At 45.7% G+C, this 55946-nt stretch overlaps 4 protein-coding genes across 4 annotated transcripts in view; 3 read left to right on the forward strand and 1 right to left on the reverse strand.

Annotated features, from left to right (window-relative positions):
- The window catches only part of SLC25A27 (solute carrier family 25 member 27), a 13769-nt gene extending 4446 nt beyond the window's left edge, over nt 1-9323 (forward strand). Inside the window, exons 4-10 of the mRNA XM_056856823.1 lie at nt 2457-2541; nt 3553-3675; nt 5217-5329; nt 6960-7044; nt 7688-7780; nt 8356-8458; nt 9237-9323. Coding sequence (XP_056712801.1) covers nt 2457-2541; nt 3553-3675; nt 5217-5329; nt 6960-7044; nt 7688-7780; nt 8356-8458; nt 9237-9308 — 674 coding nt within the window. The 3' untranslated portion in view covers nt 9309-9323. The remainder of the gene's footprint in view (nt 1-2456; nt 2542-3552; nt 3676-5216; nt 5330-6959; nt 7045-7687; nt 7781-8355; nt 8459-9236) is intronic.
- Nucleotides 9324-13351: 4028 nt separating this feature from the next.
- Nucleotides 13352-24270, forward strand: TDRD6 (tudor domain containing 6). Its single transcript, XM_056856922.1, has 4 exons — nt 13352-19676; nt 21038-21156; nt 22967-23051; nt 24200-24270. The coding sequence occupies exons 1-4, from the start codon at nt 13352-13354 to the stop codon at nt 24268-24270; spliced, it is 6600 nt and encodes a 2199-aa protein (XP_056712900.1).
- A 5622-nt stretch (nt 24271-29892) lies between these two features.
- Nucleotides 29893-42293, reverse strand: PLA2G7 (phospholipase A2 group VII). The gene is made up of 10 exons (XM_056856825.1): nt 42195-42293; nt 39000-39150; nt 38053-38146; nt 37049-37117; nt 36046-36190; nt 35298-35411; nt 33766-33857; nt 32991-33161; nt 30285-30433; nt 29893-30005 (listed from the first exon to the last, which is right to left on the reverse strand). Exons 1-10 carry the CDS (start codon nt 42279-42281, stop codon nt 29893-29895), a joined length of 1185 nt encoding a protein of 394 aa, XP_056712803.1. The 5' UTR covers nt 42282-42293.
- A 3624-nt stretch (nt 42294-45917) lies between these two features.
- IMP3 (IMP U3 small nucleolar ribonucleoprotein 3) lies at nt 45918-46491 on the forward strand. Its single transcript, XM_056856927.1, has one exon. The coding sequence runs from the start codon at nt 45928-45930 to the stop codon at nt 46489-46491; it is 564 nt and encodes a 187-aa protein (XP_056712905.1). The 5' UTR covers nt 45918-45927.
- The last annotated feature ends 9455 nt before the right edge of the window (nt 46492-55946 follow it).

The raw sequence follows: 55946 nt of genomic DNA on the forward strand, positions 1-55946 counted from the left end.
CTCTACAGCTTGTCCTCACATCTTTGGACTCCACACAGCCGTGCTTCCCCTAACTCTTTCTCATTCAGCCCTTCATTGTGTTTTTGTCATAAGTAGTATACGTAGAAGAAGAGTTGGTTTTTATATGCCGATTTTCTCTACCACTTAAGGAAGAATCAAACCGGCTTACAATCGCCTTCCCTTCCCCTCCCCACAACAGACACCCTGTGAGGTAGGTGGGGATGAGAGCGCTTTAAGAGAGCTGTGACTAGCCCAGGGTCACCCAGCTGGCTTCATGTGGAGGAGTGGGGAATCAAACCTGGTTCTCCAGATCAGAGTCCACCGCTCAAAACCACTGCTCTTAACCACTACACCATGCTTTGATATGCACTGTATCAAAGTTCAAAGGACTTCACATATTTATTTACGTAAGTTTACAGTCTGCCTCTCACTGGGACTCAAGGTAGATTACATAGCACACACCAGTAATATAACATACACCAGTAATCTTTACACCAAGCCTGCAAGGTAGACCATTATGATTGTCCATTACTTATAAACTTCCCAGTCAGTCCAACAGTTCCAAAAATGCTCTAGGAATACACCGTAGTTCCATTGTTGTTACACCTATATTGCCCTCCCGGGGGGGGGGGGGAAGGAAGCGAAAGCACACAGTGACTCACGACAACCATGGAGTGCAGTCCATGGCTGTCACAATCCAATGAATCCAGGACAAAGGACTCAAAATCAAATGTAGAGGAGGGCACCCAAGGAAGAATTCTGCAGTCAAAAAATTAAGCACAAAGAAAAAGTTGACATGTTTTACAGACAGCGAATAGAGACAGGTGAACAATCAGCGTGAATTCTCTCAGGCATACTCAGGCACACCCTTTACAGTCTTGCGCATGCACACGCATGAGCACATGAAGCTGCCTTATAGTGATCAGACCTTTGGTCCCTCAAGGTCAGTATTATCTACTCAAGTGGTTGCAGAGGAGAGCAACGAGAATGATCAGGGGCCTGGAGACCAAGCCCTATGAGGAAAGGCTGAGGGAGTTGGGAATGTTTAGTTTGGAGAAGAGGAGGTTGAGGGGAGACATGATTGCTCTCTTTAAGTATTTGAAGGGCTGTTACATAGGAGAGGGCAGGGAGCCATTCCTGTTGGCAGCAGAAGATAGGACTTGCAAGAATGGGTTTAAATTGTGGGAGGAAAGGTGCTGGCTGGATATCAGGAAAAATTCTTCAAAGTAAGAGTTGTTTGACAGTGGAATCAGCTACCTAGGGAGGTGGTGAGCGCCTCCTCACTGGCAGTCTTTAAGCAGAGGCTGGACAAGCACTTTTCAGGGATGCTCTAGGCTGATCCTGCATTGAGAAGGGGGTTGGATTAGATGGCCTGTATGGCCCCTTCCAACTCTATGATTCTGTGATTCCACTCAGATTGGCAGTGGCTCTCCAGTCTCAGGTCAAGGTCTTTTTAATCACTGCCTCCTTGTACTCCAAGGTCACTGCTGCTATTTCTGTCCACCCTCCCCATCTACTGGCCTGAAGAATTGCTCCTCTGATAATGGCTGTTTTGCTCTGGGGTTAGGGCTCCACTCTGCAGGGTTCATTCTATGTGTTGCACAATTTGCTTGTCTGTTGCTGCTTACTTAAACCTGAGAGCTTCTAACTTTTAGAAACGTACCACAGACTTTGACCGATACCCTTGAAATTTTGGTGGTCTAGAATACCAAAAGAGAAAGTAAGGGTATGTTTTGCAGTGGGCAGAAAAGCACTCACAAATACCAGGCAGTTACAGGGGACCTGTTGAGAATTGTCTAGGGTATGCTCTCACTTCAAGCAGAGCAGCCGTGAGATCTGCAAAGCATGGCCACAGACAAATTGAGCAAGCTACCTTCTAATATGTGGCAGAATTCTTAGCCGTTGGCCACGATTCTGCAGCAGGTGTGTCATATACAGGCAGTAGCATTTATTCTCTCGCTCGCTCTCCTTCACACATTCAAGAGCATCCCCCTAAGAAGTTTGTTCTCTCATGGAGAACTGGGTTCGATTCCCTACTCCTCCACATGAGCGGCGGAGGATAATCTGGTGAACTGGATTTGTTTCCCCATTTCTACACACGAAGCCAGCTGGGTGACCTTGGGCTAGTCACACTCTCTCAGCCCCACCTACTTCACAGGATGTCTGTTGTGGGGAGGGGAAGGGAAGGTGATTGTAAGTCGGTTTGATTCTCCCTTAAGTGGTAGACAAGGTCGGCATTTAAAAACCAACTCTTCTTCTTATTATATAAATTGGCAATGAAAAGGGCTCAATAAAAGGCAGGAAGTTTGAAAACCACTGGATAGAATAAGGAAGACAGAAAATCAAATCAGTGGCCTCTTCCATTCCTATCTGCATGCTTATGATACTATAACAGAAAGATGCTGCTGCAAAGAGACCCTGTCCTAAAACATTCTCACATATTCTTGGTCCCGCAGTGTACAGTGGAGTGCGCATGGTTTCATATGAACATCTTCGTGATTCTGTGCTTGGCCGAGCTGCAGACGGGAGCTTTCCTCTATGGTAATACTGCCCCTGTTTGCTACCCGACACTAATTTGTTATGTCAAGGAATAAAGGCAAAAATAACAGTTACCCTCCCTTTGTGGACTTGGTCATGCTCCTTTTTACTCCTGCTACCCTGAACTTGCCTGATACAAAGTCTGTCTGCTCAAGGCTGGCTCACTGCCCCTTGGGGCAGCATAGTCCAGCGGAGGAATCGACAAGCCACTGCATCATCGTTCTCCTCTCCTCTGTTTTATCCTCACGATAACCCTTTGATTTAGGTGAGGCTGAGTGTGTGTGACTGGCCCAAAGTCACCCAGCGAGCTTCCATAGCAGAGTGGGGATTCAAACCTGTGCATGACATACAATTTCCACATATAGCATCTGAAGAAATAAACTCCAGGGCACAAAAGTTTGTATTATCTTTCAGGTGCCACGAGACTCTTGTTTTCGTTCTGGAAATATGATTCAGTTTTACAAAATGAAACAGATAAGATGGATGAGAAGCAAATCCTATTTATCTCAACGTCTGCATATATATGCTTAGGACTGCAATCTGTGGCTCAGTCGTAGGGCTCAGTGGTGGAGCATCTGCTTGGCATGCAGAAGGTCCCAGGTTCAATCCCCGGCATCTCCAGTTAATGGGACCAGGCAAATAGACGATGTGGAAGTCCTTTACCTGACACCCCAGAGAGCTGCTGACCTTGATGGACCAATGGTCTGATTCAGTATAAGGCAGCTTCATGTGCAACCATGTCTGAATTTGCAGGGGAGGGGCTGTGGCTCAGTGGTAGAGCCTCTGCTTGGCATGCAGAAGGTCCCAGGTTCAATCCCTAGCATCTCTAGTTAAAGGGACTAGGCAAGTAGATGATGTGAAAGACCTTCTGCCTGAGACCCTGGAGAGCTGCTGCCAGTCTGAGTAGACAATCCTGACTTTGATGGACCGAGAGTCTGATTCAGTATAAGGCAGCTTCATGTGTTCAATCTCAGATTTCTGACAGAGGCATTCTTTTTTCTTACTTCTTCATAGGAAAGCTGTGGTGGGGGGCATGATGGCTGGTGCCATTGGCCAGTTCTTTGCCAGCCCAACAGACCTGGTGAAAGTACAGATGCAGATGGAAGGAAAGAGAAGGCTAGAAGGGAAACCGCTGCGGTGAGGCATTCAGCAGCTCCTTTGTTTTCTTCCAGGGATAACGCTTGTGCTCAAATAAAGCCTATGTTTCTCCAGCTTTTAGAGCTGCTTGGACGGGCGCTAAAGATTTGTCTTGGTTTTCTTTTTAATGGATGTTCAAGAAAAGAAAAGGAGATGGTGGCAGCTTGACACCTTGCTTTGTGGTTTGCCCGTCAGTACACACCAATGGATTCTGGGAAATTTGGGTACCTGTTTTCAGGCAAAAGCCAGAATGGTGTAGTGGTTCAGAGCGGTGGTTTGGAGCGGTGGAGTCTGATCTGGAGAACCAGGTTTGATTCCCTACTCCTCCACATGAGCGGCGGAGGCTAATCTGGTGAACTGGATTTCTTTCCCCACTCCTCCACATGAAGCCAGCTGGGTGACATTGGGCTAGTCACAGCTTTCTTAGAGCTCTCTCAGCCCCACCTACCTCACAGGGTGTCTGTTGTGGGGAGGGGAAGGCAATTGTAAGCTCGTTTGATTCTTCCTTAAGTGGTAGACAAAGTTGGCAAATAAAAACCAACTCTTCTCTTCTTCTCTTTTCATGGGGTGGGACCGGGGCTCAGTGGAACAGCCTCTGCTCGGCATGTAGAAGGTCCCAGGTTCAGTCCCCAGTATCTCCAGTTAAATGGACCCAAGCAGTAGATAATGTGCAAGGACCTCATCCTGAGACCCCAAAAGCCATTGCCTGTTTGAGTAGACAATACTGACCTTGGTTTTGATTCAATATAAGGCAGCTTCATGTGTGTTCAAAAGGCATCTCTCAGCACCGTGATTACACGTGCACACAGATCTTTGGGAGGTTCCCTTATGTTTGGGACATGCTCCTATGCTGATTGATTGCAGATACCATTGGTTTCTGATACATCAGGAATCCACAGACCTCTCTCTGTGGACACATCTTGTTCTTGTTCCCTTTCACCAACTTTTGGGCTCCTGCAGCTGGATGCCTCGACAAGGACAAAAGGACTGGAAGAATCTGGCAAAATGAGACCCGAAGCCCAGTAACCCGTGCCTTCCTCTCATACCGTAACATCCTGGAGGGCCACACACAATTGGGATCCTCTGGACTGTGTGGGGAGGCATGTCCCTTGCTGTAAAAATCCATTTGGTCAAGACAACAAAGCTTCTCTCGGTACTGAGAGGTACTTTTCAAACGTTTACCACTACTTGGCGGTTAGTTTGTGGAATGCAAAACAACAGCTCAACAAGTTTCTGGAATGAAAAACAACAACTTTTGTCATCTCAGCGAAAGACAGTTTCTCATAAAAAACTACATAAAGAGCCTGAAATTAATTTTATTCCAGATTTCAGGCCAAACCTGACGTACCATAGGCTTCTCATGGCAGGACCCCTCTGGATAAGAAGGCTATGTTAACACAAACCAATGGAACCAAATGGATTTTTCCGTGCCAACAACAGGGAAACTCTGGCTGGGAGCGTAGCTTGCGTTGCTGGACTATGGCCTGAATTTTTAGGACAGAGGCATTAGTAAGGTGCAATTATTTTGATCCCAATCCTAGATTCCGTGGAGTCCATCATGCGTTTCTGAAGATCCTGTCCGATGGAGGAATAAGAGGCCTTTGGGCAGGCTGGGTGCCCAACGTCCAACGGGCTGCTCTAGTAAACATGGGAGGTAACTTTAGTATTCTCTAGCCTAACAGTTCCTACGTAGTACTTTCTTCATTTTATGTCCTGCTAGTACTATTGCCCTGACCTGGATGGCATAGGTTAGCCCGATCTCAATCAGATCTCAGAAGCTAAGCAGGGTCGGCCCTGGTTAATACTTGAATGATGGGAGACCACCAAGGAAATGCAAGGTAGCTACACAGAAGCAGGCAATGGCAAACCACCTGTGTTAGTCTCTTGCCTTGAAAACTCCATGAGGGGTTGCCATAAGTCCACTTGCTTGTGGGCTTCCTAGAAGCACCTGGTTGGCCACTGTGTGAACAGACTGCTGGACTTGATGGGCCTTTGCCTGATCCAGCATGGCCTTTCTTATTTTCTTATGTTCATTTAGACTTGACAGTGCTTTCCACCAGTACTCTTGAGATAAACTGATTTTTGTTGTTTTGCTGCCCCGGCCCCATTATCTGAGGCTAGATGGGGGGGCGGGGGCAACCCAAGAAAGGGCCTTCTTGATTGTGGCACCAAAACTTTCCAATTCCCTCCCTAGGGAGATTTATCTATCTCCCCCTGTGATCGTCTTCTGCCAGTGTGTTAAGACTTTTGGTTTGCTTGGTATTCCTGCACTAACTCTTATTAGCCCTCTTCCCTGTTTGTGTGTTTTTATGAGTTTTTATATGTTATATTTAATTATTTCACATATTTTATATATATTTGAATTTTAAATGATTTTTAATGTTGGAAGTGTTTTAAGGCTTGCTGCCTTGGGGACCCTGAATAGGATGGAAAGGTAGCATAGAAATGTTTAAATAAAAATAAGTAATGTGAGAAGGGAACTGTCGATGTGTTCTGAAGGACAAAGAGGTACACACAGCCATACTGCAAAGCCACACTCATTCCTTTGCCATGTTTCAATACACATTCACACAATGTGTGGGGAATATTGCTAATCCATTGATACAGCAACCCCCTTTAAGCGCTAAAGATGGCCAACTGAAGAAACAGCTAACTCGTTACATTCCAAGCAGGGCACTCCCAGAGAACATCTGTTTGACAGGACCCCGGTGGACAAGTGGGGGACATGAGGGCTTGGGTTCAAATTCCCTACCCAGCCACAAAGTTCAGTGGGTAACCTTGAGCTCTCTCAACCTAACCTACCTCACAGAGTTGATGTAAAAAAGGAGGAAGAGAGAGCCAAGTTACCACTCCAAGCTCCATGCACGAAGGGCAGGATAAAAATGTAATGTGTGTGTAAAGTGCCTTCAAGTTGCAGCTGACTTATGGCGACTCCTTTTTGGGGTTTTCATGGCAAGAGACTAATAGAGGTGGTTTGTCAGTGCCTTCCTCTGCACAGCAACCCTGGTATTCCTTGGTGGTCTCCCATCCAAATACTAACCAGGGCTGACCCTCCTTAGCTTCTGAGATCTGACGAGATCAGGCTAGCCTGGGCCATCCAGGTCAGGGGAAAATGTAATAGAAAGGGGGAAAAAAGCAGATTCTGAATGCAGAAGCTGATATTGAAGAGAGGAGGGAAGTTTCCATGGTCTACTATGCAGTGTGATTAGCACAAACCACAAATGTACAGCATCTATTAAAAAAAAAAACACTCAGTTAAAACCCTTTCTCTTTTTTGTCAACAGATCTGACAACTTATGATTCAGTTAAACACTTTTTACTCCTGAACACACCACTTCAAGACAACAGCATCACTCATAGCCTTGCGAGGTCTTGTATTCCTTCCTTCCCCGGTTTTCTCATCCTCAGCTTTTGGTGGAAATGTCTCTTTAACCCTAGATAGCAATATACTTGTCTCGGCTTTCAGTGTTACAATTTAAGCTGTCCGTACACATTGTTCTATTAAATGAAAGTGTCTCAATTTAAAATGGGGTTGGGGCCAAACTAGACGTTACTTGCAAATGTGTGGATGCTGTCAAAAACAACACATATATGATTCTCCTCCATAACATAGTAGAACTAGCCCATCATAGCACGTCACAGGGTTCTGTGTTCCTTTTCTCCACTCCACTGAGTTGGCTGCTGCTGGAAGAGAGGGGAAAAACAGCAAAATGGGCAGAATGGAGAGTCAGCAGTCACCCTCAGAAATGGTATTTCAAGGCTGCAGTCTAGATTTCCATTTAATTATCTCATTAAAAGCAAATAACGATAGCCCTAATGTTTTGGGTTTTATTTTATTTTTAAAGCAAAGGTTTAACACAAGTATATTTGAGAATGTGTGTCCATTTCCCATTAGTGAACGAATCTTCAAACTTGTTGCGCTGGCAAACAGATGCCTAGGGCCAGGTGAACTTCTTTTCTTTGGATATGTAGTCTTTGATGTGTGTGTTTTGTTATAATGTTTGTTTAATAGTGGGTGTTCCGGCCTTGTAGCTGCTGTTTTGGGGACTCCGGCGGATGTGATCAAAACCCGAATAATGAATCAACCGAGAGATGAACAGGGAAGGTATGTAAAATATTTCCTGTCTTTTAATTGCAGCTGAGAGCCAGAGCCAAATGCTCGGTAAGAAAAGACAGCAGCCTGTCTTGTTGGGAAATAGCTCAAAACCCTATCTACCGTATACAGCCTTTATCTTCTCTGCTACTGGCAAGTGTTCATTTATGAGAGCAGAATACCTAGTCCAGAATATCTTGCATACAAAATTTAAGGCTGTATTAAGAGGAATGTTTGATTCTTTCATTTATTGCACAGTATTAATCCTGAATGTTGTATTATTTAGTTCTGTGGATTGGCAAAAAAGAATACAATTTTGAAGAATTATTCCCAAAATATTACTTTAAAAAACGTATATGTTGTCATTCGGGTTGCCAGGTCCTCCCTGACCACTGGCAGGGTGTGCATGTGTGTGTGTGTGTGTGGGGGGGATAGGGTTGCCAGCTCCAGGTTGAGAAACCCCTGAAGATTTGGGGATGGAGCCTGGTGAGAACGGGGACTTCAGAGGGGTACAGTGCCATAGAGTCCACCCTCCAAAGCATCTATTTTCTCCAGGGGAACTGATCCTTCCCCCCTTTCGTTACTAGGGGTCTGCTGTATAAATCTTCCACTGACTGCTTGTTTCAGGCAATTCAAGGTGAAGGGTTTTTGTCTCTGTACAAAGGTTTTGTACCAACATGGATGCGAATGGTAAGTTTCCTTTTAATAACTAGCATAATACACTAAACGCTCAATTTCTTGTATTGCTATGTTATGAAACTGCAAGATGCCTTTTGCATACTTGTAGGTAATTGCATAGGGCCAGCCAACATGAAAAGTGCCTGACTGCTTATCCCTGGACAGGCAATTGGGTGTGACACCGTGGGATTGTGCTCATCTCCCCAGTCTTCACCCCCAGGCTCTTCCCTTGCAGTGTGTGAAATGCCCCCTGTTCTCCTTCAAACCACCTTAATGATATATTAGTGTGCCAATGTGGTATAGTGGTTAAGAATGTTGGACTAGTATCCGGGAGATCCCGGTTCAAATCCCCACTTGTGCCATGAAAACTTGCTGGGCAACTTTGAGCCAGTCATGTTCTGTCAGCCATACCTACCTCACAGGGTTGTTGTGGGGATAAACTGGAGGAGAAGAGAATGATGTAAGCTGCTTTGGGTCCGCATTGGGGAGAAAGACAGGATATCAATCAATCAATCAAATTAATAAATAAATGCTGGAGAAAAGAAGGATATACCGCCCCTTCACCTGCTCCCTGTTGCTTCACAATAAGGGGAGAGTTACATGTGGGGAACACTGTGTTATACAATTCTCCACATTTTATCTGTCCAAGTTATCTGTCCAAGTTACTCAAGAATTGCAATGTATGCTAGATGTTTCAGTATTCTTCTCACCAGCTCAACAGCTATTGCTTTACTGCCGTGGAGTGAATGTTACCTCTAATTTACATTGATCATCCTTTTCTTTTTTACAGGCTCCTTGGTCTTTGGTCTTCTGGCTCTCCTATGAACAAATCAGAAGAATTACTGGAATTAGTTCGTTTTAGGAATGTACAATATATTCTGTGATTATTCAATGTGCTATTAAGCTTTCGATGGAACATTTGTGTAAATAAGGTTGTATACGGACGACACTTTAGCGAAGGCTCACTGACCAGCCATTTTCTGCATAGTTACTACATTATGTTGTGTATCTTGCCAGTTTTGGCAAAATCTCTTTTGAATCGAGTAAGTAGAGGATATAGAATAGCCAAGGATGTTACTTGCAGCCAAAAACTATTTCAGATGAGTTCCTGATATTAGCCTAGAGCGAGATGCATCAAGAGGCAAATGAAAACCAAAACCAAAACAGTAAATGGTGGTAAATGGTGATTCTTTAAATGGACTGCCACTAAACAACAAAGCACTGAGGAAGAATCCCAAATCACTGTGATTGTTATGTGTGGAAAACAGTGAACTGTGATGAAGCAAGAGCGGAGCATAAATAAAAGGATACTGTATTTAGAAATACGGATGCAGAATCTTTCATTATCCACAGCTCTCCCCAAAACTACTGGAAGAATCAACTGGATCGAAAGTCCAGCTTCTCCCTCACACCATAGCACCCTGCAGGGCCAAGCACAGCAGGGGTTGTCCAAAGGGAGGGGATCTTGTAGTAAAACACCATGTGTACAAGCCTCCTCTGTGAACAAAACATTCTCTGAGTATTAAAGAGGTACTTTTCGAATCTTTACAGGTACCTACAGAATGCAAAACAATGGCTAGGAGCTCTGTCAGTCTTGTGTTTCTGTGCTGATGGAATTCTACACAAAACCAAGGTCCAAAATTTATTTTGTTCAAGATGTCAGACCAAAATCAAAGCACCTTGAGTGCCCAAGTGGCGTAATGGTTAGAGTGTCAGACTAGGATCTGGGAGACCCAGTTTCGAACCCCATTCTGCCAATGGTGACTTTGGTCCAGTCACATATTCTCGGCCTAACCCACCTCACAAGGTCGTTGTGAGTGTAAAATAGAGGAGAATGCTGTAAGCTTCTTTGGGTACCCATTTGGAAGAAAAAAGGGTGTGTACTCAGATTCTCATGGCAGGTCCCGTCAGGATAAGAGGGCTGCATTAACATGTCCTGTTTGATTTGTCAGGACTAACTTGTGAAGGAAACTAGTGAACCTATATTTTAGCAAAAATGAATTTAAGCCAATTCAGTATTCTTAGCATTAATTGGTCTTAACTAATGAATACTCTGAAACAAAGCATGCTTACACTGTGTTCAATGGTCTTCATTCACAAGTCAGTTAACCCTGTTATTTTTATTAACGATTGAACTGCAAGTTTGTTCAGGACACAGAACCATTATTTATCAACAGTGCCAATTCTGTACACTATTCAAGGCAAAACAATATTAAAACTTTTTTTCATTTCAAATTCAAAAGAAAATCCTTCAAAAGCACATTACATTAAAAGTACATTACATGAAATATGGATCTATTCCTTTCAAATTAACCATGTCCAAAAGTGACACATTCCTGATGTCATTTGTAGAAAAAACCCTAAAGAAATCAGATGTCCTAAATTACACCTAGAACAGCAAAAATGTTCACGTTCTAAGAATCCAGCACCATTTTAAGGAACTAAACCAACAGCCCATTCCTGGGCGCTGCAACTGGAAAACATTTCAAATGTTAGGCATCAAATTTTCATACATTAGCAAATTTCAAATGTTAGTCAATTTAAAGTACCTTATTTCTGTGAGTTCAAAACTGATTTTAGGTACATTTGCCACCTTTTGTAGCGCTCCAGCGCCTTTAAAAATCGCAAGACAGGAATGCAATACTTTTGAGAGGCTGATCTTTTCTGATGTGTTTTGCATATTATTATTCTACAACAAACATTAGACTACTTCCAGGTACTGAGACCAATACTGAAAACACTAGCGTTGCCAACCTCCAGGAAAAGTCTGGAGATCCCTAGAATTATCAGTCCCCCTGGAGAAAATGGTTGCTGTTTTGGAGGGTGGACACTATTGGCATTATACCCAACTGAGGTCCTGCCCCCAAACCCCCCTCCCCAGCCCCCCCCCCCCGCAAATTTCCAGGAATTTCCCAACCCAGCAACTCTACACAAAACCTACCTTGATTCAGCTGATCTGGCCACCTGGATCCATGCCACAATAACGTCAAGACCAGACTACTGTAATGCAATCTACGTAGGTCTCTTCTCAACATAAACTTCTCAACTCCCGTTGTTGCAGAATGCTGCAGCTCAGTTATTATCTGGATCTAGGCAGAGCATGTGTATTAATACCAGTCTGCAGTCACTCTATTGGCTGCCCATCAGTTACCAGGCTCAATTGAAAGTACTGGCTATCACATTAAAAGCCCTTCATGGCCTTGGACCCTCGTATCTGCAAGACCACGTCTCCACCTATGTCCCACTGCAACAACTTTGCTCACTGAGCAGGGCCTTCTGCAGGTGCCACGCTGCAGATGGGGAAATCAACAACTGCCTGTACATGTGCCTTCTCTGCACTGGCCCCTGCCCTGTGGAATGGCCTGCCTGAGGTGCTCAGAAAGGCTCCCGTGCACCGGGCATTTCACAAGCAATTGTCCAGGAGGGCATTTTTAGAAAGGAAACAGAGCTACATCCTAATATATTGGCCCAGGAAAACACACTGAGTTTCTGCCGATGACGTAACACAATGTTCTGCATTGTTTAACGTGTTGTGTTTAATACTTAACCTTTGTTCAGACAACAGGTCAGTTTCAAATTTACGCAGTTCCTAGCCCTATTGTATTGATTATTAGCTGCACTATTGACTGCACTGATTTACTTTGTGTCCCCTCAGTGAGAAAGGTTAACCATAAACAATGTATATAAATGAATAAAAATAAGAAAATAAACTTCAAGATATGCAAATATACATGTGAAGCTGCCTTATACTGAATCAGACCACTGGTCCATCTTGTCTACTTAGACTGGCAGCAGCTCTCCAGGGTCTCAGGCTGAGGTCTCTCACATCACCTACTGCCTGGTCCTTTTAGCTGGAGCTGCTGGGGAACGAACCTTGCCCCTTCTGCATGAAAAGCAGAAGCTCTACCACTGAGCCCTGCCCCTCTCCCCAAACGTGTCCACTCTGTAAACAATACTACATGCTATGGGCATAATGCAGCTTCTTTACCCAAAGGCAACCAGTAGTAAACAAAAAAAAACTCCTACCATTAGGTAACGCAGCCCAATTTTAGCAGCTAGGTCCAGCGAAGGAGCCAGCTTTATTTTTCCTGTAACTCCTGTACCTTATGAGGTAGATCATGAGGCTTGGCTTCCTGTCCTGAAAAACCTCCAGACTAACAAAGACTGTGTGTGTGTAAAGACTACAGTCCACAATGGCCACGCGGATGAGCCTTGGGTTCCACACGTTCACAGGTCACTTCAGGGTACAGTGGTTCCACATGAACACGCCACACCCTCATTAGCCCATTATCTTGATACTGACAGGACAATGATCAGCACGTTACCTTTGATACTTTTTGCAGGACAATGACTCAGCTCAAACCCAACCCCTTTCTGACTATATATTACTCTTCCTACACACTTGACGCTGAGAGACACTGTCCTTCAGGGTGACTCCTCTGAAGGTGCCGGCCACAGCTGCTGGCGAAACGTCAGGAAAGAAAACACACGACCACGGTCACACAGCCCGGATTACCCACAAGAACCAACCAACCGAGAGCATGAGGTGTTGGTTCATGGCTCCCGGATGCCAACTCCCCCAAAGCTTCCGTGTGCGCGCGCGTGTGGACACACAGTGTTCTAAGCCAGCCCTTATATCTGGGCCTTACGTTTGAAACCCCGCTGGAAGGCCCCCCCAGGGCTGGAACTCCAGGCGCGCGTGCGCACTGGGCGTGCGAGCGAACTGAGGCTGGGAAGCGCCTCAGCAACCAACCGCCGCCCCAACCGCCGCGCGCGCCCGTTTGAACTCCCCGCAGGCGTGGGGTCACGTGGCCGCTGGGCGAGGCGGCGGGGCCGGCTGAGGAGAGGCGCGAAGGCGGCGTTGGCGGCGTGGTGGCAGTGGCGGTGGCGCCGCCGGGCCCCGCGATGTGCTCCGTCCTGCCCACGCCGGGCACCTCCATCAAGCTGCGCGTCTCCTTCGTGGAGGTGCAGGCGGAGACGCCGCTGGCCCGCCTGTGGGGCCTGTCGGGCGAGTGGCGGGAGCTGTACGGCCGCCTCCGCGACGAGCTGCAGGCCGCGCCGGGGCCTCGCCTGGCCAACGCCCCCGGCGGCGCCGGAGGGGCGGGCGCGGCCTCGGGCCTGGCCGTGGGCGACCTGGGCCTGGTGGAGCTGGGCGGGCGGTGGCTGCGCTGCCGCGTGGTGGGCCGCCTGCGGGGCCCCGGCCAGGAGTACCGCGTCTTCCTACTGGACGAGGGCCGCACCGTCAGCGCCGGGGCCTACTACCTGGCCCGCGGCCGTGAGGACTTCTTCCAGCTGCCCTCCGAGGTGCTGGGCTGCATCCTGGCCGACCTGGTGCCGCCCGGCCACTTCGCGGCCCAGGCGGCCGGCGAGCCCCAGGCCTTGGCCCCGCAGAGAGGCGGCGGCAGGCTCAGCTTTGCCTGGACGGCCGGCGCCGTCGAGTTCCTGGGCTGCCTCCATGGCAAAGAGGTCTCGGGCCTGGTGCGGGAGGTGCTGATCCCCCAGCGCCTGGTGGTCCTGGAGCTGCCCTGGCTCCTGGCCCAGATGCACCACCTGGGCCTCGCCAGCCAGATCTCGCCCGCCGCCTTCCGTACCTTGCTGAACGCCTCCTTGGGATGCAATCCTGCTCCACCGCAGCAGTCTTCCGTGCCTCCACCGCTGCCGCCGCCACCTCTTCCGCAGGTGCCCTCTCCTGCCGCCCCTGCCCGAGGCCAGCTGAGTCCTGGCTCCCTGGATTACTTCTACCCCAAGCTGGAGTTAAACATGACCGAGTCGGTGCTGGTGACGCAGATCTGCGACCCCCACCACGTCTACTGCCAGCTGCGCAGCCTCTCCAAGGAGATCAGCCGTCTGACCGATGCCATGATTCAAGCCTTTGAGGGTGCTAGAGGAGAAGACCTGCAGGAGGCCTTGCCCACTCCGGGTTCCCCCTGTGCCGCCCGGGGCATAGACGGACACTGGTACCGAGCTCTGCTGCTGGAGATATATCCCGGGGGTGGTCCTGAAGAGCAGCCGGGGGCAGTGGCCCAGGTGATCTGTGTGGATTACGGCAGGAAGGAGTTTGTGACCAAGAGGAACCTGCGTCGCTTGCCGGGAGAGTGTTTCCGCATGCCGGTGGTGACCTACCTTTGCTCGTTACAGGGGATCACAGATGGAGGCTGCGGCTGGACCCGTTCACAGATCAGTGAGCTCAAGACCTTGCTGCTGGGCAAGGCGGTGCAAGCCAAGATCGAAGCTTATTGCGCCTTTGAGCATGTGTATTATGTGACCTTTTTTGGGGAAGAAGGTTTCAACCTCAACTGCCTTTTTGGGGTGCAGGCCCACTGCCTGACCCAGAGATTTGTGCACAGCCATCAAGGGTATGCGTCTAACTTAGTGGCTGAACAAGAAGGCGTTGGTGCCCCTACCAAGAAGGAGCTGCTGGGAGCACTGGCCACATTTGCTGCCGCCCCCCTGCCTAGCGTGCGTCTGAAGGCAGGAGAGTGCCACAAAGCCCAAGTGTCCTTCCTCAAAGACCCTACGCAGTTCTCCGTGTGCCTGCAGGAGTACCACCAGCCTCTCTGTCACTTGAAACAAAACTTACAAGACTTCTATTCCCAAAGCAAAAAACTAGAGGGTATTCTCCTTGAGCCCCAGCCAGGTTCCTTGTGCTGTGTGATGTTGAAGGAGAACACTTACCACCGTGCTGTTGTCACCGGCGTGCAGGGGGAAGGTATTGAAGTATACCTGGTTGACAGGGGAAACACGGAAATAGTTGACCTGTATAAAGTGAAGGAGCTGCTTCCTCAGTTCAGAGAACTTCCTGCCGTGGCGCTCAGGTGTGCCTTGGCTAATCCTTCCTCAAGTCAGCCGTGGAGTCCGGGCTCTGTAGACTATTTCAAGAAAGCCGTGATGAATAAGGAACTGGTGGTTCAGGTCCTGGGCATGCAAGGGGACATTTACATAGTTGAACTTTTCGATCATTCTCTAGCAGGAGAGAAAAACTTAGCCAAACTCATGTCCCAGGGGAAGTATGCTGAGCATCATGACAATGCGGATTCAGAGACCATCCAGAAACTTTCAGATAAGCCTCTAAGAAGAGGTACTAAAGAACTGGGCACTAGTCAAAACCCTGTGAGAATGATATCTGCAAAAAATGGAGAATTCCCACCCAGACCTGACCGTCAAGCTCCCCGCTGTACTTCAGCTTTGACAGCCAAAATGCAGACGGTTGGGGGCATTTGTTCTTTGCCCAGTGAGACAGTTGCAAAAGAGGACTCTAGTGGTGCTCCGAATAGTTCGCCCCATCTTGTGCAAAACTACTCTGAAATAAAGCCAGGATTGTCTTGCGAAGGGCAATTAGAAGTTGGAAGTACAGTAGACGTAACAGTATCTTACGTAGAAAGTCCTAGTCTCTTTTGGTGTCAGTTAGCTAAAACTGCCTATGATCTGAGGGTACTTATGGCTGAGATTCAGCATTACTGTGTTCATGTAGCAGAGCCCCATGTTTGGCCTAACCCTGTGTGTTTGGCTAAGTATTCAGAAGACGGGAAGTGGTACAGAGCTCTTATTGTTCGTGCTGGCCGTCCTACAGAAGACGTAGAAGTCGTGTATGTTGACTATGGGAATAAAGAGCTTGTTTCTGTAAAGGACCTTCGTTCAACTAGGACTGAGTTTCTCAAGCTGAAGGCCCAGGCTTTCAGATGTAGCCTTTACAATTTAATTCAGCCAGACAGTCAGGATCCTTTTGTTTGGGATGAAAAGGCCACTGACGCTTTTCAGGAATTTGTTGATTCAGCAAGCAAAATGGAACTGAAATGTACTATATTTGCTTTAGCAGCATTAAATAATGCATACCTCCTTAATGTTGTGGACTTAATCACACCTTTTGAAAGCGCATGCCATTTTTTAACAAGGAAAGGTTTAGCCAGATCTGTAGAGCCAGATAAACCCTTGACATCATCAGTTCATCTGCTTTCTTACTATTATTCGACACATAACATCAAAATTGGAAGTGAAGAGTTGGTATATGTCACATACATTAATGATCTGCGTCTCTTCTACTGCCAGCTTGCCAGAAATGCACATGCTCTTGAACGCTTAACAAATAGCATTGGTAAACTCAGCAAAATGGGACATAGTCTGAAATCCTTGCCGGTTCCTGGAAACTTGTATCTTGCAAAGTATACTGATGGCTGCTGGTACAGGGCAATACTGGCTAAAACAAGTCCTACCGAAGAAGTCTTCTTTGTGGATTTTGGGAATACGGAGTCGCTGACAAAAGAAGATCTGATTTTAGTACCCAGAGATGCCTATGAGATACTGCTTTTGCCAATGCAAGCCATAAAATGTTCATTATCTGATACTGCTGGTGTACCTAAAGAAGCCATTGTGTGGTTTGAAAAGGCAGTGCTAGATAAGCCCTTAAAGGCTTTAATTGTAGCAAAAGATCCTGATGGAAAGCTAATAGTTGAACTATATGCTGACAAAATGCAGATAAATGCAAAAATGAAAGAAGACTTAGGTTTGCAAGGCAGCAAAGCATTGGACAGATCTGCAGAAAATAAGGATTCGGGCAGTGAAGCAAGAAGGCCATTTTTTACAGGTGTTGACCATTCTACTCCAGAAATTAAGAGAAGCATGTCTAAAAATCTGGAATCCTTAAGTAGTAGCAGACCCAGAGCTTTGTGCAGAGAAGTAAAACCCTTTCAGCAGAAAACAATGCCAGAGGTGATGACACAGTCTCCTCTGCCAGTAGAAAGACTTAACTCAACTGATAGTGTGGCAGATAAGAGCAGACGTTATGTGCCCCTTGAAAAGAGAGAAGAGAAAGCTGATAGCTTGAGAACCAGAAATCAAAAGGAAACTTGCATAAACTCTTCACTTAAGAAAATGTGTGATTTGCCTCTGAAGAACACAAGCCCTGGTTTTAAAACCTTAGTGTATGTTTCTCATGTAAAGAATCCTTCTGACTTTTATGTTCAGCTAGTAGAAGATGAGCCACTGCTTGACAGTGTTTCAGAGAAACTAAACCAGTCTGAAACAACTGAGAACCTAAATGGACAGCATCTCCATGTAGGAGACTTAATATGTGCAGTTTTTCCAGAAGATGGCTTGCGGTATCGAGCTGTTGTCCAAAAGCAGCCGTCAGATGAAGGGATCAGCGTACAGTATATTGATTATGGTAATACTGCAGTAGTTAACATTTGCAAAACATGTAGACTCCTGGAGGACTGTGCACTGCTTCCGGCAATGGCCATTCATTGCTCATTGGGTGGCATTAAGACCATGGGGCTTCCAGAGTGGTCAGAGGAAGCCATGCTGTACTTCTCCCAGAGCACGAGTGAAATTCAGATGAACTGTGAATTTGTGGAACAACTTGCAGGCAAATGGGAAATTATTCTGTGCGATGGAGAAGGCAATGTGACTGCAGATTTGGTTAATAGTCATCTTGCGTGCAAAAAATCTGTTTTAGTAGAGACATCTGACAAAAACGAAACTGAGGTTGACATGATCGATTTGGCTGAAATTATTTCTGATACGCCTAGCAAAGCTGCACTCATCCAGGATGCCAAATCATTTTTCTGGAAGTCACCTATAGTTGGTCAAACTGTAAAAGCCTTTGCAGGATCCACAGAGAGCCCGGGATACTTCTGGTGTCAGTTTGCTGATCTTTATGAGATCCTTGCCATTGAAAAGAAAGTCCAAGATGCTAGGAAGCCTGCTGGTTGCAATACAGCTGATATTAAAATTGGCTACTGTTGTCTGGCAAAATGCAATAAAGATGAAAATTTTTACCGATCCATAGTTATCAGCTTAGAGGAGAGCACCTTGAGAGTTGCTCATATTGATCGTGGAACTGAGGAACTTGTCACCAGAGAGATGTTAAGGCAGATTTCTGATGAGCTGTTAACACTACCTCCTCAAGCATTTCCATGTTGTCTGTTTGGATTTAATTCCTCTGAGGGGTCATGGGTAGAAGGAGCAAGTGATATCTTCTGCAATAAAGTAGTGGATTCTTTACTAGATGTTACAGTTATGGAAATACTATGCAATAGGCCTTTTGAAATTCCCTTATTTGTTGTTAATTTGGAATGTCAGAGGGAAAACATCAATGCACAAATGAAACTTTTTTGGGAGCCTAACACTGAAGACGGTGGCTCAGCTGTGGCAAATATCCTCAGTCACGAAGGGCAGAACAGAGATGCTAAGGCAGAAGATTTGGAAGTTGTACTCTGTGAAACGGGAATGTCTGCTTCTACTTCTGTGGCTTCAAAATATACCATGGCTTCAGAAGATTATTTATATGCATCAACGGAAGACTGTTTAGCTTCTGCAAGGAATGAGGGCCTTTGTGAAACAAAAGGAAATGAATATCCACTTGAAGTAGAGGAACAACAAACTATACCTGAAACGCCTAATAACGAACTGGACTTTTCTGTCCCTGAGAGAGAAAGTGATAGCAAGAGGTGTGTTCTAAATTGTTCAGATGTTTCTGAAATTCAGCTTCCAGCAAGTACGGAGGTGTCGGGACAGAATCCCTTTGAAGCCCAAGAGGAGGTCAAAGGCCAGAAGGCAACCTTAACACAGGACCCCGTTGAAGGGGAGCTGCCGTTGAGCTCTGAAGACTCTTCAGACTCGGTGGTCTTAGAAGTGCCTCTTTCCTCTGATACCAGGCAGCTGCTGACAGAACTGGAAGCCCTGAGAACTCATTCCTTCGAAAGCTTAGTGGAATTGGAGTCCATGATGAATCATCTCTCATGTGAAGAAATAGGAGAGACCTCCAAACTGGGCCTGGTTGAAGTGCCCTTGATGGAAGGAGAGTTGGAACAGAGTTCTTCGCTAATGGACGAAGTGGACGGCTGGCTCAGCTGTGGTCAGGAGAGGCTGCTAGAACTCCCAGTCCCTGCAACACCGCTTTTGCCAGCTGCTGAAACGAAGGAACTGTCCTTACTGCCTGCTCCACCTCCTCCCACTGTTCCGGAGATCCAATCACCCCTTTCAGGAAGTGAACTAAATCCGCAAGTCCCGTTTTACATGAGAGAGTCTACAGATCTGTGTGAAATTGGACAGGATGCCCCAAAGCTGAAAGACAGAAAACAGCAAACTGTCTCGGAGCAGAGTTCTGAACAAGTGGAGACGAGGCCTGCCGCGTGTCGATCTTTTGAAGAGAGCGACAGTAAGCTGGCCGAGGAGGATTCTGTGAGTACGCTGCTAGTGGGAGAGCAACCTGAAACTTCAAGTCAGAGTGCAGGTAAGCTTGTTTTTTTTTTTCTGGCAGAGGTTGATGTTTTGTGCATATAGAATGTATCTATATTTAAGAGCAGCACACTGATGTGTTTTACTTATGTTTCTGGGAGGAATTTGGAGCACAAAATGGGGGAAGAAATAAGAGCTAAACTTGCCAAAAGAGTGGAAATGGATAGGCTTTTGACCATAGAACATACAACAATTTCTCTGTCTCTCTTGTTACAAAGGCTTCCTGTATCAATTCAGGTAAATAGACTTGTTAGCAGAATGCCACATTCTTGTATTCTGAAGCAAACATTGATGTTAAAAATATTTGCTTTCTGGGACCTATCTATTGCTACAGTCCTGGTACGCAATGTGTGCGTGTGTTAAGTGCCATCAAGTCGCTTCCTACTTATGGCGACCCTATGAATTAGTGTCCTCCAAAATGTCCTGTCATCGACAGCCTTGCTCAGGTCTTGCTCAGGGCCGTGGCTTCTTTTGTTGAGTTGATCCATCTCAGATGTCCTGTTTTTTTGGTGTTCCTGAGTTGAACTAAATGTTGAGGAGACTAATGGCCCATTCATATTTGTGAGCAACTGGGAAGGTTTCCTGTATAGCTCTTAGAATCAGAGAGTTGAAAGGGACCACCAGGGTAATCTAGTCCAACCCCCTGCACAATGCAGGAAATTCACAACTACTTCCTCTCCCACACCCCCAGTGACCCCTACTGCATGCCCAGAAGATGGCCAAGATGCCCTCCCTCTCATCATCTGCTTAAGGTAATAGAATCAGCATTTGCTGACAGATGGCCATCTAGCCTCTTCTTCCTTGTACATTTTATATCTTGGCATATGTGAGCTGCTGCAACTTTCCAACATTTGTAAAATAACATGCATCAACCAAAATTCTCCCTTTTATTGAAACTGTTGAAGGAGTTCTGTCCTGTCCACACCAGTATTCTATCTTTTTTTAATGCCTCTTAAAATCTGGTTCTATGATATGTATGCACTGCCCTTGTGTACTTCTATCATAATTGGGCTGTTTGGAATGAATAAACTACAACAAATCTTAGTTTTGTGTCCATGCAAACAGCACTCACTTTCGCTGTGTTACAGAGATCATAATGAAAGGGAAGAAGATATCCAAGTACTGTTTAGCTATTATATCGGGGGGAGAAATAAGAGCTGTGCTTGTGTATATATCTTCACCTAGGAGTTCTTGGGGAGAAAAACTGAGTGGGGGGTAGCTCAGATCTCTCAAGCCTGGTTGGGACTTACCATTTGGTGCCTCCTAGGGGAAGAGAAATTAACCCTTTGTCTCATTTCATATAGGTTGCGCCTTGCAGCAGGTGAGGTGCTTGTAAACAATGTGTTCTCTTGGCAGAAAAAAATGAAGCTCCTTACGAGTTAAAAGGATTTGATGTTGGATCCCAATGCATGGGGAGCACAGGTGCGCACTGGTATGAGGCTGAGATCTTGGGCGTTTCTGCTGAAGGTATAAAGGTAAGGCAACGAGAACATTCTGGGTGAGTTAACATTAACGCCCTAAATAGCTATCTTATAGTACTCACTCAACATGAGAACTGTTTTTGCTGCCCTTTGCATGGAGCCCCGTGGCGCAGAGTGGTAAGCTGCAGTACTGAAGTCAAAAGCTTTGCTCACAAACTGAGTTCGATCCCGACAGAAGTCAGTTTCAGGTAGCTGGCTCAAGGTTGACTTAGCCTTCCATCCTTCCGAGGTCGGTAAAATGAGTACCCAGTTTGCTGGGGGTAAAGTGCAAACGACTGGGGAAGGCAGTGGCAAACCACCCCGTAAACACAGTCTGCCTAGTAAACGTCAGGATGTGACTTTACCCCATGGGTCAGTAATGACCCGGTGCTTGCACAGGGAACTACCTTTACCTTTTTCCCTAAGTAGACGTGTCTGTTCAAATGATGATCTTATCTTTACATAAAGGTTTTGAATCTTTCAAGTGAGGATGAAGAGACCGTCAGTCCTATAAATGTTTGGAATGGGATTCCTGAACAAAACTTGGGTCCAACCGAGGTATGCTCCTTGCTATAATTCTGAAGAACCGTGTTATGTTGACCGTCACAGTTAAACTAGCAGCAGGCTTGTGCATGACCAGGAGGAAGATTAGGAAAGACGGAGGAGTGAAATCAATTCTTTGAATCTGTCTGTACAGTAGAAAGGGGAATGGGCAGAGGGGAGGGAGAATACGTACATTTGAACTGCAGTTCATCTGCTACACTTGTTGAGAATTGAATGGAAATTCTTATATATCTAGCTACAGACTGCTACAGACTATAGCTTGTCACACAATTCTTTTTCTGTATTTGAAGTGCAACTGCTAATTGAGTATGTATAGCTTTAACAAGGTGTGTGAGCTCTACTGCCTTGTTGTTTATTGAATTGCTAATGTGGTGCTTGGTTGAGAATGTGTATTGGCAAATAGAGCCAAGTTGTTTAATGAGCCATCCCGTTGCTGTTTCTTTGCTGCATCTGCTACGCTGCCAGGCGTGGCAAAGAGGTGGGTTGCCAAAATTAAAGTTAACGAGGAGGGAGGCTCAGTTCAGTTCACGTTAAGGAGCTCGAGTGAAAAATAATTTTTTAAAACTAAAATCAAGTCTCCTTACTAGTAAACTGAAATGTAGCCAATACAATACAATACAATACAGGGTGGTTGTTTTTTTTTTGTGAAGAAGTGTTTGTGTGTGTGAAGCATCTAGGAAATTGCACCTGTCCCTGTTAAATTGGAGGAATGGATTATTAAGCCCATTTTTGGCACCTAACGTATTGGAAATTGTATTGTGGCTTAAAACTGTCTTTAAATTTTTTTTTTTTGCTTCAACAGACTAACCCTGTAGAATTGGTCTCTAATAAGGTTAAAATTCTTATACTTAAGACAGTAAGAAACAATGGCTAGCAGCCTGTTGTTAGTTTCTGATGACAAATAGGCATTTGTCATGGGGTGGGGGTATTGCCACTGATTTCCCCCTTTGCTTTTGCTCTCCATGCTGTTAATTAGGATCTGCTGGCCCTGAAATTATGTCTGGGGTGTGTGTGGAGCTACTAAGGTAATAAAGCTATCTGCCATCTTACTTCTGTAACAGAAGTCCTAGTGTGAAGATCATTGAAAGTTTTATTATTTGATTTGTGCTTAAGATTACACTATTTTAAGGCATACCTGCCAATAAAACGTACCCTAGAGCACTTAATACAATTAGGTGATCAAATTGAAGTATGTACATTTGTGTACAAATATTCTCATGTCTCTCACATGAACTTTCTGGGTGTTTTTTTTTTCCTTCAGGTGTTGCATGATGGAATAAGTACCTCACTTCCTTTGCCAGAAAGCAGTTTAGCAGTTGAAGGTGAGGAGTACATCTTTACAACTTGTACTAAATAATATGTAAAACTTTGCAGAGTTTTTGCTTGTTTTGGTTCTTGGTTTTTGGTCTGTGCATAATATTGAGGAGGCAGCGTGGTGTGGTGGTTAAGAGCGGTGGATTCTAATCTGGAGAACTTGGTTCGATTCCCCACTCCTCCACATGAAGCCTGCTGGGTGACCTTGGGCCAGTCTCAGTTTTCTCAGAACAGTTCTCTCAGCCCACGGGGAGGCAGGCAGTGGGAAACCACCTCTGAACATCTCTTGCTGGAAGTCTTTGCAGTATACGTTCTTCCCCTCCCCTTCACCAGTGATCCACCAGTGCTGCATGTCCCTTGCCATCTTCAGCTGCAGAAAGCTGAGAGGGTTTGTAGGGTGCTTGGTTCACCTGGGCGTCCCTGAGACTTTGTGGGATAGTTGCGCTCTACTAAGAACACGAGGGGTGGGGCATGAGTCAGTTTGCACAGACTGTGGCGTGACAGGCTGGGGTGGGTTGGGGGAGGTCTTCAGACCAGTTGATGTGGAAAGGGTTTCCTGAAGGTAGGTAGGAAGAAGAGTAGTAGTTGGTTTTTATATGCTGACTTTCTCTACCACTTAAGGAAGAATTAAACCAGCTTGCAATCACCTTCCCTTCCCCTCCCCACAAAAGACACCCTGTGAGGTAGGTGGGGCTGAGAGAGCTCTAAGAGAGCTGTGACTAGCCCAAGGTCACCCAGCTGGCTTCATGTGTAGGAGTGGGGAAACAAATTCAGTTCACCAGATTAGCCTTTGCTGCTCATGTGAAGGAGTGGGGAATCAAACCTGGTTCTCCAGATCAGAGTCCACCTCTCCAAACCTCCGCTCTTAACCACTACACCATGCTGGTAGGTTGCAAATCTTTGCTGCAGAACCTAGTGGCAACCACTGAGCATTGAGCCTGCTGTTACCATCATAGCCCCGCCCTGGGGTCCATAATTCTAAAACATCTGGGCTTATATATAATTTATTAACCTCTTTTGGTATCTCGGCCCTTCTGAAAATGAAGGGTTCTGGTAATGGGGATATAGCTAGTTAGCTCATTGGCTTTGGAAGTTTGGTTCTTTTAACATAGTTTTAATGTAACCACAACTAGTCATGGCTGCTGTAAATACATTCTGCAATTCTTCCTTGTATCTTTAGCTGTGAAAGAAGAGAAGGGTGGTTTGGACAACTGTGCTGATTTTTTGGGGTTGAGTGACCAACAACAGTGAAAGCGCACTTGACAGATGGAGGTGTCTTGAGCACAAGTTTCTTTGGATGTACTGATGACGGGACGATTGAGAGGGCAAGTCCGACCTCGATGGGCAACTGCTGGCTACTTCAATGAGCCCTCAAAGTATTTTCTGTGCAGGTTCATTTACCATATCTTGGAATAGTGTTTTTTTTAATAAGACCTGGATACGGAGTAGTAGACTGTTTTTCTTTGTCTTAATGCTCTGAGATTGTTTAAGCTCTGTTGAGGATGAAAGAAATATACACATTGATACACATTTTTGATACACATTGAGCGCACTTTGACTACACTGCCCTGCTAAATGGAAAAAAATCTCTGGATATTTTGAACGCTTTGTGTTTTGACATTTTGTTAAGGAAGAATAAAACTGTTGTGTTGTTGCTGTTCATTTCTTTTGATGCAGACTTTTTGCTTCTGGTAACAGTAACTAGCTGCTATACAAAACTATTCTAAATAATTTAGTATTGCTCTTTAATATTATGCATGGTGGTTTCAGAGGGTAGCCGTGTTGGTCTGCAGTAAAAGAGCTCGATTTGAGTCCAGTCGCATCTTAGAGACCAAAAAGTCATAGAATTGGAAGGGGCCATATGGGCCATGTAGTCCAACCCCCTGCTCCCTTTGTCAGATAATATAATATTATGCACATTTTTTTCTACAGAGGGACCTATTCAGTGTGACAGTGTGTGTGTGTGTTAAGTGCCGTCAAGTTGCTTCCGACTCATGGCAAGTCTATGAATCAAAGTCCTCTAAAATGTCCTGTCATCGACAGCCTTGCTCAGGTCTTGCTCAGGGCCATGTCTTTGAAAGTAAGTATGTGTTGTGTATTAAGTGGCGTCAAGTCGCTTCCGACTCATGGCGACCCTATGAATCAATGTCCTCCAAAATGTCCTATCTTTGACCTTGCTCGGATCTTGCAAATTGAGGGCTGTGGCTTCCTTTATTGAGTCAATCCATCTCTTGTTGAATCTTCCTCTTTTCCTGCTGCCCTCAACTTTTCCTAGCATGACAGTCTTTTCCAGTGACTTTTGTCTTCTCATAATGTGACCAAAATACGATAGCCTGTTTAGTCGTTTTAGCTTCTAGGACTGACCCTAGTGTGACAGTAGGCAATAACAAAACAGCTTTTACAGGGAATGCCTGTATGGAAATTGCTGGTTAAGGACAGCTGTCTGAAGAACATTAGAGCCCTGCTGGAGCAGACTTCTTGTCCGTGAACACACATGAAGCTGCCTTCTACTGAATCAGACCCCTTGGCCCATCAAAGTCAGTATTGTCTACTCAGACCAGCAGCGGATCTCCAAAGTCTCAGGCAGGGGTCTTCCACATCACCTACTTGCCTAGTCCTTTTAACTGGAGATGCCGGGGATCGAACCTGGGACCTTCTGCATGCCAAGCAGAGGCTCTACCATTGAGTCACAGCCCCTCCCCATCTAGTCACTATCCTCCATGAATCCCCTTTTCAAGCTGTCTACACTTGCGGCCCTCATTACATCCTCTGGCAGTCTTTCATTAGAAGAAGTAAAGTTAATTTCTAAAAGTTTGTGTGTTGCCACTGTGTAGTGGAGGAGGGAATGCTTTGAACCCCAGAGGTAAACGTCTTGAAATTGACTTCAGAGGTGCCATATCGCCAGTGTAAAGGTACTTCAGTTGATGGAGGGAAGGGAAATGATTTTTCTTTTGCCAATTCCCCCCCTCTTATTGCAGATCCTCGTTTGTCCCCCACACTGGTTTGAATGTCATTTGACCTTCAAGAACCGACTCTAGAGGCTCAGTGGCGGTGGCAGCCGTGGGAGGCAGGGACGTCCCATTGTTGCCAGGGGCACCAACTAGTGATGCTTGGGACCCATCCTCTTCAGTTTGTAGTTGCCCGCTCTGCATAAACCTGAGACAGTAGCTCAAATTCTTAGATGTCAGCAGCAGATATTTTGGGAATCCCCCGCCCCAGCTTCTACCTACAAATCCCATTTGGCAACAGATGTACCGCTGATAACACACAATCAGGTGTACCACTTCCTCTTGGGATAAGGGGAAAGATGAGTTGCTAAAGTTACCGGTGAGCATGATTGTGAAATCCTGAAGCAGAGCCTGTATCGAATCGAGACCTGGGCTGCAGAATCCAGCATCTCTGCTCTAACTTTCCCATTGAAATCGCAGTATAACATAAGATAGGCCGTGCTGGATCAAACCAAGGTCCATCAAGTCCAGCAGTCTGTTCCCACAGTGGTCAACCAGGTGCCTCTAGGAAGCCCGCAAACAAGACGACTGGAGCAGCATTCTCCTGCCTGTGTTCCACAGCACCTAACATAATAGACATGCTCCTCTGATACAGGAGAATACAACCATCCCTGCCGGCCAAGAAGAGGGCTTAGGTCAGGGTGTCCAATCTTTTGGCTTCCCTGGGCCACATTGGAAGAAGAATTGTCTTGGGCTGCACATATAATACACTAACACTAACAATAGATGATTCATAATGTTTTAAGTAAGTTTACGATTTTGTGTAGGGCTGCATTCATAGCCGTCCTGGGCAGCAGTTTGGACAAGCCCAACTTCGGTTTCCTTCAAGTTGTCAGAGTTCTCTGCTGTTCTGAGCAGGATGTATGACTGTGACTTCCAAGATTTTTTACTTCAGAGTGTGTAGGTCTGATCCCTGCTATGATACCTGAGCAGTTCCAGGTGGTTGTCATCTCCCTCCCCCTCAAGCACTTTTACTTTCAGGCTTGAAGCGTTGAACTACGTCGCTTGGCTTATACCGTAGTTCCCAGTTCATGCCCCATACTTGAGAAAACATCAGGTGTGACAAAGGAATGCCATAGCTCTGTGTGTGGACCTGGTATGAAGCAATGAAGATCTCATGGGTATTCTGTTTTGACTGGGTTGGGTTTATTCATTCAGACTCAGCAATGGAGTTCTAATCACTTCTCAGCATCCCTTTCCCCAAATCTCAAGTTTACCTTTCACGTCAAATCCCCAAATATAGACAGGATTTTAAGGTGGGAAAGTAGGGAACCGAGGAAAATAGCTAACAATAGGGTATAAAAAAATGACTGTAACAACTGTATGCATTATTTTAATACTGGCAAATCCTTAGCCATGTAGTTACACAGATTGTGGTATTGTTCTTTGCATCAGCACAATGATTAACACAAATAACACAATATACTAATTCACCAAGATTTTTTTTTCTTAGTGGTTATATATCAAAGAGGAAGTTAACACTGAATTTTGACAAGTTCTCACCTTCCTGAACATATGATTTCTATAACTGGAAAACTTTTAAGGCTCAGCTTTTCTGGAAGTTGTTTTTATATGTATATTACTTAGCAGGAAAGCTCCAGTAAGCCTAGCAAAAGAAGAAGAGTTGGTTTTTATATGCCGACTTTCTCTACCACTTAAGGAAAAGTCAAACCAGCTTACAATCACCTTCCCTTCCACTCCCCACAACAGACACCCTGTGAGGTAGGTGGGGCTGAGAGAGCTCTAAGAGAGCTGTGACTAGCCCAAGGTCACCCAGCTAGCTTCATGTGCAGGGGCGGGGAAACAAATCCAGTTCACCAGATTAGTGTCCGCCGCTCATGTGGAGGAGTGGGGAATCAAACCCGGTTCTCCAGATTAGAGTCCACCACTCCAAACCGCCACTCTTAACCACTACACCATGCTTTAGATCCTTTCTGTGCAGGCCAAAATTAGACCAAGGGCTGGTTTGTCTCAGGATAACAGAACAGTACTTTGGGGGGAGAAGAACCTCTGATCGGCTGCAACAATTTGAACACTTCATCAGATGCTGAAAATAAACGAGAAGAAAAAGAAATGAGAGACTATATAGATCAAAATGGGTGGCAGGATAGACAACTGGACCACACAATAGAAAAGAGTTCTTGGTGAGAACCAGCCACACTAAGATCAGGCATCAAGCAGGGTAAGGCCAGATGACTGTTTACCAAGCAGAAACTTGCCATGGTATGCTTACAGTAACCATAGGGTAAGATGATCACCAGTATTGGCCTTACCCTTTTTGTTTCCTGGTATTTCTGCTTACCTCTGGCTTATCTTGTGCCTTATGTGTATAATATGTTACCTTTCCCTAAATGACAGTCTGGGTCACCCTCACATTTAGTATCTGAAGATACTGGGGAGGGGCCGTGGCTCAGTGGTAGAGCATCTGCTTGGCATGCAGAAGGTCCCAGGTTCAATCCCTGGCACCTCCAGTTAAAGGGACTAGGCAAGTAGGTGAGGTGAAAGACCTCTGCCTGAGACCCTGGAGAACCACTGCCGGTCTGAATAGACAGACTTTGATGGGTCTGGTTCAGAATAAAGGCAGCTTCATGTGTGAGACCTTAAGGGTCATTATGAGCAGCTTCGCATGCTAAGGAAGTATGCAACCACCTTCAGCCCATCTAAGATGGAATTCTACCTGACCCCTTTTGTCATCTGTGTTTCACAGGGCCTAGTTTCAAATACAGACAGAAGGGGTTCAAGGCATGTATATTTACTCTGCTCATAAAAATGCAGTGGTTCTGATTTAACAGACTCGTGCCTGTGGAAGCAGGCATGGACACAATTGGAGATCTCATCATGACGGCTGGTGTTACCTTTCTGCCGGTGAAACCCTTCGAACTGCACTTGAGCAGCATTCTTCAGCTACCAATGGATATCCCATTGCAGGTACTGAAAAGGCAGAAGTTTTAAGTAGCGTCCTTTATTCTGCAGCCATGGGACTGTGCTGAACATCTCGCATATGTCATAAGGCATGTTGCGAACATAGTTCCCCGTCTACTAGACCAGGGGTCCCCAGCGTGGTGCCAACGGGTACCATGGCCCTCGCCAAGTGTTTTTAAAAAGTGGGTGGGGCCAGGTAGGGCTTTTGCCCAGCAAGGCTTCTGATTCTGATTTCTAACAGAGCGGTTCCTCAGTGATACAGGCTTCCTCGGGAGGTGGTGAGCTCTCCTTCCCTGGAGGTTTTTAAGCAGAGGCTAGATGGCCATCTGTCAGCAACGCTGATTTTGTGACCTTTGGCAGATGATGAGAGGGAGGGCATCTTGGCCATCTGGTCACTAGGGGTGTGGGGGGGAAGTAGTTGTGAATTTCCTGCATTGTGCAGGGGGTGGGACTAGATGACCCTGGTGGTCCCTTCCAACTCTATGATTCTATGATTGGCTGTGCAGATTTTTAAAAAATGTTGTTTGGCAGTAGCTGCCACTGCAGCACAAGGATCTGCACTGGTACTGAAGTTGAGCGGTGGCAATCATTTTGTGGCTGGCTTTGCCGCCTGCGGCAGCCATTTTATTATTATGCCAACTGTGCTGTGTCGGGATTCCAAATGTGCCTGCAGGCTCAAAAATGCTGGGGACCCCTGTACCAGACACTGCCATCCTTACTCAGTATGGGTGTTCAATGAAACATCATTAGGAAATAAGCTTGTAAACTGGCAACAACGGACAAATACCAATATCTCAGGGCCACTTCGTGCTGCCGCCTGGGCAGGTTACAAAGCTGCCTTCCTTAAATACTGATCTGCCAGCAGTGAGGAAGTTGCCACTGGGTAGGCAGGCAGCGCTGGGGCAATTAAGTGCTCTCAACATAATATTTTTCAGTGCATCCTTTATTGGTTCGACGGAGGCAGCGTTGGAGGTAACTCCATGTTTGTGCCGGGGATGACATGAGGGCCTTCACCTTCTACGAGCGGATCCCACTGGTCAAACCCTTTCTTGAGGCCTACAGGACACAAACACAGAACAGAGGAACACACAATTACTTTGCAAAAGCAAAAGAATGACTGAAGTCAAATATGGGGAAATTACTGACCGCTTGTCTTTTTTATACCAGACTTTTTGTGACACGTTAGACTTGCGATCCATTTTAAAATGGATCCCCTTCCTCCCCTGGACTCCCGATCTGCCCTTGTTAGTGTAAGGCTTGTATTGACCCTAGGAGATGGGGTGGGCTATGAACCGAATAAATAAATTATATGTACACAAAAACTTAGCAACTTACCTAAATGTTTTTGTAAGAAGGCTAATGAAGCTTTATTGCTAACATCAATGGCTACATTTGGATCTATTTCTCCCTTGAGTCTAAAAATCTTTCCAACGATGCTGCCGGCCAGGAATGTAAAGTCTGGAAAACTCTGGTGCACTGTGCCTCTGCAAGGAGTAAAGTTTTTTTTTTAATTGTACCATCAGGAAATAATAAACTTTGAGTTATAAGCAAAAAATATGTAAATATAGCTTTGCTATAATACTAAAAACATGTACAGGAGTTTGCCTGCAGTACGTAATTTCAGAGGGTGGCCGTGTTGGTCAGTAGAACAGGTACACATGAACGTATGAAGCTGCCTTGTACTGAATCAGAGCCTTGGTCCATCAAAGTCAGTATTGCCTATTCAGACTGGCAGCGGCTCTCCAGGTTCTCAGGCGGAGCTCTTTCCCATCACCTACTTGCCTAGTCCCTTGAACTGGAGATGCCGGAAATTTAACCTGGGAGCTTCTGCATGCCAAGCATACCAGTAGCACCTTAGAGACCAACATGTTTTTTGAGGGTATGAGCTTTCAAAAGTCAAAGCTCCTTTCGTTGGATACAAGTAGGAAAGGAGATCCCTAAGTCCTTATATCCCCTCTGAGATCTTCATTCCTACTTGTATCTGATGAATGAAGCTTTGACTCTCGAAAGCTCATACCCTCAAAATTCCTGTTGGTCTCTAAGGTGCAAGTGGACTCGTATCTAGCTGTCCTATAGTAGGTAAGTTTCAGACTTATGATGTACGCTTGTGTAACTACTAAGTTGGGTGGTGCAAAAAAACCCCGGTAAATTTTGGGTTTATTGGGCCCGATTTTTTTGGTAAACCAGGAACAAGCTAAATACTCATACCAGTAAAGGGGTATTTCAGCTTTATTTCCGGGTGTATTTTAAAAATTCAAGTCCATAATAATAGGCAGATTCCCAGGTTTTGATATTCGGTCAATCCAAAACCCGAATATTGCTGAAATGGCTAATTTCAGGTTTATTTTTGGTTCAGGTATATCGATATGCACAACCCTACTACCAAGCCTATTCCCTCATTCAAGAAATCTAGAAATCTGTGGTTGAATGGATCTACCCTTCCTTCAAGGAGCTTGGGGAGGTGTACATATTTCTCCCCACCCCGATTTATCCTCACACCAACCCTGTGGAGAAGTTTAGGTGGAAAGAGGATAGTTGGCTCACGGTCACCCTGTGAACATTATGTCAAAGTGGGGTGTTGAACCCTGCGTGAGCAAGAGAATGGCTCCACTCAGTAGTCCTGCTCGGACCACACTAGTCTAGGTCAGGGATCCCAAAACTTTTTTTGAACTTGCGGGCCCCTTTGGCATTCTGACACAGTGGGTGGTGGGCGTGGCCACAACATAGCTGCTCGAGTGGGTGGAGCTAGCCACAAAATGGCTATCACGGCTGACTTCCAGCCACAAAGCGACGATCCTTGTGCTGTGGTGGCAGCTGCTGCCAAAGCAACATTTATTAAAAAATCTGTACAGCCAATCAGAAGTCCTGCTGGGCCGAAGAGCCACCTGGCCCCACCCACTTTCTAAAAACACTCGGCAGGTGCAAGGAAAGGTGTCGGCGGGGGGGGGGGGGCATGGCCCCTGGTCTAGTTTGTTGCAGCAGCCAGAGATTTTGCCAGTATGCTCCCTCCTTATCCTCGCCCTCTTTCTTGCACAGAGTGTGAAAAGAAATGATAGTTCACCATCGTGGCCTCTGTGCAGTCCCACATGGGTACTGTGCATGCACAGGTCAGCTGGCCTGCACATGTGCAGTACCCATGAGGGACTGCACAGAGGACCACTCGGTGAACAACAGTTACAGGTAAGTGCAACGTTGTTTTTCTCCATGACATCTGAATGCAGGTACCTGGACTTATTCATCTGTTCCCCTGCAACCTGTGGCTTTAAACCGCGGCAGTTTAAAATCCCAGCTTTTTGGGGTGGGGGACAAGCTTCAGTTTGCTCAGATATGGTATGAGGACCACAATCATCAGGCAGCCATCTGTTGCCCTGTATGGTGTCAACCAGAGCCCGGGCCTTTTCTGTCGTGGCACCCCCTCCGTGGAGACCTCCAGGAGGCGCTGCAAAGCCTGCCTGTTTGCCAGGGCTTTCGAGAGGGCCTGAAATGCAGCCATTTTTAAAGGGGGAGCGGGAGAGAGATTTGGAGTTGGCTATTTTATTTTTGGGTTAAGCTGGGGATGTTATTAATTATGACTAGGTGGCATTGAGCCCCGTGGCGCAGAGTGGTAAGCTGCAGTACTGCAGTCCAAGCTCTGCTCATGACCTGAGTTCGATCCCAAAGGAAGTCAGTTTCAGGTAGCTGGCTCAAGGTTGACTCAGCCTTCCATCCTTCTGAGGTTAGTAAAATGAGGACCCAGCTTGCTGGGGGTAAAGGAAGACGACTGGGGAAGGCACTGGCAAACCACCCTGTAAACAAAGTCTGCCTAGTAAACGTCAGGATGTGACATCACCCCAAGGGTCAGGAATGACCCAGTGCTTGCACAGGGGACCTTTACCTTTACCTTTTTTTAGGTGGCACTGAACCACAAGGAAAAGCAGGATATGAATGTTTTCATAAATAATTTCTCTTCCTATTAAACGTTTGGAGGGACTGACAGCCAAATCAGTACTGCCGCTACATTTCCTTGGGAAGAAACTCCACCTGTTACATTTCAGTGCTTACTTGATAGTGATCATTTTTGTCTCCCTGTTGGCAGCTTCAAGTTTCTCCATTTCTACAACATTGGCTGCCCACTGGAATTTCTCTGAGTTAATAAACAGCAACGGTTGGTGAACTCCGGCATATACTTCATCACAGAGGGGCAGCATCCATGCATCAAGGGCAACGGCACACCTGTAGAGAGGAGTGGACAGGGTGAAACTCACCTTTATTTAGGATTGTTGTAAACATTGATAAAACCATCCCTGCGGGCAATACCTGATGAAGCCACAGCAGCATGAAAAAGGATGATGAAGAAGAAGAAGAGTTGCTTTTTATATGCCGACTTCTCAACCACTTAAGGCAGAATCAAACCGGCTTAAAATCACCTTGATTGCAAGCTGGTTTGATTCTGCCTTAAGTGGTAGAGAATGTCGGCATATAAAAACCAACTCTTCTTCTTCAAGAAGTTCATCACAGTCAAACAGCAATTTATCTACCCATGTTCAGCAGCAGCATCTCCAAAGGTGGCCAAGAGCCCAGAAAAACAGCCTTCACTCCGTGTTATCTACTGAGGTGTGCAGAAATCCTGGCACACCAATATGATACATGCCCATGAAGTGTCCCGTCAAGGTCTGACCACATTCACCTGCTCAGATTTCTGCTTGCCACCGCTGCTTTAGAAAGGCACACGTTTCCTAAGTGCCACAGTCTGTTTACACGACTGTTAACATGAATGCAAGAAGGGAAAAACCCCAACAACCACAGAACAACAGCAGAGGTTTCAGGAGGTTCTTACTTGAATCGTACATCTTTGCTAAGGGTCTCAACGGCAGTAGCAGCCCCGAAAGAATGCCCCATCACTGCTATCCTGTGAACGTCAATGGAGTCCTGGAAAGAAAGACAGACACTGTAAAGGATGGATCGCCGTTCTTGCAGAGTATCGTGATTTTAAAAAGCAACAAAATCTGAGTACTGCTGCAGACACCAGAGATACAATCCAGTACAGACTTAAGCACCCTTTAAGTTACTGAAACCAGTAGGTTTCAGCCAACTTAACTCTGTGCTGGGTTGTGGCCAGATGATGTCTGTTCCTGCTATAAGTGCCATAATTAATATTGTGTGTGTGTGTGTAAAGTACCGTCAAGTCGCAGCCGACTTATGGCGACCCCTTTTGGGGTTTTCATGGCAAGAGACTAACAGAGGTGGTTTGCCAGTGCCTTCCTCTGCACAGCAACCCTGGTATTTCTTGGTGGTCTCCCATCCAAATACTTATCTTAATATTAATTATGGTCAACCCTGGTGTCATTAATCTCCTAGTCAGGAGTGGGGGGGAAAGTAGTGATATTTAGCAAAGGACATTAATGAAAACTGCACCTTCGCGTCAAGTTCTCCTTCCTTGCTCTATAATGTGAGCTTTGCCTTGACCTGGATGGCCCAGGCTAGCCTGATCTCATCAGTTCTCGGAAGCTAAGCAGGGACAGCCCTGGTTCATACTTGGATGGGAGTCCACTGAGGAATGCCAGGATTGTTAGCAGAGGCAGGCAATGGCAAACCACCTCTGCCCTCACCTGGAAGGCCCAGACTAGCTTGATCTCGGCAGATCTCAGCAGCTAAGCAGGATCGGCCCTGGTTCGCACTTGGATGGAAGACCATCGAGGAATGCCAGGGTCGCTACGTGGAGGCAGGCAATGGCAAACCACCTCTGAACATCAGAGGCTCAGGGCGGTTAACATCATTTAAAATACATCGATAATAGTAAACAATAAAATTAATAAATTCTAATTTTTAAACAGTCAAATCCTAAGTAAAATAACCCTCACACTCGAAACTCAGGATGGCGCCAAATTACACTCATATTGCCCGAGACAAGCAGCAGGTTGCCCCTCAAGTTGACGTACAACATAACATAGAAAGGAGGGGGGGGGGGTAGGGAGGCCAGCAAAGATGATACCCGCAGCTGCCCTCAACTATAGGCCTGGTGGAATAGCTCTGTCTTGTATGCCCTGCGGAACTCTTTAAGGTCCCGCAGGGCCCTGATGTCACCAGGCAGAGCATTCCGCCAGGCCTTTTCGGCCCTGGCTCTCATAAAGGACAGCCACACACTCTTTGGGCCAGGGACCACCAGTAGATTATGATCAGATGACCGTAAAGATCTTCCGGGGTACACCAGGAGAGGCGGTCCCGAAGATACAAAGGTCCCAGGCCATGTAAGGCTGTAAAGGTCAAAACCAGCACCTTGAACCTGATCCGATAGTCCAGCTAGAGCCAGTGCAGTTGATAGAGCCCTGGCTTTATATGCTCTCAGGGCAGATCAGCTATTCCCATTACCTTTAGAGGGGTCCAGTCAAAGCTCACTGGCATCAAGTTCACTACCGGCTTTCCGGAGTTAATATCTAGCAGGAGGTTGAGGGCTCTGGTGCACTCGTCTGCCCTCTGATGCACCTGCACGAAGGAAAGATGCCAGCCATTAGGATCCTCCTTGGGCCTAGCCACGAAAAACCCCATTTAACAGTTAAGGAGAACCGGCTACCTTCCTGGGGCTTGGGGTCTGTGGGATGGATCCCACAGCCCATCAGCTGAAGGTGTGGATGTCTGATTTTTACAGAGCAAACAAAAGCTTGGCCCATACTTCATCCTAGCACTTTGTGTGTGTGTGTGTGTGGGGGGGTGTACTTCCCCCTCCACACACTGAAATTAGTGGTGTACTTTCCTTTTTTGTGTGCATGCATGAGAGACTGAAAAGAGGAAATTCATCATGGTCCACAGGCCAACTTGACTATAGTCAGGTAATCTGGAGAACATGGGCAAAACGCGCAGAAACGTGGGGAGAGTGAAAGGCATGCATAATCAAAAGGAAGCATCGGAACAATCGGTGGGGTGACCGCATGGGAAACAGTCCTGCATAAACGGCCTGACTCTGTAGAACCAGTCTGCTGGTCAAAGATCTAGACATTCCTGAGAAAGAATCAAATGCTATCCCAAAGTAAGGAAATCTCCTCTCGTCTCCCTCCTCCCCTGCCCCCACTGATATCTCTGGAATATGCAGTTTAAAGGTTTTCAGGGCTTGCTCAAATACCTGTTGCCGACGAATAGGAACTTCGTCTTCGTTTGCTTTTAACTTCCTGTAATAAATCCAATCCTCCTGCCTTTCTGAGGCTGCACCTTTTGCTTCTGAAGAGGGCTTCTCCTTATAGTAATAAGTAGCTGAAGCGGACTGGTCTCTAATGAAAAGCAAAATACCATTTCGAAATCTTTAGGCTTCTCTTTTTGAGAAATCGACCCCATGAAGATCCGTACAATGCTGTCTAAAGTTTTGATGGACATCCTTCATTACTACAGTCATAGTTTTGCTTCAGGATTTATAATGATGAAGAAAATGTGTACCAAGAATGATACGCAGTTGGGTCAAAAAGTATTTTCACAAGAGTCCGAGAGATTTCTGCCTACATACTTCAACTGGAGAAAATCAATGAACTAGTATTGGAGAGATAATCTGGATTTGAAAAGACTCACCTTTGCTGCCTTCCTCGCTTTGGGCTGCAGCCAACACAATGTTTTCTCACCAAAAAGGATTTGGGAAGGGTTCTCATGGAAGTATACGTTTCAAAATAAGGTGTTTATATTGGGACGGGGGTGGAATTTTGCTGGTTCCTCCCTCCCATGGCAGCCCAAATCACACCCCAAAATGAATCTCCTCTGAGAAGGGAATGCCCATAAGGCAATATTTTTGTCAAATTTTGTGCAATAGCATATAAAGTTCGACAACTAATGTTGGGCAATTGCAATTAGATAAATCATAATTTGGTCAATTTTAGTTTATTATAAATTATTTGGAAATTTTAATTAGGAATGTTTTTTGGTTGACTGCTACATTTTTTTACCTTTTGTATAAATGACACGTGTTTTTACTGGTTAATGCTGTATAATAAATCTGATCTGAATCAACACCCCAAAGTGCTGTTTCTTGGGGGTAGGGGATCCCCAGGCATAGTTATAGAGGGAATTCAAGGTCTCCTAAAGGACACAGGAATTGGCAAAAACTACAATCAGTACAAAAGGGAGATGGGCAGAGTTCATACCTGTGCTCAATGGCCGCAACAACAAATCCCCGAGATGCCATTTCCATGCAGATCGCCGAATATAAAGTTCTGTTGGAATCAACGTGACATGGATTATACAGATCGCTTCGGTCCTGATCATGTTCACAAGCCATCTGCATGCCACGTCTAATTTAAAAGCGTACATTTTCAGGATAATACTTCCTCTGTTTCTTGTGTTGCTTCAACAATTGTTATGGTAAAGACAACGTGATAATTTTATTATTATTATTTGTATTATATGATTACTTGATTTGTAGTAGTATTTGTAAATTTCACAGGAATACCAAAAGCTGGAACGCTATTTGACATGCTTCTGGAATGCTAAGGGCAACAGCGCAGCAGTTATTCTTGTCAATTACAGCCTGGGGAAGCTGGCAAGCAATCTGCAACGCAGCAGCAATTAATCTATATGTGACTGAATAATAATAATAATAATAATAATAATAATAATAATAATATTGAAATAGGTTTCACCGGACGGCCTATCTCGCATTTATGATTAATTTGAACAACATGTATTGGAAACCAACCTGGTTCACCAGATTAGCATCCGCCGCTCATGTGGAGGAGTGGGGAATCAAACCCGGTTCTCCAGATCAGAGTCCACCATTCCAAACCACTACTCTTAACTACTACACCATGCTGGTTCTCAAGAGCTATCAAGGGGATGGATCCTCGGGGCCTTATGTTTGACACCCCTGGGGTAGACCATACCCCTCTAAACCACCCTGTCAACATCCTCCGTCTATGTCATTTTAACAAGTGCCCAATAGGTCTATTCAGATATTGCAATTAGTATTACCATTTATTTTGCTTTTATCGTGTGCTGAAACCGTTTCCTGAAGACTGTCACCTTCACAAATTACATTTAATCAACTTCACAACCTACATTTATTCTTCATAAATGGTTTGAATGCAACGAGATGAGACTGACTCTCTGTGACTTTAAGAGGCAGGCTGCACTGTCAAAAATGCAGCAATACCTGAAAGCGCCGAGTCCGTGGGAAAAAATAATGAGAGGATATCTTTCTCCAGGCTTGAACGCAGCATTCCATTTTGCCGGACAGGTCACAGGGCCTGGATGAAAACGGAATAGAGTTTGTTGGAATTAGGAAGGCCGATGATCTCATGAAAGTAACAACAGACACCCCACAATGTCAGCTTCTCCTTATCTAGCCTGCAGTTTCTCAGGGCTGGTTTCACATCTGAACTTGTGACAGCTGGTTTATTTTTTTAAGCACTCCAAGCTGGCCTAGATGGTCATGTCTTGGGGAAACTATCTGCCAGGGTGAGTCAGAGGACTTGGCTACCAACTTGATGAGTTTATTTGTGTCCATCCCGTTTCTCTGAATGGAGTTCTGTCTCTGATGAGATAAGTGAGGTGTGACTTATCTGCTGCAGGAGAGAGCTAAAACAAATGCTGAAGAAGTCTGTCTTTTGTCTAATAGAGCTGTGACTAGCCCAAGGTCACCCAGCTGGCTTCATGTGGAGGAGTGGGGAAACAAATCCAGTTCACCAGATTAGTCTCCGCTGATTATGTGGAGGAGTGGGGAATCAAACCTGGTTCTCCAGATCAGAGTCTACTGCTCCAACTCTACAGCTTCATAAAACATACAGTACTCTCCAGCTTCATAAAACTCTCCAGCTTCATACAGCAGCCTTTATACTGGTACCTCTTCACCAGATTCACAGTGCAATCCTATTCAGAGTTACTTGTGTCTAAGCCCATTCATTTCAATGGGTTTAGATTAGAGTAACTCTGAATAGGATTGCACTGTCAGTTTTATCAACAGTACCAGTTGCAATTGTACTTGTTCTTGCCAAGTAGTATGAAGAAAATAAACTCACTTGAAAGTTGAGAACTGAAACACGGGACCTAAAATAAAAGACATACTCTTCATGGATGCTGATTGCATTAATAAAAACATACCGACGTAGCTTGCAAGAAAAAATGCTCCCACGGTCCGACATGCATTAAGGAATATCGATAGCCCATAATAGTATTCTTTCTTGGGAATCCATAGAGCATCTTCACAGTAGGTGTCATTTTGGGATGGGTAAAACAGTCGCAAAAAACTTCCCTATAATTTAACAGGAAAAAGATTAGTTATTGAAAACTGCTTTGAAATGGTGTAAAGGAAAACAGCACAGGAACAAATTAATAAGCTATAAAAGACCTGGGCTTGGATCCAGACTAACATTTCCATGGGCACAAGCATTTCCACCCATGAAGCATGAGTTTCTTGATGCCTCCCCTCCCATGATGTGTGTGTGTGTGTCTAAAGAGCCGTCAAGTTGCAGCCGACTCATGGCAACCCCTTAAGGGGTTTTCAAGGCAAGAGATGAACTGAGGAGGTTTACCATTGCCTTCCTCTGCATAGCAACCCTGGATGGTGCCGAGTTGCTTTCTGTTGCCCCAGAAGGCCGGACCAGAACCAACGGGTGGAAATTAAATAAAAAGAGTCTAGACATTAGGAAGCATTTTCTAACAGTCAGAGTGGTTCCTCAGTGGAACAGGCTTCCTCGGGAGGTGGTGAGCTCTCCTTCCCTGGAGGTTTTTAAGAAGAGGTTAGATGGCCATCTGTCAGCAATGCTGATTCTGTGACCTTGGGCAGATGATGAGAGGGAGGGCATCTTGGCCATCTGGGCATGAGGTAGGGGTCACTGGGGGTGTGGGGGGGTGGCAGTTGTGAATTTCCTGCATTGTGCAGGAGGTTGGACTAGATGACCCTGCTGGTCCCTTCCAACTCTATGATACTATGATTCTATTCTGTGGTGGCCTCCCATCCAAATACCAACCAGGGCTGACCATGCTTAGCTTCCAAGATCTGACGAGATCGGGCTGTACCATGCTGTCTTCCCTCCTCCTCCCATGATATCCTGCTGAAGTTCCTGCTCCTGAAATTCTGGTCCTGGGGAGCAGGGGACCCCCATGGGGGCAGTTTGGGCGGGAAGGGGGGGTTGGGAAAATCGAGCTCTGTGGACAGAAAGCCTAGTCTGGATCCAAGCTAGGGTTGCCAACCTCCATGTGGCACCTGGAGATCTCCTGCTATTACAATTGATCTCCAGAAAACCAAGATCAGTTCCCCTGGAGGAAATGGCCACTATGGAGGATGGACTCTATGGCATTATATCTAGAGTTGCCAACCTCCAGGTGGTGACTGGAGATCTCCCGCTACTACAACTGATCTCCAGGGGACAGAGATCAGCTCCCCAGGAGAAAATGGCTGTTTTGGCAATTGGACTCTATGGCATTGAAGGCCCTCCCCTCTCCAAACCCCACCCTCCTCAGGCTCCACTCCCAAAATCTCCAGGTATTTCCCAACCCAGAGCTGGCAGCTCTCATCCAAGCCTCCATGTTGACCCCAAACATTACAAAAAGTAAACATTCTGTACCTCCCAGAGACAAAACTGGACTTGTTGCTAAGATCCCATTAATGTTAGGATCTAGTACCCTCTCTTTCATTCTTAATGATGCATCTTTATCCTAAGCAAAATGTTGCCTGGTCTCCTTCAGATCAGTAGCAGGACCAGGGGCTCGGGGGCCAATTTATACACGAGGCAGAATCGTGTGGTAAAGCTTTCCCCTGGACTTACAACTTTCCCCTGCAGCATTTAATAGGCTCAAATGCTTTCCCTTTTAAAAATAAAATCTCTGTGCACACTGCATTTGCTTCATTCATGCCCCACTTTCCTTCCCAATAGGGACTCAAAGCAGCTGACAACATTATCCCCTTCTCCACATTATCGTCATGACAACCCTGTGAGGTAGGTTATGCTGAGAGCATGTGATTGGCCCAAGGTCACCCAGCAAGCTTCCATAGCAGAGTGGCAATTCGAACCTGGGTCTCCCAGATCCTGTTCAACTCTCTAACCCAGGGGTCCCCAACATGGCACCCAACCATGCCATGGCACCCACTGACATCTTTCCTGGTGCCCGCCAAGTGGACAAGGCCAGATGGGGCTTTTCCCCAGCAGGGCTTCTGGCTGGCCTTTGGAGATCTGATTTTTAAAAACAGCGCTTTGGCAGCAGCTGCCACCTCTGCACAAGGATCTTCACTGCAGGACCTGCTAGGAAAAAGCATGTCAGACAAGGGCTGCAGCCTAGCATTTACTCTGGATGCTATTTTTCCACGTGCAGAGAAGTATGAGGATTCCCCCCCCCCCTTAATGAAGAAGCATTCAATCATACTTCCTACCTGCAGCCTGGAGTGATACAGTCCCGGACAACCTGCACCACTTGATTCTGCTGACCATAGAAATTAACCTTAAGACAACAACTTAAAGATGCAGGCTTGATTTCCATTTTATCCAGAACTTAACAATCGGTGTTATCCTGGGCACAGATTAATGCTGCGCCCAACAACACTTTGTGTATCCCTTGCCTTTGAGGCCAAAGTTACACAATATGTCCTGCCCAGGGGAATCCGGTCGATGGCAGTGGAATAGCTGTCATGCTCTCTTTCTTAAAACTTCTTTCTACTTGGTCTTGTTTCCTCCGTTTACACTAAACATAGGAGTGAAGGCAAGAATAGCAATTCCTTTATGGAAGTTTTTACATTCTTAAGAAGAAAAAGAGTTGGTTTTTATTTGCCGACTTTCTCTAGCTTTTTTTTATGGCGAATCAAACCGGCTTACAATCACCTTCCATTCCTCTCCCCACGAGAGACACCTTGTGAGGTAGGTGGGGCTGAGAGAGTTCGGAGAGAGCTGTGACTGGCCCAAGCCACCCAGCAGGCTTCATGTGAAGGAGTGGGGAATCAAACCCAGTTCTCCAGATTAGAGTCCCGCCGCTCATGTGGAGGAGTGGGGAATCAAACCCGGTTCACCGCTCTTACCCACTACACCACGCTGGCTGGAGGAACTCTCAACTATGCAGAAAAATATGGCTTGGTAGATTACCTCCTCTCCAAAAAAAAAAAAACACCCCCCCAACCTCAGCCTGCTGAGGACTGAGCATGCTCCCAGAAACATGGAATGTTAGTTGTTTTGAAAGGGTAAATGCAGAGAATTGGATGGCCAGCAGCTTAACAGTATCCTGGAGCAGCTTGGGGTTAATTTCTCAATAATTTATCCCCTAGTGATTTCTCATAGGCAACACTTCACAGGATCTCAGCTTGTATACCTGAATGCCGGGACCAGTCATGAGGTCTGTACAGCCAACAGAATAAGGGCCTTTTCCGCAAGGGATTCGCTCCAGTTTGCTCCCCATTTTCTTGTGGGTTTTAGCAGGTGACCCTGAAAAGCAAGAGACGTTGACATTGAACTGGTACACTGATGCTGAACAGAAAATTCTGGTTTTAGTTGGATCTCTTTCTTCAGAATAGCAAAGAAATTGGTTTTCAGGAACTGCTTGTTTAAATAGCATTTTCATTTATATTTAAAATATCACTACAGTCTTGTTCCCAATTTGCTTTCGGGCCCAATTCAAGGTGCTGGTGTGTGTGTGTGTGTGTGTTAAGTGCCGTCAAATCGCTTCCGACTCATGGCGACCCTATGAATGAAAGTCCTCCAAAATGTCCTTTCTTTGACAGCCTTGCTCAGATCTTGCAAATTGCAAATTCGTAGGGTCGCCATGGTCATTTATGCATGGTTGAATCTCACGCGCACTCAAAGTTTATTTTTTTAATTCAACCTGTAAAGTGACTATTCATGGTCCCGATGTAAGAGGAGAAAGTCCGAGGCTGGGGTTATGCTTGTGAAACCTAACGCACAGTACTCTGCCCCGAGGAGGAGGGGGACGTCTCCATAGATTAACATATAGGGGGTTATCGCACTTGTATTCCCAGTGATGTATTAAGAGTTTGAAAATGTTTCAAAAAATACTGTTCACACTTTCTATGTATTCCCACCGATGTATTAAGAGTCTGAAAACGTTATAAAAAATACTGTTTGCACTTTCTTCGGCCCCTTTAGCTGTGAAGACGTCTTCCAACCATTTATAAGCCGTGGTATCCAAAAACCCTTTTGGGGGTTACCGCACTTCGTATTCCCAGCGATGTATTAAGTTTGAAAATGTTATAAAAAACATCGCTTCAAAAGGGTTTTTGGATACCACGGCTTATAAATGGTTGAAGTCATCTTCACAGCTAAAGGGGCCAAAGTGCGAACAACGGTGGGAATACATAGGCTGTTACCGCACTAGGTATTCCCAGCAATTTATTAAGAGTTTGAAAATGTTATAAAAAATACTGTTCACACTTTCTATGTATTATTCCCAGCGATGTATTGAGTTTGAAACTGTTATAAAAAATACTGTTCGCACTTTGTTTGGCCCCTTTAGCTGTGAAGACGTCTTCCAACCATTTTTTAGCCGTGGCATCCAAAAACCCTTTTAAAGCGATGTTTTTTATAACATTTTCAAACTCTTAATACATCGTTGGGAAGACCTAGTGCGGTAACAGCCATAGAAAGTGCAAACAGTTTTTTTTATAACATTTTCAAACTCTTACTACATCGCTGGGAATACAAAGTGCGGTAACCTCCATAGATTCAGCGCCAAGGGTAGACTGAAAAACACAACCGATCCTGTGCAGGGGGACACAGCGATATATCGAAATAGTAAGCCTTTTTAAAAAAAGGGGGGAAAAGAACGCAAGTTGCTTCTGTGAAGACATTCTACCATCACAACCACGCAGTAGTGTTTCATCTATGAATTTGTTTGTGAGGATCCTCGCAATCTGGGCACATTCTCGCCAAGCCAGAGCACTGGAGCAACTACAGACAGGGAGGCAAAAGGGGGGAGGGTTGTGGTGTCTACTCTGTGCAAGAATCGATGAAATGGCTTCAGTTGGTGGAAGGATGGCTAGGAAAGGGAAGGGCGGGGAGATCAGGGTGGGCGGTAGAGAGGCGGGGGGGGCGTGATCACGGCAAGCCATGGGTCCAGGAGGAAATGCTTCGCGGCGGCGGTGGAGCAGACCAAAAAGGTCGCGTTAGAAGGGCTTCCCAAAAATGCGAGGCTTGTGCGCACCAGCTGCGCAGGGGCGTCTGAATTGACGATTCCTCGTGGAGAACTCCAAAAAATAGGCGGGGCAGTGCGCTGCTAATCGCCAAGCATAAATGGCCCGTGAGCCGGGAACGACTTGACGGCACTTAACACACACGCTTTACAGTTAATTCCCAGCGGGTAGCCGTGTTAGTCTGTCTGCAGTAGTAGAAAAGGGCAGGAGTCCAGTAGCACCTTAAAGACTAACAAAAATATTTTCTGGTAGGGTAGGAGCTTTCGGGAGCTTACAAAGGAATTTCAAAGGGAGATTGGAAAGAGAAACTGCTGAATTACAGTTGATATTCAAACGAAAGTCAATGCATTGACCTGGGCTGAATAAAGACCTTGCATTCATGGCTCATGACCGATGCTGATTTCTCCACACCCATCCCTCCCCTGGACATCACAGACTCTTCTGCATACCACACCTAATCCCATCACGCCTGCTATTCACATTTGCATACTGTTCACATTTACATGCAAATGCTTGTCTGAATTCATTCTCCTCTACTTAAAGACAGATGGATTCACATTCTAGCTGTATCTGAAGAAGGGGATGTACTAAAACGAATGACAAGTCAGCCCATTGGAAGCAATGGGAGAGGCTGCACAGCCCATTGAAGATAATGGGAGAAGAGAGTGTCGGTTGACTTGCATTGACATTACAGCACAAAAACGCTTGCCAGAACGGTTTAGAAACCTTACTGGGAAATCCATTCCACATTTTCTTTTCAATCGTTTTTGTGCTGTAACGTCTTTCAATAGAGTCAATGCAAGTCAACCGACACTCTCTTCTCCCATTATCTTCAATGGGCTGTGCAGCCTCTCCCATTGCTTCCAATGGGCTGACTTGTCATTCGTTTTAGTACATCCCTGAAGAAGTGAGCTGTGGCTCCCGAAAGCTCATACCCTACCAGAAAATATTTTTCACAGTGGGTAGCCGTGTTAGTCTGTTTGCAGGAGTCAAAAAGGGCAAGAGTCCAGTAGCACCTTAAAGACTAACAAAAATATTTTCTGGTAGGGTATGAGCTTTCGTGAGCCACAGCTCACTTCTTCAGATACAGCTCGAATGTGAATCCATCGGTCTTTAAGTAGAGGAACAGTATGTAAATGCGAATAGCAGGCTTGATTGGATTAGGTGTGATATGCAGAAGAGTCTGTGATGTCCAGGGGAGAGATGGGTGTGGAGAAATCAGCATTGGTAATGGGCCATGAATGCAAGGTCTTTATTCAGCCCAGGTAAATGCATTGACTTTAGTTTGAATATCAACTGTAATTCAGCCGTTTCTCTTTCCAATCTCCCTTTAAAATTCCTTTGTAAGAGAACGGCTACTCTTAAATCTGCAACAGAATGTCCTGGAAGGAAGGAAGAAAATATTTGTGTTAGTCTTTAAGGTGCTACTGGACTCTTCACCTTTTCTACTACGCGTTACAGTTGTGTCTCGTTTTTACATCAGCGCAACGCCGTTCACTGCGGACGCTTTTAATCGCCGCTACACGCTTGCCTTTGGTACCAGCTCCCCCCCCACCTTCCGTTGCATAAGACGTCGGCGAGGGGCCAGCTTCGCCTCCTGGAGCTGCAGCCAATGAATGCAGAGTCTCCTGGAGCTGTAGCCAATGAATGCAGAGTCTCCCGGAGCTGTAGCCAATGAATGTAGAGTCTCCCGGAACTGCAGCCAATGAATGCAGAGTCTCCCGGAACTGTAGCCAATGAATGCAAAGAGCGTCTTCCCCCGTCCGGGACTCGGAAGAGGAAGCCGATCGGTGCGGCGCCGCGTGGCGGCGTGCAGAGCGAGCGCCGCTTGCACGGCCGCGTCTCCGTCTCGGGGGCTCCCTGCTCGGCTCTCGGCCCCTCTCCTTCCCCGGAGGCGCGATGGTGCGCAAGCTGAAGTTCCACGAGCAGAAGCTGCTCAAGAAGCTCGACCTGGTGAACTGGGAGGCGGCCTCGGGCAACCTGGCCGAGCTGCGCGTCCTGCGGCGCTACCGCCTGCAGCGCCGGGAGGACTACACGCGCTACAACCAGCTGAGCCGGGCGGTGCGGGAGCTGGCCCGCCGCCTGCGGGACCTGGGCGAGGCCCCCGAGTCGGCCGCCTTCCGGGCGCGCTGCACGGCCGCCCTGCTGGAGAAGCTGCACGGCCTGGGGCTGGTGGGCTCCCGGCGCTCGCTGGAGCAGTGCGAGCGCGTCTCGGCCTCCTCCTTCTGCCGCCGCCGCCTGCCCTCGCTCCTCCTCAAGCTCCGCATGGCCCAGCACATGAAGGCCGCCGTCGCCTTCGTGGAGCAGGGCCACGTGCGGGTGGGGCCCCAGGTGGTCACCGACCCGGCCTTCCTGGTCACCCGCGCCATGGAGGACTTCGTCACCTGGACCGACGCCTCCCGCATCCGCCAGCACGTGCTCGACTACAACCAGGAGCGCGACGACTTCGACCTGGCCTGCTGAGGAGGGACCCCGCCGCTTCGGATCCCCCCCCCCACGGTTGGTCACCCTGCGGTGGATCCCGACCTGGACCTGCCGGCCCCCAGCCTTTCCCCTGCCTTGGGTTTCATTAGGATCGTCGGTAATGTGGAGTGGGAACGGGTTTGATGTAGCCACACATCCTGCCCCTGGCTTCCTGTTGCCCTTTCCGAGGCCAAAAGGGGCCTGAAGATCCTAATGTGGAGTGGGAACGGCACGTCTCTGTTTGATGCAGCCACGCATCCTACCCCTGGCTTCTTACTGCCCTTTCCGAGGCCAAAAGGGGCTCGGAGATCCTAATATGGAGTGGGAACGGCGTGTCTCTGTTTGATGCAGCCACGCATCCTGCCCCTGGCTTCCTGCTGCCCTTTCCGAGGCCAAAAGGGGCTCGGAGATCCTAATGCAAGCCCTGTTTCTGCACCTTGTGTCCAGAGGGTACCTTTCTCTTACAAAACAAAGGTGTAACAATCAGGGTGTAAAGAAGAAAATGGCTCGCCTCCAGCTACACCTGTTGCTGATGTCCACCAGAGGGAGGTGATGAACAAAGGATAGAGAAAGATTCTCAGAGATTGCAGGCAGCCAAGATGTTTCTGTTCTTGGAGGGCTACACTGTCTTCTTTTGCATTTAAATAAAACTGGATTATGTATATATTTACATTTGCACCTTTGATTGATCTTTGGTGTTTCCGTTTCAGATAAATCTAGGTCGGACTGCCTGTGGCAACAGTGAACTGCCACAACTGTTTTTGTAAGGAAATCTATTTTTGCCCAGTTTTCCAGCCACCCCAAACAAAAAGATATTTCCTGTTTGTCTCTATGGTGATTGTGTAGTAGCTGGATTTGTTGGCTGGGTCCTCACGCTCTGAAACAGTGTTTAAGTGTTTTCTTAGCTTCTACATCCTGCACATAGTACTGGGGGGAATGGTTTACTCTGGCTGTGTTTGGCAATAGCGTGGTTAATTTTGAAATGGGTTTTGATTTGGTTAGCAATCCGTCTTTGCTGTGCCAGCAAGGGGTAAATCTGCCATCATTTCCATGAAATCAGATTTAGCTCTAGTTTGGCAGGTTTTTAAAAACTGCATGTGCCAAGTACTATTAATAAGCTGCTGCTTGTAAGGCGTGGGCTGTGATGCATAGTTATGCCAGGATTAGAACAAGAAGAAATAATTACAGGTCTCTAAAAACAGACTTCTCTAAATCGCTGTGAAGCACATCACCTGCAAATCAGGTATTTTTGACCCAAGGAGGGGACGTTATTCACACAATTTGTCTATTCGAAAGTCTTTCTAGTTTACAGATTTCCTATCCAAGTTTTCCCTTAGACCTCCCTTTAGTAATAAATAAGATACGGACTTAGAACGAAGGGACTATCTTGAACTATGTGGGGATGCCAGAAGGAAATGTGCACCTTACTTCTGGGGACAGAGCATCTTTTCCAGTGCTCCCAGATTACCTTGAATTCTTAACCATTCCAACTGTATGCAGACTTTTCTTCTTGGCCAGACATAATGCCTTCCCCCTCAATGAATTAACTGGCAGATTTGTGAAAACCCCAATCAAACAGAAAATCTGCTCACGTGGAAAGGCAAAGGCAGAAACACTTACCCATTTTTTAATTCAGTTCTGATTTATATTCTTCTATAAGATCTTTGATTACTCCATTGATTTCACACTTTCTTGTATGTTCTCATTACCACTTAATCTATCTGCTGTCCGGTTTATTATTAAATAAGGCTGCTATAAGGGGGAAGGGCCATGGCTCAGCGGTAGAGCATGTGTTTCGCATGCAGAAGGTCCCAGGTTCGATCCCTGGCATCTCCAGTTAAAGGGATTCTATGATAAGAGTGTACAGTAGTTTAGTACTTACAGCTGCTTTGAAGATACATGGAAAGTTATAATCAAGTTACGCCTAAGTGCTCATTTGTATACAGGTGCTCTTTTTGTACTGGAACTAGAATTTGTCTATTCTGACAGGATCCACCAGTCCCGCCCTTGCTGTAAGCATGCTCCATTTCTGATTTACTGACATGCTTCCACCAGGACTAACAGGTAGAGAAACGACTTTGATGGGAAGTGCACACCTAACACTATTACAGGACTAGCAGAGCCCGAGAAGGGCTGCGAGGATACCTTTTTCAGAATATGTTCACCTACATGACTGAGGGGAGTCTGCCGGGCCAAAAATAAGCCATACTTTGCAGTTAACAGTTCAGCAACACAGCTGAGTTTTCTATAAGTTACCAAGTAGTCGTGTTCAAAGCCTGCCAGCTTCGTTGTAATTTTTCTTTACTAACTTCTCTCTTGAACACACTTCAAATTGTATCACCACCCAAGCGAGGGAGCTGGCTAGATGTGGGTGGGCTGAGCAGTCTATCACTTAGGCTGAGTAGCCAGAGAACAGGTTTGTAGCCAATCTGCAGATGTGGGGGCAATATTGGCCTGCCTCACAGGGCTGTATCTGGACCGTGTTTTGTGTGGCACTCATACATTGCGCGTACAGAACTGAACAGGTTACCGGCCGTGGACAGTGCACTGTTTTCTTGGGTGGGGGGACAGGGTGCTTCCGCCCAGCGAGAATCATGAATCCTTTTAATGACCGATAGTTCTAGATCAGAGCCGTAGATCTCACAGTGGCTATTTATTTATTAATAAGCGTGGTGTAGTGGTTAAGAACGGTGGTTTGGAGCGGCGGAGTCTGATCTGGAGAACCGGGTTTGATTCCCCACTCCTCCACATGACCAACGAAGGCTAATCTGGTGAACTGGATTTGTTTCCCCACTCCTCCACATGAAGCCAGCTGGGTGACCTTGGGCTAGTCACAGCTTTTTCAGCCTCACCTCCTCTGTTGTGGGGAGGGGAAGGAAAGATTATTGTAAGCCGGTTTGATTCTTCCTTAAGCAGTAGAGAAACCGGCATATAAAAACCAGCTCTTCTTTTAATTGGGCTGAACATGGTGCAGCCTAAAACTGCAATCCTAAATGGAAGAACATGCCGTCGAGTCGCAACTGACTCATGGTTACCTGATCCACAGGGAGTTCAAGGCAAGAGATGTTGCCTTGAACACCCTGAGGTGTTCACATCTGACTGATGGCTTCCCCTGGTGGAGTTTCAGACAAGAGGTTTTCAGAGGTGGTTTGCCATTGCCTGCCTCTGCGTAGCAACCCGTTTTCCTTGGTGGTCTCCCATCCAAGTGCTGACCCACCTTCAATCCTAAACTGATTAGCCTAGGCTAATCGGGCTGATAAAAACATTTACCTAGAAGGAAAGTCCACTGAAATTTTCAGAGCTTACTCTCAAGAAAAAATTAAGATTGGGCAATTTGTAGACAAGCTATTAATAAACCCTCCAATTTCTATCCTGCCAGCACATAATTTAGATTTACTGGATTTATTTATAAAGATATAATGAGCTGTTAATAAATGACTCCCTGATGACAGTGCTCTGTATAGTTTCCTGTTAACAGATCACTCAAATTGTCAGGAAAGCACAATGGTACTTATTATATCGGTATGAATATGTATTTTTAAATCCAGACTGATTCAAAAAGTGATGTAACAAAAGATTAAGTCTTAGACCAAGTTAAACACCCTGTTTCCTGTTAACTGAGGTCACTAAAATTCTCAGGAAAGTGCAGTGTTTACTCATGTTGTTGGTACGAATACATGCATTTTAAAACCAAGACTGATGCAAAAAGTGTACAACAAAAGATGGGCAGAGCAATCCTGAAGGTTGAGGGGTGTTAGTTGCGGGGGCCCCAGGGATGGCGCAGCCGCCACTGTCTCCTGAGAGGGTTGCAGAGGAATGGCTGCATTGAAAAAACCACATTTTCCCATGTGAAACTGATCCATAGAGTTTTATGGGGCTATGCCATTCTTTTTGCAGTTCCTGTGGTAAAAGGTCTCAGGGAAATGACTAAAGTCAGTCCCTCCCCACGGGAATGCCCCTCCTTTTTTTGATTTTTTATTGAAAAGGGTAGGGAAAGTATGGGTAAAGGGAACATACATAAGCGTTACATAGCTGCATGACCTACACAAATCTGAGCAGTTGCCCAACACAGAAATATAGTTTATAGAGATATGAAAATATTTTCGATTCTAGCCTTCTAACATCCATTATTTTTCTACGCTATGTTAAACCTTTACACGTTAGTATAAATTGCAGGAAATAGATATATCTGTTTCTTACTGTATAACCCACACAAATCATTTTTCTCAACATGAAAATATGATTTGTAAAAATTCTAACCTATCTGCTGTACTCTTCTATAAACCTTTACATATTGATAATAAAGTGGGAATGCCCCCTTTAGTACCAGCGCAAGCCCCTGCCTTACGGCTCCCCAACGCTGGTGTTGGTATACATTTTCACACCGATTTGGCCCCCCTTCTTGAGGATTGTACTGTAAGTCCTAGACCAAGTTAAACTCCTTCAATGGAAACACGCATGTTACCCTATTGACCCCCCACCCCAGTACTCATTCTTCAGAGACCTGCAGGATGTCTTGACCATGGTTTCAAGACCACAAAACATGGGTATGGTAACTACAAAATGCTGTACAAAATGCTGTAACCTGAACATACTCCAGCTCTCAACCACCAGGATTATTGGGGGGAGGGGTGTCTTTATTTCCCAAAGGTAAGCTTCCATGGCTAAAAAATCTCTCAGCAGCTGCTCTGCTCCCCAAACTTACATGCCTTATTGTATATGTATACAAGAGCATGAGGCGGTAAGAACCACCACCTGGATCAGACCTATGGTCTATCTAGCATCACATTTCATATAGTAGCTAACTTGTTATTCTCGAGGGCCAAACAAACGGCACAGATCAGTAGAATGCTGAACTCGTAGAATGCAGATCTGTATATGCAACTACATATTACATACTAAGGAACTACAACCAATTGTCTCTTTGTTTAGGGTAGCTGTGTGATGTATGTTTCTAAGTAAGTTACATTTCAAGGTGTATTCATAAAAAACAGGCAACAAGTGGTCCATCCTTCTGAACGTGGAGAGCAGTTTTGTAAAATAGGTTTATGTGGTGAGTATTGTCAAAAGACAGGAGTCACTGGAAAAGACAATCATGCTAGGAAAAGTTGAAGGCAGCAGGAAAAGAGGAAGACCCAACAAGAGATGGATTGACTCTATAAAGGAAGCCACGACCTTCAATTTGCAAGACCTGAGTAAGGCTGTTAAAGATAGGATTTTTAGGAGGACATTGATTCATAGGGTCGCCATGAGTCGGAAGCGACTTAACACACACACATTGTCAAAATGAACACTGATTTACTTTGAATGCACATGCAAACTAGGAATGCTATCCAATAACAAACTCATACAAGTTTGAAGTATGTTGCATTTACCTTCGAATAAGTGAAATCAACGAAATTTGAAGCTTTCAGGAAAAAGCTTTTCAGTACTAAGTTCATTAGAGAAGAAAACTGGAACAGACATAAAATTCAATATTGCTAGTCATAATGAATTTGGGAAACTAAGCAAGGGTTAATAAGTGCTCTTATGGTACAAGTGACTCATCTACTCAGGCTAACTTGTTGACAGCTAATCCCAACCCCTATCTTGACAATATGTTATTCAGTAACTAAACTAAATAGGGGAAGAGGAAAGAATATTCCTTAGAGAATGTGTACCCATTTGTTGTTGGGAAATTGTGATTTGAGTCCTGTGAAAAGACAGATCATGGTTGTTGGGGAAATATGCTTCTTCCCACAGCTAATGCAACCAATGTCTCCATGAGACGCGTAATTTTGATGTACCTCTGTCATATGTACCTATAGAATCAGTGGCTATGGCATTACTGATACCAGAATCAAACCCCCTCTTCCAGTGACTGTGCCATTTGACATTTAAAAAAACCCAAACTATTTTCTTGAACACATGAAGCTGCCTTATACTGAATCAGACCCTTGGTCCATCGAAGTCAGTATTGTCTACTCAGACCGGCAACAGATCTCAGGCAGAGAAAGGTCTTTCACCTCACCTACTTACCTAGTCCCTTTAACTGGAGATGCCAGGGATTGAACTTGGGACCTTCTGCATGCCAAGCAGATACTCTACCGCTGAGCTACGGCCCCTCTTGTATAAAGTATAAGCACTTTCCTGTTGTGGCATGCAACAGCTTATTTAGGATCCCCCCCCCACCCCAGTCATAAACTACTGAAAACTCTTTTCTAAAGATTTCTGCTTCTTTCCAACAATTGAGAGCACCTCACTCTTTTCATATTAAATTTGTACATTTAACGTATTGACTACCTGAGAATCAGGGCTGGTTTAATCCTATTGCTGGGACAAAGTTGTTCCCTTTGCACCAGAGAAGCTTCTATACAAGCTCTAGTGTAGCTCCCGTACCTGGGTGTCGTTGCAACATTTCTGTTTGGTACAGAGATACCCGCATTATTCAATTGAGACAAGGCGTTTTGCTACTGACTTTGATGGACCAGGGGTCTGATTCAGTATAAGGCAGCTTCATGTGTGTACACAGGAAGCGCAAGAAACCTAAAAACTGAATCAGCATCAGATACGCTGAGAACATCTTCCTTCAGTTTTAAATCAATCTTTCTGCCTCTGCAAAACACTTTCTTTCCCTCTGTTCTTAATGGTGTGTCACAAACTTCCTCTTTCACTGCGCTCTAGTTTGCGGTATCTCAGTTTACCTATCTCTTTCAAATTGACAGGATGCCAACGCTTAGTGGTTTAGCACAGAAGGTTCAATTATGACCGTGTTAATGGCAACAGTGACAAAACCCAAAGTGATCAATCTATTCCCTATGCTATTTCTTTTTTACCTGGTGGGCTGTGATTCACTGTGCTCTGAACTACTAGCTGTTTTCTTGTGTTGTTTGGGGGGGGGGAGTGAAACATGCGGTTTTCAAAGAGGGTTGAAATTAGGGTTGTCAACAGGCCTGGAGAAAAAAAAATTATCCTGTCCCTTTAATAGAGGCTTAACCTGTGGAAATGGGCAGGTGAAATTTTTCACAGTATGGAGGTAATCACATCCTATTAAACATCTATTAAAGGAACCGGACGTTTTTGCCTCCTGGCAGTGGGCAGCCCTTCCCTCAGACTGAAGCTAGGATTCCCTCATCTGCAAAAAAAAAAAACACCCTGAAAACTATTGCCCTAATAGTCGAGGCCACTGCAAGATCTAAGACTTAGGCTGTTACCGCACTAGGTATTCCCAGCGATGTATTAAGAGTTTGAAACTGTTATAAAAAATACTGTTCGCAATTTGTTTGGCCCTTTAGCTGTGAAGACGTCTTCCAACCATTTTTTAGCCGTGGCATCCAAAAACCCTTTTAAAGCGATTTTTTTTATAACATTTCCAAACTCTTGATACATCGCTGGGAATACCTAGTGCGGTAACAGCCTTAGTCCTGAGCAAACATTCATGACGCTGGTCCTTCCCTTCCTACAGTATTCTGAAAGAAGTACTTGCAATTACATTATTTTTTAAAAGTTGGATATAGTTGATTTTAATATAATTCTGAAGGTGGAACTATTCTAAAAGTTAACCTTGTCTCCTATTCTTGGTAGTGGCAAATATTTTCCTAGAAAAGAAGCACATTTACAGAAAAACCTCAGTGTCTTTTCTTGCATAGGAAGCATTTATCAGGTAACAAAAGATCGTGAGATGTGTGTGTAAAGTGCCATCAAATCGCAGCCGATTTATGGTAACCTAGTAGGGTTTTCAAGGCAAGAGACTAAAGGACGTGGTTTGATGTCGCCCTCCTCTGTGGAGCAACCCTGGACTTCCTTGGTGGTCTCCCATCCAAATACTAACCAGGGTCGATTCTGCTTAGATTCTGAGATCTGACAAGATGGCTACCCTCAGCCATCCAGGTCAGGAATCTTGACACACACACACACATATATTTAAATCATCTAGTTAAATACAGAACCAATAGATTTTCTTTCATAAGGCAGTATTGAATGGAGAAGCGGAGAACATTGTAATACATCTCTGGGTCCCCCATTTGGGAGAACAGCAGGGTGTAAATGAACCCAATCAATAACATTTATAATTTGTTTTAAACCTCTGAAGATACAAATGATACTTTGGCTTTTTGGTTTTTTGTTTGTTTGTTTATAATGTTTGTAACATTAAAGCCAGAATGGCCTTTCAGGTCCTTTGCTAAAGGAGCCCACTTTTTCTTTTGTGCTTTTTGGGAGTTGATACTGAAACAGAGAGGCCCATCAACTCATGACCATCTTTTTACAATCGTGAGCATTTACTGAAAAGGCTTCTTTGCACCCCTGTCAGCGAAAAATATCAGAATCACACATACTACACTCACTTGCTACCGCAAAGCAGAATTTTGATCTTTGCAAGTCACAAAAAGATTGTAAAGGAAGAATATAATCAGATTCCACTGACTGACTTCACCAACCCACCATTACCAGCCTTTCCCCTTGACAGACACTCAGTTTTTACAATTTTAAGACAGTTGCCTTTCACATACCCCTCCCCGCGTAACCGACCTCACAGGGTTGTTGTGAGGATAAAATGGAAGAGAAGAGAGCAACAGAAGCCTCTTTGGGTCTCCACTGGGGAGAAAGGCTGGGGTATAAATGAAATAAATAAATATGTGACTATGATGACTCTTTTGGAACTGCACATTGTCCAAATTCCCTTTTTAAAAAAAACCAAATCATCATTACTAGTGTTGCTAACTTCCAGACAATCTCCGGACTAGAGTGATCCGTTCCCCTGGAGAAAATGCTTCTGAGGGTGAACTATATGGAACTATGCCCCACTGGGGTCCCTCCACTCCCCAGACCCCACCCCCCAAATCTCGGGGAATTTCTCTACCCAGAGTTGGCAACTTGACGCATTACCAAGTTTATGCTAGAGAGAAATTCCAAAAAACAGCACAGAAATGCAATGGAGGGGAAACCATTCCTGATGAATGCCTTCCTTGTTGTGCCACTGTAAAAAGGCACAAAACTCTGCGGGGGGCGGGGGCGGGGGAGAGATACGTTTTAAAAAGCACAGAAATGCAATGGAGGGGAAAAAGCTCCTGCTGAATGCCTTCCTATGGGGCCACTGTAAAAAGGCACAAAACTCTGGGCGGGGGGGGGGGGGGACACAAAAAACACAAATGCAATAGAGAGGAAACAACAACTGCTGAATGCCTTCCTATGGGGGCACTGTAAAAAGGCACAAAACCTCTCTGTGTGTGTGTGTGTGAGAGAAATACTAAAAAAAAAGCACAGAAAAGCAATGGAGGGGAAACAGCTCCTGCTGAATGCCTTCCTATGGGGGCACTGTAAAAAGGCACAAAACCTCTGTGTGTGTGTGTGTGTGTGAGAGAGAGAGAGAGAGAGAGAGAGAGAGAGAGAGAGAGAGAAATACTAAAAAAAAAAGCACAGAAAAGCAATGGAGGGGAAACAGCTCCTGCTGAATGCCTTCCTATGGGGCCACTGTA

The sequence above is a fragment of the Euleptes europaea genome, chromosome 10, assembly GCF_029931775.1.
Source record: "Euleptes europaea isolate rEulEur1 chromosome 10, rEulEur1.hap1, whole genome shotgun sequence".
NCBI lineage: Eukaryota > Metazoa > Chordata > Lepidosauria > Squamata > Sphaerodactylidae > Euleptes > Euleptes europaea.

Coding starts and splice junctions, on each gene's coding strand:
- TDRD6 (XM_056856922.1), top strand. CDS start 13,352: ATGTGCTCCGTCCTGCCCACGCCGGGCACCTCCATCAAGCTGCGCGTC. Junction 19,677..21,037: donor AACTTCAAGTCAGAGTGCAG/GTAAGCTTGTTT, acceptor TTCTCTTGGCAG/AAAAAAATGAAGCTCCTTAC. Junction 21,157..22,966: donor TTTCTGCTGAAGGTATAAAG/GTAAGGCAACGA, acceptor TTTTTCCTTCAG/GTGTTGCATGATGGAATAAG.
- IMP3 (XM_056856927.1), top strand. CDS start 45,928: ATGGTGCGCAAGCTGAAGTTCCACGAGCAGAAGCTGCTCAAGAAGCTC.
- PLA2G7 (XM_056856825.1), bottom strand. CDS start 42,281: ATGGGGAGCAAACTGGAGCGAATCCCTTGCGGAAAAGGCCCTTATTCT. Junction 37,118..38,052: donor CACGGACTCGGCGCTTTCAG/GTATTGCTGCAT, acceptor TGATTCCAACAG/AACTTTATATTCGGCGATCT. Junction 33,858..35,297: donor TTGACTGGACCCCTCTAAAG/GTAATGGGAATA, acceptor CTTTCTTTCCAG/GACTCCATTGACGTTCACAG.